This window comes from Chenopodium album, chromosome 12 (assembly GCF_948465745.1).
Source record: "Chenopodium album chromosome 12, dcCheAlbu1.1, whole genome shotgun sequence".
Classification (NCBI taxonomy): Eukaryota; Viridiplantae; Streptophyta; class Magnoliopsida; order Caryophyllales; family Amaranthaceae; genus Chenopodium; species Chenopodium album.
In genome coordinates, this window is record NC_137845.1 from 49,249,475 (window position 1) to 49,321,563 (window position 72,089).

The 72,089-nt window shown below is 33.4% G+C and overlaps 3 protein-coding genes, 1 long non-coding RNA gene, 1 other non-coding gene and 1 pseudogene across 8 annotated transcripts; all 6 read right to left on the reverse strand.

The window, feature by feature from the left end:
• Window positions 1-3,692: 3,692 nt before the first annotated feature.
• Window positions 3,693-4,598, reverse strand: LOC145571260 (uncharacterized). The gene is made up of 2 exons (XM_081630327.1): window positions 4,111-4,598; window positions 3,693-4,008 (listed from the first exon to the last, which is right to left on the reverse strand). The coding sequence occupies exons 1-2, from the start codon at window positions 4,596-4,598 to the stop codon at window positions 3,693-3,695; spliced, it is 804 nt and encodes a 267-aa protein (XP_081486453.1).
• Window positions 4,599-29,226: 24,628 nt separating this feature from the next.
• On the reverse strand, window positions 29,227-31,831 carry LOC145571261 (uncharacterized). The gene is made up of 3 exons (XM_081630328.1): window positions 30,530-31,831; window positions 30,172-30,414; window positions 29,227-29,607 (listed from the first exon to the last, which is right to left on the reverse strand). Exons 1-3 carry the CDS (start codon window positions 31,829-31,831, stop codon window positions 29,227-29,229), a joined length of 1,926 nt encoding a protein of 641 aa, XP_081486454.1.
• A 6,627-nt stretch (window positions 31,832-38,458) lies between these two features.
• Window positions 38,459-39,073, reverse strand: LOC145572505 (ethylene-responsive transcription factor ERF024 pseudogene; annotated as a pseudogene).
• A 10,020-nt stretch (window positions 39,074-49,093) lies between these two features.
• LOC145570571 (uncharacterized) lies at window positions 49,094-55,287 on the reverse strand. Of its 4 annotated transcripts, none has more exons than XR_014096503.1 (6): window positions 54,553-55,287; window positions 52,913-52,996; window positions 52,744-52,821; window positions 52,455-52,626; window positions 51,655-51,709; window positions 49,094-49,444 (listed from the first exon to the last, which is right to left on the reverse strand). It is a non-coding gene; the product is annotated as an uncharacterized LOC145570571 (long non-coding RNA). The 4 variants fall into 4 exon arrangements; XR_014096504.1 differs by having other exon boundaries at window positions 51,655-51,734; XR_014096505.1 differs by lacking the exon at window positions 49,094-49,444 and adding an exon at window positions 53,245-53,306 and having other exon boundaries at window positions 49,455-52,626.
• A 3,934-nt stretch (window positions 55,288-59,221) lies between these two features.
• TRNAK-UUU (transfer RNA lysine (anticodon UUU)) lies at window positions 59,222-59,294 on the reverse strand. The gene has a single exon. It is a non-coding gene; the product is annotated as a tRNA-Lys (tRNA).
• Window positions 59,295-65,313: 6,019 nt separating this feature from the next.
• Window positions 65,314-66,459, reverse strand: LOC145571262 (uncharacterized). The gene has a single exon (XM_081630329.1). It carries the CDS (start codon window positions 66,457-66,459, stop codon window positions 65,314-65,316), a length of 1,146 nt encoding a protein of 381 aa, XP_081486455.1.
• Between the last annotated feature and the right edge of the window lie 5,630 nt (window positions 66,460-72,089).

Consider the following 72,089-nt stretch of genomic DNA (forward strand, 5'->3'; position numbering starts at 1 on the left):
TTAACGATTTGCTGTTAAGTGGAGGATGCCTATTTCTGACATAGTATGAGATAACTATATTTTTATTCCTCACCGATATTGCTCTTTGACTATATATCAATATCAGCTTCATTGTGAACAAAAGCATTTTACATCACTTCATACATAATATTTCTTGAGTACTGCCGTATTCCAAACATTCTTCAATGGTTTCTCCTCCATTGTTTCCAGGTAAAACGATCCTTGCATTACCATATCCCTAATCCGATATGGCCCTTCCTAGTTTGCCGTTAACTTTCCATCTTCGTTCCCTTTTCCTGTTGCAGCTGTTCTACGCAACACCAGATCCCCCGTATTTAAAGGCCGATAACTAACGGGTCTGTTATACGCCCTTGTGATTCTGTCTTTGTAGGCGGCTGACTTAACTGCCGCTCTCTCTCGTACTTCTGGTAGGAAATCTAGTTGTTGTCGTAATAACAAATCGTTTTGCTCTTCACAATAATGTTGAATCCGAAACGTCGGCAATCCTACTTTTGCCGGTGCTACTGCTTCTGTTCCAAAGACCAAGGTAAAGGGTGATTCACCTGTGGATTCTTTGACTGTCGTTCTATTTTCCCATAATATCTCAGGTATTAAATCAGCCCATAACCCCTTTGCATCTTCAATTTTCTTTTTAATTGATGTTATGATTTTCTTATTTGTCGCTTCTGCCTGGCCGTTTGACTGTGGATGACATACGGCCGCATATGCAAATTTAACCTTGTACATCGCCAAGAGATCTTTTACCGGCTTACAATCAAACTGAGAGCCATGATCGAAAACCATGGCCATCGGTAACCCGAAACTTGTGAAGATGTTTTTCCAAATGAACTTTTTCACTTCAAACGCTAATATCTTTGCTACTGGCTCAGCCTCTATCCACTTTGTGAAGTAATCTATGGCCACCAGAAGGAACTTTTTTCCACCTGTTGCTGATGGAAACAGTCCTACTATATCCATTCCCCATTGTGCAAAAGGAATTGGATTAAGTATCGGTATCAAATCATTTGGCAGGTTGATAGTCGGCGCAAACTTCTGGCATTTCTCACACTTTTTCACATATTGAGAGGCATCTTCATTCATAGTTGGCTAGTAATATCCCCTTCGCATTGCTTCCCAAGATAGAGCCCTTGCGCCTAGATGATTTCCACAAGTCCCTTCATGTATTTCCTCAATTAATCTGGCTGACTCAAAATCCGTTATGCATCTTTGTAACGGTAACGAGAACCCCTTTTTGTACAACTGCCCTTGATGCATAATAAACCACACACTGTTCTTCCTTAACCTCTTTGATTCTTTTTTATCTACCGGTAGTGCTCCATGAAGGAGATACGCCAGTATCTTATCAAACCACTAGGTATCATTGTTAACACAACAGATTTGCTCCGACACCTCATCTATACTCTTCTGCTTTAAGACCTCAACCATGACTGTTGTTTCTAAGTCATTGAAACTAGAACTGGCCAACTTTGCCAGAGCATCGGCCTGCGCATTCTGTATCCTTGGTACCAGCTTGATCTTGAAGTACTATAACTGCGTCGATAACTGATTTATCTTTTTGAGGTACTTTATCATTGTGGGTTCCCGTGTTTCATATTGCCCACTATATTGACTAGATACCAATTGAGAGTCTATTGTTAAAACTAGCCGTTTTGCTTCTGCCGCTATTGACAGCTGAATTCCAGCTATAGCCACCTCATACTCGGCTTCATTATTTGTGGCCTTAAATTTGAATTTTAGCGCATACTCAAAAGTTTTCGCATCTGGGCCGTTATCACAATTCTTGCCCCTGACCTTGTCGTTGTTGAAGAACCGTCCATCGATACCTGCCAAGTTCCCAACTCCTCTTCTTCATTATTATATGAAGTCTCCACAATGAAATCTGACAAGGCATGCGCCTTAATTGATATTCTAGGCTTGTAATGCAGTCATACTCCGATAACTCCACAACCCATTTCAGCAATCGTCCCAACGTATCCATCTTTTGCAACGACTTTTCCAGAGGATGGTTTGTCAATACATCTATTGGGTGAGCATCGAAATACGGCCTCAATTTTCTGGCCGCTATTACTACTGCTAGGGCCATTTTCTCAATCACTGGGTATCTGCACTCAGCCGCATTCAGTACATGACTAACAAAATATACCGGCATTTGCTGCTTCTTCCTTTCTACTAACAACACAGCAGCTATGGTTTTAAGGGAAGCCGAAATGTATAACTGCAACAATTCTCCTCTTTCCGGTCTTGCAATTGTCGGAAGTGATCTCAAATGGTTTCTTACTACCTCCAGCGCATCACTTTGCTCCTTTCCCCACTCAAAAGTCTTATTCTACCTTAAGACCACAAAGAATAGGAGTGCCTTATCAGCGGATTTACTGATAAATCTGGTTAACCCTGCCATTCTGCCAATTAACCTCGAATGGTTTTCGGCTGCTTCATCTCAAGAACTGCATTCACCTTATCTAGGTTTGCATCAATTCCCCGTTCACAGACCAAAAAGCCTAAAAACTTTCCCGAATGAACTCTAAACACACACTTTTCTGGATTCAACTTCATTTGATACCTCCGCAATGTCTCAAATGTTTCCCTCAAGTCAGCCACATGATCCTCTTTCACCCTACTTTTAACAATTGTGTCATCTACATACACCTCTATATTTCGTCCCTTCTGTTTCTCAAAGATCTTATCAACCAGTTTCTAATAAGTTGCCCCTGCATTCTTCAGCCCAAACGGCATTGCCTTGTAGCAATATACCCCTGTATCCGTTATGAAGGCCGTTTTTGCCCTATCTTCTTTATGAAGGCTGACTTGATGATATCCCGAGAAGGCATCTAAGAAACTTAGCATTGCATGACCAGAAATGGAATCTACCAACCTGTCTATTCGGAGCAGCGGGTAGCAATCTTTGGGGCAAGCCTTATTCAAATTTGTGAAATCTACACACATCCGCCACTTTCCTGTCGTCTTCCTTACCATCACTACATTAGCCAACCATTCTGGATACGTGCAAGGTTTAATAAACCCTACCGCTAAAAGCTTATTAACTTCAGCTTGTATGGCCTCTATCTTCTTTGTTGAAAAGTTGCGCTTCTTCTGCCTTATTGGCCTGAACTTTCTATCCACATTCAGCTTATGCTCCATCACATCCGGGTGAATTCCTGGCATCTCACTTGCCGAGAAGGCAAAGACATCCGCATTCTCGCGCAATAAGCTTATCAAGTTACATCTGGTATCAACATCCATATCTTCCCCAACTTTTATTGTCCGACTTGGATCACCTGGCTGTAATTCAATTTGCACAGTCTCTCCCCCCGGTGACGGCCTTGGTGTTCCCTTTCTCTTTTAGGGTTACCCGGTATCGGGCCACTCCCAACTGGATTCTTCAAAGCTATCACATAACAGGACTTCGCCATTACCTGGCCCCCATGTACCTTTTCCACGGCTCCCAAATTCAACACATAAGCTATCGTCAGATGATAAGTTGACACCACTGCCTGTACGTCATGTATAATCGGTCTTCCGATAATCGCATTATAAGTCGATGCTACATTCACTTCTAGAAACTCCGCCATTGCATCTCTTGCCATTGGCCCATCTCCTAACTGTACCGGCAGAATGATACTTCCTTCCGGCCTCACCTTTGATCCATTAAATCCAATCAATGGATATGACACTTATGTCAGATACTGCCTTCCAATCATCATTTCATTGAAGGCCTTCATGAACAAAACATTTGCTGAGCTGCCACCATCAACCAAGACTCTCTTGATATCAGCCCCGTTTATTTTCGTTATCAGAACCAGCCGGTCATCATGAGGGAAAACAATTCCTCTCGCATCTTCCTTCGTGAACACCACATCAGGAATGCTGGTGGGCCGCGGACGGCTATCAGTATCAAGAGCATTGATTATATGCCGGTGTTCCGATAAGTGTATTTTAGCCCCACTAATCGTTCCTCCATGTACTGGCCCTCCTGTTATCACATCAACCCTTATCCCAGTTGATAATGGTGGCAAACCTCCATCCCCTTGTCGGACTACTCCACCCTGCGGCCTATCAAGCCTTGCTTCTATCTTCTACCTCTCAATCTACCGAGATTGTGGTTGATTTCCGCCTGTATTCAACCGATATTGGGTCAAATGCCCCTTCCTTATCAGTTCTTCTATATTATCTTTCAGCTGTGTATACTCTTCAGCATAATGACCGACATCCCTATGAAACATACAGTACTTCTTAACGTCTCTCGGCCTTTCTTTCATTGGGATCGGCCTTGTCCATCCTTCTCTATTCTGGTTCACCGAATAAATTGCAGCTCTCGGTGTATTTAGGGGCGTATATGTGCTGTATTGCATTGGCGGCTTTGTACCCCTAACATCCTGCCGACTTCCAACTCCCCTTACTGGGACCGAGGCTCTCAACCTTCCACTTCCGAAAGACACATTCCTGCTACTTGTCTTCATCAACTCTTCACTTTTTATGTAATCATGCACTTTGTTAAAAGCCGCTGCTAACGTCGGCAAATTCCTCCTTGTCAGATAGCGTTTAAACTCAGAGTCATTCAAACCATTCATCAAAGCCATGACAGCTATTTCCTATTGCAACTTTGGGATTGTATTCACTTCATTGTTAAACCGCCTGATGTAATCCCTCAAAGACTCATCCGGCCTTTGTTCTACTACTATCAACTCTCCCGAAGTTCTCTACCGAACATTATTACTGATATACTGTCCCACAAACATTTCTATCAGCCTCTCAAAGCTATCAACCGTACCATTTCCCAGGTTGTTAAACCAATCTGCTGCAACTCCAGTTAAAGTTGTCGAGAAGACTTTACACCAAACGGCATTCGAGTTGGTGTATAAGATCATATGTCCCTCATAGGACGCTATGTACCTTCTTAGATCCCCTTTTCCGTCATATCTACAAGTCGACATTTTAATTTTCTCCATTGGCTGATCCAAGATACTTTGCACAAACGGCGATGCCCTTAACTGAACCACTGTTCGTACCACTTGCCCTTCAACTTGGGAACTTCGCTGCCGCTGAGTTCTTGTGCTAACAGCACGACTTGAAGATTGACCTACATCTCGCGGAGTTGTGTGTGTCCTTACCGGCGACTCCTCTCGGCGGTGCCTTGGTGAGCTTATTGGCTGATTAAACTGCCCATTAAGATTAGTAACCGGCACCCCTCCGCCAGCTTGAGTTGTTTCTGCCTCCCTCCTTTTCATACTCATAGCACTCATTACCCTAGCTGCAATCTCCAAATCTTCCGGTGTAAAGTCAGCCATAGGGTCTACAACTGCCTTAGCCCGCCTTTTCGGTGTTATCGGCATATGGAACTGGTTATCCTCCAAAGTATGAGTTTCATCCTCTATTTCAATTTCAGGTTGTGTTGTTTCATTCCTTGTCGTTATCACCCGATTTACTATCCTACTGATAGCAGGTGTTTCCTGGTTTCCAGCCATTACTGTTTGTCTTGTTATTTTTGTGTATGAGGTTCTTAGGCGATAGAATTAATCACAGCCCCCTCCTTCTAGAGCCAAATTGTTTCTGTCAGGATCTAGTCAACCCGAGAGCCCGAGGCCGAGATCCGTGATACTCCTATAGGCAAGCTGAGAACCTACACAATGAGCAGAGATTAGCTAACCCCGGGGTGATTCGGGGATAACCACTCCGATGATAAAGTCAGAAGGTATTTAAGAAGAAGATGAGAGGTAAAGAAGAGAGAGAAAGTAGAGAGAGAGAGTAATAAATGCCCCCTTCATTATGAGATTAAACCTGATTATTTATAGCCTTTTCAAATGACAGGTGGCTGTATGGCATGCAGACCACCTTGCGCCAAGTGTCAATTTGCTGATGACACGTGTCGATCACTGACAAGCCGATATGTCTGCCTTTTGCATAAATGCCAGTATGTCTGAGATTTGCTGAGAAACTGAACCCACTTAAGATACCGGCCTTTCACACATTATCGGCCCAGTTTCAGTATCTCCCCATATACATTGAAGTCTTTAGCGACGATCGATCGTAATATACTTGTACTTTTACGATCTGCAAACTTTTATTAACCTAAAAGTTAAACTTCTATACAATAAATTTGATTATTAAGTAGTTTAACTTCGCATTTATTAATTATTGATTAGTGATTAATTTTTAGGAATAATATTATTACTACTTAGTAATGCTTTTTAGTGACTAACTAGCACAGCACCCGTGCGATGCACGGCTTACAAATCTTATTACTTATATTCATTTTACAAAATTTTAAGATAAAAAGATTTAATAAGTAATAATGAATTTACTTACATAGATGTCTTAATCATGCATTTTTAACCTCTTAAAATAATTAAATAATGATATCTACTTTAAAGACAACTTTTTTTATTCTTAAATTGAGTGTAAAGTTTTTAAATATAATTCAACTCAATCAATGAACTATTGATAATCAATCCTTACATTAAGTCATTTTTTTTCTCATTTCTACTTGATTCACTGGCCACCTCATTTTAAAAATGATTAAACTCTGTCCACGAACTCAACATATACAACGCTTTTTCTGTGTGACTGACACGACTGACACACGCCAAAACATGAGTAACCCCTGACTGAGTAACCCCAAACTGACTGAGTGGCCCTTCACCGATCGAATAACTCTTGACCAAGTAACCCCTGACTGACCAAGTAATCTTGGCCACACGGTGTAGCCAACCAGATATGAAACTTTGTGAACTAAATATATGCTTGGAAAAATAATTTTTATTATAAAACAACATGATCATTGTATTAATATTGTATTTTGTATATCACAAATAATGTCATATTTTTTTTCTCTATGGCCTCTAAAACACTTGAAATTTAACATGTAATTTCTAGAAATAGGAATTTTTATATTCACATATAGCATGAATATGGTCTCATCTTTTTATAGACATTTGATATGTTTATCACAATTTTTTGTATGCGGCCTACTTTACCGTGCGACAGGGGTTACTCGAGTTACTTGAGTTGTCGGGGTTACTCAAGTTACTTGGTCAGGGGTTACTCGAGTTACTCCTGATCAAGTAACTCGTCAAGTAACCCCTGACCGAGTAACACCTCGAGTAAACCCTAACCGAACCCCTCAAGTAAACCCTGACTGAGTAACCCCTCAAGTTACCCCTAACTCCTTAAATAACCCTTAACCAAATTACTCGAGTATGTAACCCCTGACCGAACTCCTTAAATAATCCTGACCTAGTAACTCGAGTAACCCCTGACCGAATAACTCGATTTACTCATGACCGAGTAACCCCTCGATTAACCCCTGACCGAGTAACCCCTCAAGTAACCCTATAACCGAATTATATATCAATCGACTTTTTTACAATTTGTAGATGTTATGCATGAGTGTGTTGTGACTTTAGTTGTCGAATAAATGGTTTGTTTATAGGTTTAGCAAAAGTTTAAAAAATTGTTATAATAATTCAGAGATTTCGCGTTTAGGAGTTCTGTAACAAAATATTATAGCAAATAAATGAATTATATATAGCATGTATAATTTTTTAAAAAAAAATTAAGTATGATATACCTAAAATCATATGGTAGAAAATTAGTAAAGTCATTATAATTGTATCACAATTTACATTTATTTTTTTAGAGAAAACACAATATGCATGTTTATAAGCTATTTACGATTCACAACATGTCTAATTGTTTAAATATAAGCTAGAAAGCACATTATTATCAAGCTTGAGCTTATTAGATTAAAATTGTTATGACTTTTCAATATATCAACTTTGTATAATTTAAATTAATGCACAATTATATATAAAAAAAAATTAATGGTCAAAATAGTGAATTGGAGATCGTTTAAATGTAACACTTAACAAATTGGAGATAGTACTCCATATTATATTTTTTAAATAAGATTTGTAATTTATACACATTAGTATATTCGAGTAATAATCTACATTTAATATACAATCAAATATATCTTTTACTAATCTGTAATATAAACTTGACTTAAATATAAAAGATATGGATGGAGGAGGCCAAGGTGAGATCCATGAAGAAACTTGAAAAGGTCATATCCCACAAGTATAGTCTCAAGTTGAATTTTTCAGGATAAATAATTGGTTGAATTGAGTTTGATAATATTAGTGAGGTTGACAATAGAGCACAATCAGCTTCAACATCACTAGGAATGGTGTTAGTAGCCATAGCCCATAGGAATAATGTGGGAGGAAAAAAATTAGGTTGAAGGAATCACTGCTCTAATATAGTTGTACGTATGCTAATAATGAAACCTAAAATATAATGTACGGAGTACAAAATAGCAAAATATACTCTCCTTGAATTAAGCAATCTAAAGTCAAATGATATGGACTAAATATATGCTGAAAATCCATGAATAATATTAATAGAGAAACAATATTAAGAAAATCAAGATATTATCTCGGAGTATCTTTAATAATAGGATCTTTAACAATTATACATTTTACCATAAAAAAAAAAAAAAAGAAAAACGTGGCAACCATACCCAAAACTCCCATTAATAGAAAAATAAAACCTATAGAAGATAGATTAGCTTGTCTCAGTGTCAATGATCTGAGGATTGAATGGTTGGGTAGTATTCGATTGAATTTTGAGGTTTAATTTTTTTTTTTCACCATTAGTTGATTTATTGTTGTAACTTTCTTTATCTCAACTTGCTTATTCGCGGTTAAAATATTTGTGATCAAGTTGGCTATTGCAATTTGCCAAAGGGTTGCTTATTATTATTATTATTATTATTATTATTATTATTATTATTGGTGATTTTGTTCAAATTGGTCATGTAGTTGCTTCTTGGCAATTGAATTATTAGTGATCAAGTTACTGTAGTGATTTGGTTAAAGTAATGCGCTAGAATATTTTGATACCACGTTATACTTGTAGTACTTGTTGAAATACATATGTTTGATGTGTGATTGAACTTGATAATATGATATTATTTGGCTGCATGAAGTTTGTTAAATCGATCCTTTGATTTTAGGCATTGCTATTATTTGAACATATCTTTTAGTATACGATACTTTTCCATTGTATACAAATAGGTGTAGCATATATATAGCATGATCCTCTAAGCTAGCATCTACATGACTTAGAAATACCATATACTTGTATATTATTTAGCTCATTTGAGTATTTTGCCACAGTTAAACTTGTTTCTAATATTTCCTACAAGTGGTCAAAACTCAAGAACTTGATGTGTATGTGCTTATAAAAGGATTAAAGTTTGGGACCTAATATATACGAAGAATGTCTTCCTATAGTAGAGTCGTCGTCAATTTTTGTTAGTTTAGTTGTTTGTATATGTTTAGGGTTTGTTTGTGTGTTAGGGTTCATCAAAAAGGTAATCATGTTTGGCCCTATTGTCGGTTCTTTGGTAAAGATTTGTTGGGAATCGCAACGGTTGTCAAGCTTTCAAATGCGTTCAGGCGAATCAGATGAGAATCATCCTTACGGCTACAACAAATCGTTAGACCGTCTCTCCGAAAAGGCTGTATATTCCAGCGATATGTGCGAGAGATGTACCACAATGCAAGATCTTTTCAACGATCGTAGCTTTGATAAAGGAAACCCTAATTTGATTCAATTTTATATATTTGTTAATTTAGATTTCATTTGTAGATGTCGGATGGCTTTTTATTAATGAATTGATTTGTTTAAAATATATATATATATATATATATATAATACACGAAGAATGATCTAATTGTAATTCTTTGAAACTCATAAAAAGGAAGTATATTAAATAGGAAGGAACTAGAGCTACACATGGTGTACAAAAGAATATTGTACACCAAGCTCTCATTGGTGGAAAGGGTATCTTTTTTTTTTTTTTTTTTTATGTGGGTCATCCCTATTTTCATTTGAATTTCAAATCTTATTTTTAATATTTAAAGTTTGAATTTCAAATTAACTCTAACCTTTTAAGTACCTAATTTAATTTGGTATATAATCCCAAAAAAAATTGCCTTTGATTTTTTTCCCTCATTTTTTTTCTCTACAAATTTTTTTCTCTCTCCCGTGCTCATAATTGATAAACTTGTACTCTATCTCTGCATTATCTTGTATCTTTCATTTTGATCACGTGTATATCTCATTTAGATCTCCCCAAGAATTCATAAAGGAATAGGTTCAGACGTTCAATAGAAACTAGAAAGTAAAGTCAATTTTTACATACAATTCATCTGTTACAGTAGAGCTCGTAGAGTTGTACTACTGTTGTTGAACATTGGAGACGGCAAGATTGCATAATTGATAAATCTTTTTACATATGTAGACAACAAATTCTCAAGTCACTCGTTAGTTCAGTCAATCGGCAGTCAATTTGCCATAACGAATAAAGAACATTCAAGAAATCTGGTTCAATAACGAATCAAGCAATAACGAATGATAGAACATGTAAAATTTTCATAGAATTTGTAGTTGGAATTTGGTTTAATGTTGCTACTGGAATTGTAATTGGACACACAAAATTTTGCCGGAATTGTAACGGACATCAAAGTTTCACCGGAATTGTGCGTAATTGGACACCAAAGTTTTGCCGAATTCTAATAGACACTAAACCATTTTAATAAATAAATTTCTTTTCAATTAATCAATGTGTTGATACCCCTTAGTCCAATGGTCTAGTATACAAATTACGTGTGTAATGTGTATAGTTTACCCGAGTTCGAACCCTGCGACAATGTGTAATTTTTTTTTTCCTTGTGATAACTTTTAAATTTTACGGAATCATATTCTTTTTTTTAAAAATATCAAAATAACAAAGTCATACTTTTTTTTAAAAAAAAAAGGAACAAAGTTATACTTTTAGATGTGTAACTCTTTTATATTTAATAAAAAAATTAACTATAAATAATCTTTAATAACTATTTTTTTATTAATTCAATTCTATATAGTGCTATTAAATAAGTATTTTATTTTTATCAAAAAAAAAGTATTTTCTTAAGTAATTATTTTTTTAAATTTAAGAAATTAAAAAAGAGAACTACTTCATTTATTACCACCAGATTTAATATTAAATAATAATGTTAAATCTAATGAATGTGCTGATAGTGCCTGATACCCCCTTAGTCCAATGGTCTAACAATTGTTGAAATTGTGTATTTAAGAAATTGGAAAATGATCACTTAATTTATAGAATCATTCTTGTTTTTATAAAATCAAATATGGCAAAAAATAAAAATATATTTTCAGAGGAGTGGCCAACTCTTTTACCTTTTTTTTTTAATCTTTAATATCTACTTATTTTATTTGAACTTTTTTTTTTATCTAATATATTTAGTAAAAAAAATTATTATTTTATTTTATATTGTATTTTTAAAACCGTGGTTTTTTAAAAATTATAAAAGTATAATAATAATAATAATAATGAATATTGTAAACATGTGGCCCAACTTCAAACTTACCATCTCCAAAAAAAAACCTATTTTACTTTTTTTTCCTACTTTTTAATTTATTTGTGTTAGATCCGTTTTTAGTACTTGCATTTTATAGTTGTAAATGGCCGAGAGAAAGTAAATAAGTTGTACTTTTTTGTAAACATGCTCCATTTTACAGAATTATTTTGGAGGGAAACTTACCCTAAATTTATATATTCCCCTCCTACAAAAAAAAAAAAAAAAAAAAAAAAAAGGTTGTAAATTTTTTTATAATGAATTCATTATTTATCACATGTATAGTACCCCACTTACCCAGTTACACTTAACTCTATTATGTAATGAATATAAACCAAGTTTATGATATAATACTATAAATACATGAATAATTACATAAACAATCATATTTGTGCATGTTTATGAATATGACACTTTTAATACATTAATGATTACAACAATATTTTTGGTTAGTGTTAATCAAACATACATACTAGCAAGGTACACTAACTAAGTAATGATATTTGATTTTTAATTAAGTGTTCTTATTTTAAAATTTACTACAAAACATATAATGTAAATAAGAAAAGCTTACAAATTTGATCTCCCTACAAATATATAACTCTTACAATATCGTATTACAGACTTAAAATAGGGTTAAAATAACTGACTAAAGCCCTATTTAGTTCACCTTATATATTTTTGCTTATCTGAATTTATCTGATCATGTCTGATCTGATATGATCTTATCTGGTCTGATTTGATCTGATCTTATTGTCTGATATGATCAAACTTTGACCTTAAGTGTACGATAATCAATAAAGAAAAAATATATCAAGTGGGATTTTGTTAGATTTGTAATAATGTATATTTTATTAATATGTAATTTTCATAATTTTATTCATTACGAAATTAAAGATATTTAACGATAAAAAATTACACGTAAAACGATGATCTGATCTGAACAGTACTTATTTTTTCTGAAATAGGGAAAATAAGTTGAACCAAACAAGGTATAAGACATAATTTTTTAAGACAAAAGAGATAGACAAATGTTAACATGTTGTCAAATTCAATGCTAACATAGAAGAAATCATTACATAATTTATAGTAGAAAGTAATACGTGTAGAAACTGATGACTAATGTCTAATGACTTTATTCGATACATCATATTAAAATAATATTTTATCTGTTTCTTTTTAATTGACACATTTAGCAAATTCTAATTTATTTAATTACAAAGCTTACTTGACATTAATTATAGTGAGAAAGATGGATATTATAAACTCTCTACATTCCTTTTTACTGCATGATATAGTAGTATCAAAACTTTTTTGATACATAATAAGGGTTACTAATCCATCAATTTAAAGGGTTATTACTAATATCGTGTCATAGTTATAGATCAATCGATGCCACAAATTTGATTCCAAATTATTCTATAAATCAATTGATAAATAAATTTCTTTACACCTAATAGACGTGTTGATACCCCCTTGTCTTATGGTCTAGTAAATAACTAACGTGTGTGATGTGCGTAGTCCACCTGTGTTTGAACACTGCGACAATTGGTAAAACACATTTTATTATTTTGTTTTAAAATTTTTCACAATTTAGTTAAGGAAGCATTTTTGTTTTTAATTTTTTATAATATCAATATAACTAAGTTGTACTTTCAGAGATGTGTAACTCTTTATCTTTATTCTATAATGTGACCCTTAAATAATTTAATAAAATAAAACTTTTCATGAAAAAAAAAACAAACAAACAGACAAACATAATAAAAATTGTGTAATTTAATACAACTTTCATCATAAATAACTTTCTTTAGAACAAACAAACGGGCTGATACCCCCTTACTCCAATGGTCTAGTAAATAACGAACTTGTGTAGTATGCAAAATCCTCCTGTGTTCGAACCTTGTGATAGTGCTAATTTAAGGAAAATGGGTTTTTTTTTTTGTAAAAAAAAATAATAAATTATCATTTTAAGAAATCATTCTTATTTTTATAAAATCAAAAATAACAAAAGTTATAATTTCAGAGATTTGGAACTCTTTTATCTTCAATAATTATTTTATTTTAACTATTTTATTTTTTCTTAGATCTTTGTTTGAAAAAATAATTATTTTATTTTATATTTTATTCTATATTGTGGCCTTAAAAAATTATAAATGCCTTAATATTCAATCAATAGCTAAAATTGATTGGATATGGCTATAATACTGTAGGGAATATTTCAAGCATCCCACACTTGAGCCCCACTGTGATCATACACTTAAGCATGGTGGCGTCCAAAGGGAAGAAAGCTAGAGCAAAAGAGTCGCCAACAAGTTTTAGGAACTTGTAAACCGTTCACAGGGTGAAGGTTACACCCCTTAACGATCCAGGAGATCGTTAACTCCAATAGGTCTAGAACCATGACTGGAAGTTCGGGGATGAAGGTACAAATCCAACCTAAAAGAAATTGAACCTGCCCTAAATAGGCCTTTACTTTATTCTTCTCGTATTCATGTGCGCTTTCTGACTAACATACAATCAATAGATTAACCCTAAACATGTTTAATCTATGTTGGTTGAATATTAATGCACAACAAAACTATTATTGGCGATCACTTGAATTATAATCATATTAACCTAAACAAGATTATTTATTATCTTATTAAGCGTGATTACAAGTACAAATTCCCTTTAAACCTGCAAGAGAGGGCGTGATCAAGCAATAACAACAACAATATAGATATATCAAGCAACAATAAATAATCATCGTCATAATAATAATATTCTCAATCTCAAAGCAATAATAATATTAGCAAGATCCTAGGCATGATACTAACAAGATTAATAACAAACTCTAGCATGTCACTAAACATTAAAAATCAAATCTTTAGCCCTAACATGATATTAGGAAAGAAATAGGAAGCATCATAAAAACATGCATGATATTAAAAATTTTAGTTAACCCTAAACATGATACTAGAAAGCAATAAAACATCCTAACATGATACTAGGAATCAACAAAATACTCTAAGCATTATTTCTATATCAAAAGAGCAATAAAACAATTAAAATACTTACTTCGATGCCTCGTATCTCTTTCTAATAACAAAATACACACGTTAATTTAAATAATTGAAATAGGAATTTGTGACCAAACCCTCAGAAATATTAAAACCTTTCACGTCTAGGACGAAGACAATTTCGAACTTGGCTAGGTGTGTCTAGAACTTGTGAATGTGGAATTTTGAGAGAGGGAAGGTTTAAAAAAAGAATAGAGAGTGAGAGAAAGCTTCTAGCTTTTGAGAGAGAGAATAGAATTAGATGATTGTTGATAATCAAAAACGGGGAAGATACGACCCCTATTTATATGAAAAATAGCACGGAAACGATAGAAAATACTTCAAGTTCTATACAAAATAAAACTGGAATATGTCACCAGGCGACAATACTAGCGCCAGGCGACAGATGTTAGCGCCAGGCGACAGGCTTTGTCGTTTGGCGCTAATTAAAAGATAAAACGCGCTTTTGTACGAAATCCTCTTCTTGATATGATTAAGCAGCGAATTCCGTGTTTATCAAATTAAAATCAGGTTTGTGCCAAATCACATATTTTATTCAAAATAAAACTCTTTAAAATATAATTATCACTCCTAATCCCATTAGAATTAAAAGGAACCTTCTAAATATTCTAGAAGATTAAATCAATCCTAACAACTTTAGGAATAATAATTAATAGGCCCTCATTTAGATCATTGGGCCACATATAAAAATCATTTCGAGCCCAATTTAATATAATCCATAACTTCCTCATTATTCATCGGAATTGGGCTTATAATATATCGTTGGAAAGATCTTTACGAGCCTAACCCACCTATACTATTATTGGACCCTTATCATGGACCAAACTAAATTGGACTGGCTATTTTCATAAATACAGTAAGAAAAGAAATATTTTTTTTAAAACAGAAAGAAAAATATTTTAATAGAAACATCCACATCACTAGACTTTTTCACACTTTCACCTTGTTCGATAATCAAATTACGTGAAAGGTATTCATCACTGGGTTTGGTTTTGGGGAGACACATTTGGGTGTCTACAGAAGCCCCTACTTTGACTGAGTTTGGAGAAACGCAAGTTTCGAAAACGAAAAGTTAAAGTAGCGATAGGGACGGAGAATGGGTTCTACGATCCTAAATCACTCTTGTAACGCCGATACCTGCAAACTAGCGTTAGTTAAAACGGATAAAAGAGTTAAGAAACGCGTATCTTGCACCGTCGAGCACACGTCTCTGGAGTAACTGATTTTGTTTGACGATCTTCCTCAAGCTAGGGGACATCTAAAAGATTGTTCCGCTTGTAGCTACCTTCAATTTCTGTTGTTTTAGTCTTCCACATCTTAGAGAACACCATCGAAGATAACCCCGCTTGTAGCCATCTTCTATTATTTATGAAAATCCTCCACATCCTAGGGAACATCGTCGAAGGTGACTGCTTGTAGCCATCTTTAGGGGTTGCTTGAATATTTGATGTGTTGATGCCTAGGGGGTGATGACAATCCTCTCTTCTTTAGGAATAGTTGCCAACACAACTCTTGAATGATGTACGACAATCCGATTTAGGGAAAGTTTTCAATGCCACGTAACAATCCATCCTAGGAAATGTTGCCACGAGGAAGCGACAATCCGTATCTCAGAAATTTTGCCAAGATCCAAATTTGGGAAAAGTTGCCAATGCTTCGTAACAATCTGTCATAAGAACCTTACTACAATCGACAATCCACGTCTTGGAATATAACTCTTTAAAGGAATCCACCTTGGAAATTTGCCAATATTATGCGACAATTCTTTTGGGAAAATATTGCCATAATTGACAATACGCGTCTTGGAACATTTCCAAAAAAGAGTCGATTGACAATCCCTCTTGAAAAATTTGCCACTACTGAAATGAATGACAATCCACGTTGGGGAACCTTTGCCGGAACGTTAAGATGAATAGAGACCTACGACAATCCTTTGGGAAATTTTGCCATAGGGAACTTAATGCATGAAAATCCAATCTCGGAAATATTGCCAAGGATTTGATGAATGTATGACAATCTGAACTTGGAAAAACTTGCTAAATAGAGATGGAGTACGACAATCCATGTTTGGAAACATTGCCAGTTTAAGATGACAATCCAATTTTAGAAAAATTGTCGAAGATTTGATGTCGACAATTCACTCTTGGAAATATTGTCGTTTTGGTGATGTGCTTACTTTTGAACCAATGCTTCGGTGCTTGCGATGAGCCAATACTTAGACGCTTTAAGCTAAATCATCATTTGTCAGGTCGATCACTTACTGCAATTTTAATCGAGCTGACTACTAATCATGTCAATTTGCTTATACGGGCTAACTGGCGTACCAAGGAACCCAATCAATCAATATGACCATTTGACTCTAGTTGATTTGCTAAGTTGTTTGCATCCTTTTGCTTCAAAATTTTTGTAAAGATCACCTGTCCGTCTGGGACTTGGTGTGCCTGCATTTATATTTTGGACTATATGACTTTGCTCATGTCTTTAAGGTTGTTTTTGTGTGACTTAATGCTATTGCCTGACTCGACGTGTAACTCGATGTACTCAAATCGACTCGTGTGCGTAGACTTAACTCAATGTGATAACACGACATGACTCAATGTGTACATGACTCGTGTGTGCATTGTGTTGTGATTTGTTTGACTCAAAATTCAGAAAAGAAAAAATTTTCCGTCATTTTTGTAGAGGGTACCGACTTTCTCCCGAAAAAGAAAGACGCAAAAGGGAAGAAGTGAAGTGTTTGATGATGCATGTTGAATGAGTTTAGTCAAATGCATGCGTCGACGTTGTATCTCATAGTGCAATGATTATAACATCCTAGGCTATCTCAATTGTTAACTCGATGATGAAAGTATTTGGGTAACTTAAGCGCGGAGGCTAAGCACTTCATACTTTGTGATGCAATAATGAGTGAGTGATCTTGATATGACAAGGCGTGCTTCATCGTTGTGTTAAGATTTCATGACAAAGGGTTCCTATGAGGAGGATTATTTTTCTATGTATCTGTGATGTGTGTGAAAGTGACACTAAAGCTAGGCTGCAAAGGCTAAGTGTATGGAATATTTTTTTTTGAAAAGAGTCAAATAGTGGTGACTCTTAGGCTAGGTAAGTTAATAATGTAAGGATCAAGCCCCTAAGTCTAGCTCTAAATGGATAGGGATGAGCATTGGAGATCCCTTGATATGATCATGTATGAATGTAAATATGAATGCATTTTTATTACGGCCGCACCTCAATGTGAGGTTGCCTACATATCCGTTAGGAATCAGGTCGAACGTAGCTCTAGCCGAACCTGGCACAAGTGCGTATATACCTCAAAGAGGTCTTTTAAGGGTTGTAACGTGGTTAGGCTAAAGGTTGAAGAAGAAGGGGATAAAGGCTCAAGATCCTAGATAAGCCCCCAAGGTGTGCAACCTTGCTTTTGAATCTTTGTATTTGTATGCTCGACGTTTCTCACTTTTAAACTCTTTTCGTTTATTATTTTTGCTCTCTCTTTTTTGCTGTATCATTTTTTATTTTGAACCTTTTTTGATAAGTGTAGGCAATCCCGATCATGCGGTCTATCACTCACTTGGCATTTATGTTTCTCAAGCACGGTACCGAGCACTCGATAAGAGACGCAATCTAAGACGTGTTTATATCAAAGACATGTTCATATCAAAAGACATTGGAACACTTGCCCTTATGCACACTTTTATTATTTTCGCTTTTTTGAATTTTTGTAAAATATCTCAAGCTTTTGTATTTTGAAATTGCATAAATTGCACACAATCCCATCCCAAGGTTAGATAGATGTGGGTTGAAAAAATAAAGGTCTATCGTTAGACGAGGTTCAAAGTGGTTTATCAAGAAAGGATTTATATGTGAAGGGTAAAGATGATATGATATGGCTACAAGGGGTGCCTCTAATCATAAGTATACCTTGTGCATTTTTTTTTTATGCAATGCAATGAGATAATCATATGCAAGAAAATAAATACTCATTTTATTTAAGGGAGAAGAAAAAACCTACAAAATAAAATCTAAGGAAAACAAAAGGTGCCTACGCTAGACTTATTTGGGGAAAGGAGGAACAAAAAAAAGATAGAAAAAGAGGTCATGAGATCTTGTCGTTGAAGCTCGCATGATATTAGAAATTTTAGTTAACCCTAAACATGATACTAGGAAGCAATAAAATATCCTAACATGATACTAGGAATCAACAAAATACTCTAAGCATTATTTCTATATCAAAAGAGCAATAAAGCAATTAAAGTACTTACTTCGATGTCTCGTATCTCTTTCTAATAACAAAATACACGCGTTAGTAACTTCAAGGAAAATAATAAAATCAAACAATTAATTTAAATAATTAAAATAGGAATTTGGGACCAAACCCTCAGAAATATTAAAACCTTTCACGTCTAGGGCGAAGGCAACTTCGAACTTGGCTAGGTGTGTCTAGAACTTGTGAATGTGGAATTTCGAGAGAAGGAAGGTTTAGAAAAAGAATAGAGAGAGAGAAAGCTTCTAGCTTTTAGAGAGAGAGAATAGAATTAGATGATTGTTGATAATCAAAAACGGGGAAGATACGACCCCTATTTATAATAAAAATAGCACGAAACGATAGAAAATACTTTAAGTTCTATACTGAATTTAACTGGAATCTGTCGCCAGGCGACAATACCAGCGCTAGGCGACAGATGTTAGCGCCAGGCGACAGGCTTTGTCGTTTGGCGCTAATTAAAAGATAAAACGCGCTTTTGTACGGAATCCTCTTCTTGATATGATTAAGCAACGAATTCCGTGTTTATCAAATTAAAATCAGGTTTGTGCCAAATCACATATTTTATTCAAAATAAAACTCTTTAAAAAATAATTATCACTCCTAATCCCATTAGAATTAAAAGGAACCTTCTAAATATTCTAGAAGATTAAATCAATCCTAACAACTTTAGGAATAATAATTAATAGGCCCTCCTCTAGATCATTGGGCCACATATAAAAATCATTTCGAGCCCTATTTAATATAATCCATAACTTCCTCATTATTCATCGGAATTGGGCTTATAATATATCATTGGAAAGCTCTTTACGATCCCAACCCACCTATACTATTATTGGACCCTTATTATGGACCAAACTAAATTGGACTGGCTATTTTCATAAATAGAGTAAGAAAATAAATATTTTTGAAAACAAAAAGAAAAATATTTTAATAAAAACATCCACATTACTAGACTTTTTCACACTTTCACCTTGTTCGATAATCAAATGACGTGAAAGGTATTCATCATTGGGTTTGGTTTTGGGGAGACACATTTGGGTGTCTACAAATACCCTATTGATTCTCATTTTTATGATGTCATGCGCCAAACTAAGTTTATGAATATGATATTATAAATACATGAATGATTGTAAGCAAAAGTTCATTTCAGTGTAAATTAAAAATAAATAGCAAAATACACTAAGAGTCTGTTCTCATTTAATGAACTGAACTGAACTGAATTATTTATGAGAGAAGGAAATTAGAAGCTGAACTGAACTTAAATTAAGCTGAAGAGAACAAGCACTAACTATAGTAATGATTTTTTGTTTTTTTAAATAAAAGCTAAGTTCTATTTCAAAATTTACTGCAAACACATATAATGTAAAAATAATTACAATTTGACCCCCATACCAATATATAACACTTACTATTTCATATTATAATAGGTTTAAAATTAACGGACTTAGGGCATGTTCTGATTTACTGAGCTGAACTAAACTGAACCGAACTGAACCGAACTGATTGGAACTGAACTGAACTGAGCTGAAATGAATTGTTTATAAGAGAAGGAAATTAAGAACTAAACTGAACTGATTGATGCTGAACTGAACTAAAATTAAGCTGAAGAGAATAGACCCTTAGACACAATTTTTTAAGACATGGAAATAGACAAATATTATCTTGTAGTCAAATTCGATAATACGTAGAAGAAATCATTATAGAATTTATAAATGAAAGTGATACACTTAGAAACTTTTCCATTTAGAAAGGAATACATCTAAAAAAACAAGAATTCTATGTAGATTTTTGTTAATACATATTATTAAATTATATAACCACAACAAAGTTCAATACCCTTATAAACTAACCACAAGAAAGTGATACATCTAAAAAAACAAGAATTCTATTATATTTTACAGTGTCATATACTATTTTAACGGTATAATGAAATTCATTTGACATCCGCACACATGATGTCATACATAAATATATATATACATATATTTCATTCAAAAAACGTGTTGATACCCACTCCATGGTTAGTTTATAGAATTATTGTTTGCTACGTGACCCAAGTTCGAATCCAATCCAAAGCTATTTTTATAATTTTTTAATGATTATTTACTTTAGGACTAAACGCTATAAAAATTTAAGCCTTGAAAACAAATTCCCAAGGCATGTAATTTGAACGAGACAAATGTACTAATTCATAATAATTTAACATTTTATTTTTTTTATAAAAATAAATTAATGTATCATACTCGTATTTGCAGAATCATAGATTGTTAGTTCTAAGTTTGTTTCCTTAAAAGTAGGATGGATAAATACTTGTATAAGTTTACATTATACTTAGAATTTCTTTCGGTTAATCATGGGCGTATTTAAAAAAAAAAATTATTTTAGTGAAATAATGCATTTATTCATAATATCTTAGTGAAATAATGCATTTAATCATAACTAGCTTAAGTCCCGTGCAACGCACGGTTGTTACTAACTTCATATTGTAACAAATTGCAATGCTAATTCAATAATAATTTACGTAAATAAAGGTATACAATTTTTTTTAAATAAAGTTTAAGGCATTTTTTTTATTAAAAAAAATGAAAATTTTGATTAATATTTGTGCTATTATATATTAATACGAATATATATAGTATATGCATATATAAGGTTCTAAAATGAATTTTCTCATTTAAATTGAAATAAAGTTCAAAAATAGTAAAGTGAAACAAAAAAAAATTTGATAATATTATATGAATCTTCGATAGTGGTATTATTTTGATAATAGAAAGAATATTGTTGTCAATCGGGAAAGAATATATTATGGGTTATAAATAGTTTTCTTGAAGTTTTTGGAGAAAGGAAAAAAAAAAACGGGAAAAATGGAGGGAAAATTTTTAACCAGTAAATGACATGTGTCATTTCTGATTTTGTTTTTAGTATAAAGTTATTGATATGGGCTTTGTGAGATGCCGTATTGGCGGTATTGCGGTTGATCATGTTTTTTTTTTCTATTTTTTTATTTTATTTTTTATGATTGATAGATAAGTATAGGTAACTATTAACTAAGGCCCCGTTCTCTTCACCTTATTTTTGGTGAACTGAAATTATTTTTACTGAAACAAAATTATAATTGCTGAACTTAAATTATTTTTACTGAATTTAAATTAATTTTATTAAACTGAAATTATTTTTGCTTAACTGAAATTATTTATACTGATTTTCTATTATAATTTTTCTTTAAGAAAAGTGAATTTTACTGAACTGAACTTATTTTTACTGAACTGAAATTATTTTTACTTAATATTATTTTTTTAAGGTGAAGAGAACAGGGCCTAATTATTGCATTAATCAAGCTAATTTTGAGAAGGCCATCACTGAAATTTTATTTTATTTTATATAAGCATCAAACCGTTGATAAATTTACTTATGATAATAAAAAACATTATCAACATTTACTTTAAAACAATTTATTAAATGTATAATATCGTTCACCACTTTGGTCAATTTTGAAACGTAGGGACTGTTCCTAGTTGGCCATTTAACTGCCACAAATTTCGTCTCCTTAAAATAATGTAATTATGATACTACAAAAAAACATAAAAAACCTATTAAAAAATAAAAATTTGGATTTTTTTTTTTGACAAAAAGCTAGAGAGGTAGATTAATTACGAGTAGTAGACAAATTGTCCAATCTTCTGGACAATTATTGACCCATACTTGTTCAACCCCGAAGGGTATTACTCTAGCTAAATGATAAGCTACGAAATTACCCTCTCACTTTACATGAGACCAATCCACAAAATCATAAGACGAACACACAAACGTAATATTGTCTAGGATATTATCAAGGTCAGTAAAGAAAATACGTAATAGATGCTTTGTCTAGCCTTGACACAATAGCTTTGCAATCTGATTCCACTAGAACTTTTGTCAGATTGTAGCGTTCCCCAAGCCTTAGCCCAAATTCAATTGCCATTGCCTTTGGTGGCCAGTAACCACAAAGCCTCCTGGAACTCGCAAGCAACACTCTCCCCTGGCATTGCATGCTACTGCATGTCTGCATCTAGTTCAACCCATCCTTCAACCTGAAGTGATGCATTACAATTTATTTTAACAAAATCACTAGTAGGTGGGTGGTATCGAGACCTTAGAGCTCTTAGTCTGCTGTTTACTCGCCATTCTCATTACGAACAGCCACGCCAAGACTAGCATATCTCCTTTCCATTATCTGACACAATATTAATCTCAATTTAGTTTACAAATCAGTTCAATTATATAATAACCGGAATCAAAATCAAAAAACCTGTATTAAATAAAGAATTTCACTTTGCTTCATCACATATTAGCAATTCACATCAATCAACAATTAAACAGAAATAAACCCATTTAAACAATAAATTCATAACACAACATAGAATTCAATAAAGTTAATCAAATTATAACCATAAATTAAAACCCTGCTGAAGTTCCATGTCATCAATTTGACCATCTCGCTCAAGTTCGATGATGAGAGGAAGGGGTAATTACAAGTTTCTCATATTAATTAACATAAATTGTTTCTCATGAGGGTAAATCTGTAATTTTGGTATGACAGCTGTTTGAGTTGACATAGACGGAGTTAACAAGGTAAACCCATGTCACTTTACTTTTGAACAATGCTCAAAAGTGATGCTCAGAAGAAAAAAAACATTCCCGAATTCCGATTCAACACAGTACATTATTTCCAGTTTTCCACCATTGAAGCAATTTAAGGTAAGATTAAATTTTCCCCAAAAAAAAAAAAAAAAAAAGTAAGATTAAATTTTTTAAATCATCGAATTTAATGTTAAGCGCCACTGCTAATTATTGAGTTTCAATTTCACGATCTAGTGTTAATCGGTAATCATCAAATTTCAATTTCACAATCTATTACTATGCAGTAGCTTCAATGGAGAAGGAAAGCTCATAAGTGTCAAATACCTATCCATTAGGGGTTAACCATACTCTTAATTTCAATATTTTCTTTAGGGTTTTTCGTTAACCATTCAATGGAGGCATTCGAGTTTGAATGGAGGAATTCAATCTTTGGCGGCGAAGCTTCAATGGAGGTTGTTGTCGGTGGAGATGATTTTGATGAAAGAGGAAGAAGATGGTGTTGGACAGTCGGTGGTTGTTGTCGGTGGGGACAAAAGAGGAAGGTGAAGGTGTTAGTGTTTGGTGAAAGACGAAGCTCCGATGGTACTGCAATGTAACGCCGCTGATGATAAACGCAAACTTGATATGACGCCGTCAAGTTTAGTCCAAGTCATCAACTATAGTGGATTTTACAGTCAGCACTTCTTCTGATTATAATACCATTAGTTTACAATTCCCAATGCATTTTAATTACACAAATGCCATTGAAACTCTTCTTGTTTCTCAAGAAGAGAAACTGGGGCACGCCCGAGAGGAAGAACAAGTACGAGGAAAGTTGTACCGAAGATCCAAGCAACTTTGCCAGTGCTCTTGAAAAGCTTCTTAGTGACTACATCATTAGTTTTGGTAGCAGTTTCAACACCTTTTTGGAAGATGGGTGAATCTGAAACTGTGCTTGTGACTCTTGCTAGTATGCCTTCGCCATTGTTGCTGTCGTCGCTAATCCTCAAAAAAAAAAAAACAAAAAAAAAAACAAAAAAAAGAAATATAACCAAAACACTCCTTTAATCCATTAACAGCCATCATTCTACACAGTGAAAAACTCATTGTTATATTCAAATAAACAGATAAAAGGCTTCAATTAATCTCAACTTCAATTTTTTTCCCTTTCAATTGCAACAATATAAATTCTTTTTTTCTTATTGCAATTTTATCTTTATTAAATCAAAACCATGACACCCTAGATTAATAAACATTCAATTTAATCGAAAAGTTAAACAAAAAATTACTTACCTGTGAATTTTTCTTAAACAGAATTTCTTTCTTCACAAACACCTTCTTTCCCCTTCGTATAGTTGTTATTCAAATTGCTATGTTGATCGAAAATAATTTTGGAGAAGAAGATGAGTGTTGCCTAATATATTCATAAGATTTTTTGGAAAGTTAATTCTCTATTCCACATTAATTGTTTGCTATAATTGCCGCCCAAGTGAAAATAATCCCGCCACAATCTGCATAAGCGGTAAATGAGTAAAATAAATCCCGTCCAAGCTTCCCTCTTTTTTCCCTCTTCTATTTTTAGTTTCCCTCTTAAGTTAGTTGATTTGGCATGATTTAATTGTTGGTGTACAAAAGAATATTATACACTATGTGTACCACTAGCTTTTCTCATATTAAATGCTTATATGCAGCCCTATTATCCAAAAGATAAAACATAGAGAATATTGTATGGGAATAATAAAAAATAGAGAATTTTGTATAGGAAAGATAAAAAGTAAATAATGATTTTTTTTGGATATATGTATATTTTATATGAAAAAGATAAAAAGTTGTATGAATTATGATAGAAATATGTGATATTTTTAGAAATAGACATAACATTTTAGGACGCCTAAAATAGAATACAGGCATGTCAATATGGGATAGAGGGAGTACAATTGATTAATCAAATATATATATCTAATTAATTATCTACTACTTTGTCCGTTTTTAAATACTTACTCTACTTTTCATTTTCGGAGGTTTTTAAATACTTGCTCCATTTCCTTATTTGGATAAATTTTACAATATTTAGTTCATTTTAGGATGCCCAACATAAATCATGTTTTATTGATTATATACTCTTGCTCCTCCAATTATCACAACTATTTTTGCTTTTTTATAATTTTTTATTATTCCATCTATCCCACTACATCTATATTTTATTACTTTCTCTAATTTCTCCTAAAATTCCGCGCATAGAGAAATGGAGCAAGTATTTAAAAATAGGGGGAGTACCCCTTAGTTTTCATATACACGCGATGCAGTTAAACAATAATTAAAATATTAACCTCATTTGTTTTAAACAATAAGCTAAATGAGAGTGAGGGTAACTCAAGTGGTTGGAGCTTCCCTCTCGGTTACAGATTATTTTGGAATCGATTCTCATTACCCGCCCTTATGACTCTCTCACACACACACACACACACACACACACACACAAATAAAATAAAAAAAGGCTAAGTACCCAAATTTAAGGAAAATTTGTCAAAAATAGGCAGACCTTTGCTCGGTCTTCCCAAAATAAGCAAACCTTTTGATTAACCCAGAGTAAGTTAACCTTTATTGGTATTTTCTTTAAATAAGTCAGATGACCTACAACCTACCAAATAGGTCACTTTTTTTCCTAATTCTAATTAATTTTTCTCTTATTTTATATTTGATGATTAATTAAATTGTATTAAAAAATGAAAAATAAAAAAATCCACCGCATACCAGCGCTCCACCCCCATCCCTGCCAGCCACCGCACAAACCACATCCTCGGGGGTATCTAAAAATTAAGGGGTTTTTTTTTTTAAATAAAAATTTTTTTACAAAATTTTAAAAATTAATTCAAATAATACATTTTAATTAAATTTTTACAAATTGATCAACCACACAATGACATCTGGCATAAGCAACCCAAACAACCGGTTACACTTAAAAGAAATCGGTCATGACTTATTTTGAGAAAATACCCCATAAAGATCAACTTAGTCTGGGTTAATCAAAAGGTTTGCTTATTTTGAAAACATCGAGCAAATATTTACTTATTATTGACAAAATTTTTCAAATTTAATGAGTTAAATAAAGTTAGTTCGATTAACTTAAAATATCAAAAAGACCGAAAAAATACACTTTTAAAAGAAAAAACTACAAATAGAATCTTACTAAAGTCAACAAAGATAAAATTTAGGCCCTTTTTGGTTGAAGGGATTTGGATGAAAAAGAAAAGAAAGGAAATTCTTTTAATCATATTCCCATGTTTGGTTGAATAAATGACATAAAAATCTAAAGGAAAGGAAAGGGAAGTCGAAGGAAAGTCTCTTAACAAAATTTTGGCTTTTCTTTCCTCCCAAAATTGGAGGAATTTGACTAGAAAGAGAAAAATAAAAGTAATTTCCTTTCTCTTCCCTTCATTTTCTTTCATTAACCAAACATTGGAAAATAAAATCACCTTTTTTTCTCTTCTTTTCCTTTCTTTTCCCTTCCCATCCTTTCTCTTTTTTTCTTTTACTAATATTGAACCAAATAAAGCCTTAGAGTGAAAAATCTTGCATATAATAAAATACATGTAAAAAATATAAACACTTTTGTATGAGAAAAAAAATTATGAATAAGGAAATTGGAGCAAAGTCGATACAAAGGTGATGTTGATTCTCGTGGTTGATCGTGGGGATAGTCGATGACGTTTCACGACGATTATGAATGTGGGTTTTCGATGATAAAGAAGAATAATTTTAATTAAAAGATACAAAATTGGAAAATAAAAAAAAAAGAAAAATTTCTAATTGTCAAATTAGGCACAAATTCTCAATCTTCTCATTCAACGTAACAAATATTTATACAAGTGTATGCCTTGGGGAATAATTTTCCTCACAAGATAATATTAACAAGATCACAATATATATCTACTTTCCTATCATATATTAAGATATATTCTATCTTAACATCCCCCCTCAAGTTGGAGCATGGAGATCTCGAACGCCCAACTCGCCAAGCAGAAACTCGAACTGAGCTTTTCCCAATGCCTTCGTAAATATGTCTGCCAATTGCACCTTAGTAGGTACATAAGAAGGAGAAATCATTCCATCTTTGATCGCATCTCTCACAATATGCATATCAACTTCAATATGTTTTGTTCTCTCATGGAATACGGGATTTTGAGCAATGTACAAAGCCGACTGACTATCACAAAATAAATCCATACCCTGCGAATGTTGCACAGCCAAATCCCGTAAAATTTGTTTCAACCATTTTAATAGACAAGTCACAGCAGCCATTGCCCTATACTCTGCTTCCGAAGATGATTTTGACACCGTTGGTTGCTTTTTAGTTTTCCAGGACACCGGGGAAAATCCAAGTAACACAAACCACCCTGTCAACGACCTTCTAGTCAAAGGACAACTCGCCCAATCAGAGTCACACCACCCTTCCAGCTTTAATGCACTATCAGAACGAAGAACTATCCCTTGACCCAGATTCTTCTTCAAATATCGAACTACACGAAGGGCAGCTTCCCAGTGTTCTTCTCTCAGACTTTGCATAAACTGAGACAAAATATGAACAGAATACACAAGATCTGGCCGAGTCACTGATAAATAAATTAGGCGGCCAACTAGCCTCCTATACTTCTCGACATCTTCTAACAACTTCCCTTCTGCGAGGGCCAACTTGTGATTTTGTTCCATCGGAAAGTCAGCAGGTTTAGCACCCAATAATCCAGTTTCTAAAATAATGTCAAGGGAATATTTCCGCTGACAAATATAAAATCCCTGTTTGCTTCGGGCTACCTCAAGACCTAGGAAGTACTTCAACACTCCCAAATCTTTCATTTTAAAACAATTCCCCAAATATGCCTTGAATTTTGACAAAGCATTTGTATCATTTCCTGCAACAATCAAATCATCAACATAGATCAATACGTTCAACTGTAAATTATCTTTGTGCAAAGTGAACAAAGAATAATCTCCATAGGATTGTTTAAATCCATATGTCTTCAAAGCTGCAGTCAATTTAGCAAACCAATAGCGAGGAGCCTGCTTCAGACCATACAACGATTTCTTCATTCTGTACACATAATCAGAATTGTTTTTATTGAAACCAGGAGGAATTTTCATGTATATTTCTTCATCTAGATCTCCATGTAAGAATGCATTGTGTACATCCATCTGATGCACCTCCCAATTTTTCACAGCTGCAACTGCCAGAAAAGTTATAACCGTCGCCATATTTGCTACGGGAGCAAAGGTTTCATTATAATCTATACCTTCAACTTGATGATTGCCCAGAATCACCAATCTCGCCTTCAAACGCTGCAGATTGCCATGTTCATCTCTCTTCTCTGTATACACCCACTTGCTCCCTAGAGCTTTCTTCCCGGGAGGAAGCTTTTCAAGGACCCACGTGCCTTGCTCTTCTAGAGCTTTAATCTTAGCAGCCATGGCATCTCCTCCACCCTGCATGCTTCATAGCCTCTTTAAAATTTTTAGGCTCATGTCTTGCTGTAATAGTTGCAATGTACTTTTTATGTTTTTCAGAAAATTGTGAGCAATCAACAAAATATGTGAGGGGATAAGGAGTACCTGAGGGAGATGATGTAGATGTAGCCGTGTTAGATGGACTGTTTTTCCGTATTGTGTGAGTAACATAATCACGCAATTTTATCGATGGTATTTTCGGTCTCTTTCCTTTTCCCAACTCCTCACCCTCACTGCCTTTCTCACGTCCCCTAGCATCATCATGGGTTTGATGTGGCTGCTGCCCACACGTAGCCTCCGTACCCGCACCGAGCTGGCGCGCCTCACCCAGCTGCTGCTGGCTGCCCAGACCAGCCCCCTGCTATTCCTGCTCTTCTGCGTGGTGCTGAACAGCAGGAGCAGGGGTGGCAGCAGACCCCTCCGCAGGTGGGCTGCGGTTTCCCCCATCAAGCCGCGGCCTAGCTGCGGAATTCTCCGTATGTGGCTCCTCTCTACCACTCACATCTCTCTCCCTATACAACCATTCATCATCACTGCCATAACCATCCACCAAATGATTTTCCCGAGTCGTACACTCACCCATAGGAGTAATAAAAGGGAAAATATTCTCAAAAAACCTCACATCTCTAGAAACAAAAATTTCATCGAATTCTAAATCAAACACCCTCCGACCTTTCTTTCCAAATGGATACCCCAAAAACACACATTTTCGACTACGACTCGCAAACTTATCGCCCTTACTCTTTTGATTATGCGCATAACACAAACAATAAAAAACACGGAGATAATCATATGATGGTGGTTTATTAAACAAAACCTCAAACGGGGTTTTATTTCCAAGCAAAGGTGTTGGAGTTCTATTAATCAAATGACAAGCCGATAAAACACACTCTCCCCAAAATTTTATAGGCAAATTACCTTGAAATCTCAGAGCTCTAGCCACATTTAAAATATGTTGATGTTTTCTCTCAACTCTCCCATTTTGTTGTGGTGTTCCCACACACGATGTCTCAAATATTATGCCACTTGTACAAAAATAATCACGCAAGGAGTTAAACTCCGTTCCATTATCACTCCTAACAATTTTAACCTCTTGATTAAATTGTCGTTTAATCATAGCCATAAAATTCAAGAACATTTTTTCAACATCGGTTTTATTTTTCAATAAATAAATCCAAACTCCTCTAGAAAAATCATCAACTATGGTTAAAAAATAATGTGCCCCACAAGTAGAAGGTGTTTTATACGAACCCCACAAATCTATATGAATAAGTTCAAAAATACGACTTGCATTATTCTCACTAACGGGAAAACTACATCTAGATTGTTTAGCACGAGGACAAACATCACATGCTTTATTATTATTTCTCCTAGAAGAACTACTCACAATTAGAATCATCTTCAACACTGTCTCTGAAGGGTGACCCATCCGTTGATGCCATAAATCAAACGAAGACTCTCCATCCACTGCTAGCACCTTCACTTGAGGAACACCACGGAAAAGGTACAGTCCATCTTCACGTTCAGCCACACCAATCACCCTCCTCGTCTGTTGGTCATGTATCACACAAATTTTGTTAGTAAATTGCATCACACATTTAGACTCATCACTCAATTGAGTTACAGATATTAAATTGCAGATTTAATTGAGGCATGTATAAAACATTATCAAGGCGTAATCCTCCCAGCAATATCACTATTCCCAATTGATCCGCATTTGCCGACTTTCCATCCGGCAAGCCTACGGGACAATTTTGAACTCGCTTCACATCTTTAAGCATCGAAAACTCACATGTTACGTGATTTGATGCTCCTGTGTCTACTATCCAGGGTATAGTATTGGTCTTACCATGCAATTGTCTATTTTTTGGATTTAATGTATCCAAAATTTGTTGAATTTGTGCTGCATTCACGCCCACCAAACTTGCTGCATCATCACCCAAAGCATTCTTCGATTGTTGTCCACCATTAGATCCTCCAGCAACTTTATTTGCACGAACAGAGGACTGCGAAGCCGAGGGAGTAGCATTTGTCGAGCCACTGCTGTTGCTGCGTGACCCACGGCCGCCACTACCACGTCCCCCACCACGGCTGTCACCACGCCCAGGGCCACGTCCACCACGACCCCTATCACCCCACCATTCGGGATAGCCATGAATCTGAAAACACCCCTCCTCGTCATGTCCTTCTCTATTGCAGTGAGTACAAAATTTATCACTTTTATCAGCATATTTTTGCTTCGACTTTGCATCCAACCTAAACGCACTCACAGTGTCCTTATTTTCTTTGGACGCACCATCACGGAGTCGTTCAGTCATCACAACATTTTGATAAGCCATGTCCACTGAAGGAAGAGGTGTTTGCGCAAGAAGATGAGCCCGGATTGATGCATAATGATCATGTAACCCGATTAGAAAATAGTGAAGATAGTCTACGTCTCTAATCTCCTCAACTTGTGCCACAATATTACAGGAGCACTTCCCACATGCACACTTAGGTACACGTATAAAAGTGAGAAGCTCCTTCCACACCTTTGAGAGTCTGCCAAAATAATCTGCCACCGACTCGGTCGAACTCTGCTTGCATTCATCAAGAGATGTCTTCAATTGGCACACACGAGTACCACTGACTACACAGAACCTGTTCTTTAAATTCATCCAAAGAACACTAGCATCATCATAATCACCAATTGTCGATCGCACCTTCGGATCAAGGGTATTAGTGATCCATGAGACCAACATAGATTGCACAGCAATCCAATCTTCCACCTTTGAATTCGGCTCAGTCGATTTGGTAATGGTTCCATCTACGAAACCAAATTTCCGCTTGGCCATCAAAGCTCTTCGAATAGCTTGTGACCATTCTTCATAATTCTCACCACACAATTGAATTGGCGTGATCACATTACCGGGACTATCACTCGACCCTAGGTAATATAGTAAGTCAATCGGAGGTTTTGCACTCATATTTCACAAATTGATCTCACAGAAAAAAAATAATTTATTTAGGGTTTTTAGAATTGGCTCTTGATACCATGTCAAATTAGGCACAAATTCTCAATCTTATCATTCAACGTAACAAATATTTATACAAGTGTATGCCTTGGGGAATAATTTTCCTCACAAGATAATATTAACAAGATCACAATATATATCTATTTTCCTATCATATATTAAGATATATTCTATCTTAACACTAATGTATGTAATTTTATACCCATCAATTAAATGATGAGTGAACGAAACAAACGGATTCATAGGAAGATATTATGGGAATTGATTAGGTAAATTATTAATTTGTGGATGAGTGGATTGATTAATAATGGGGGGGAATATATTTATCGAGAACTTGTGATTTGATTGAAATGGAAGAATTAGGGGTGTCAATCGGGTTTGCGGTTTCGTTTATCAGTTTTTAATTTGTAACGGGTTGAAATTATTATCAGGTCAGTTTAGGTCGATTTTAAATAATTTTGGGTCGGATCGGTTTGGTTTATTTTTATTACAGTTTCTTTTCGAGTCAGGTTCTAATCGGGCCAGTTTATAATTGGTTCGGGTCATAATCGGTTCGGGTTAAATTCAGTCGGTTTAAAAATGAGGTTTGTCAGTTTAAAGCGGGTTTTGGGTCAAAATCGGGTCCTAATCGAATCGGGTTGTAATCGGTTCAGGTCATAATCAGTTCGAGTTGAACTCAGTCGGTTTGACAACTGATTTTACCAGTTTTAAACGGGTTTTGTTAACGTATATCTTCTAGTATATCCTCAACATTCTTTAATTAGTTATTCCAGTAGATCATACAGAGTATTAATTAGTTGTTTCGCTTTATGTCCTTTTTGTTATAATGATTTCAGGTTCAAATAATAATAACAAATCTTTAATACAATATACTATTCCATAAGCCATTACTCGTAAAAGGACGATAATATTTTAGTATAAGAGTTTTAATGACATCAAAATTCTTAATCTATTCAATATAAATACTTCGTAATTTAAATTAAACCCTTTTGTTTTACTATCGATAAAATATACCCAAAAAAAAAAAAAAAAAAAAACTCTACAGTCATAACGGGTTACGGACTTACGGGTTATAAACAGTTTGGTTATAACCAGTTACGGGTTGTAAACGGTTCGGTCATAACTTATTACGGGTTATAAACGGTTTGGTCCTAACCAGTTACAGGTTGTAAACGATTTGGGTTTATCGGGTTTTTGTTGGGTTTAAGTGGTTTCGGTTTACAATGAGTCGGGTTGCTATCAGGTTCGAAAGTACTCGGTTTGGATTGTTCTCGATTTCGGGTTGTATCAGTTTGGCTTGATAAACGAGTACGATTCATTAAGGTGCTTCTACAACATAAGTTTCTCTAGCCTTATATGCTCTTGACTTGAAAGAAAACATTCCAAATTCTTCAATAGCTTGTTGAAAAATTACAGCGTCTAGAAAAAGCTTTCTAAATTAAAACACTTAATTCTTTCATCAGACATATAATAACAGTACACGTAAAACAAGGCATTATTCGTAATTTTTTTTCCCAATTCTGAGCTCGATTCAGGGCTTGTTCACATTTATTGAATTGAGCTGAACTGAACTGAACTGATTGGAGCTGAATTGAACTAAACTGAACTGAGCTGAAATGAATATTTTATGAGAGAAGGAAATTAGGAGCTGAAATGAACTGATTGGAACTGAATTGAACTGAACTAAACTGAATTGAACTGAAATTAAGTAAATGTGAACATGCCCTTAGAACCATAAAAGGCCAAAATGACCCTAAAACCATAACTGAACAATTATTAGCACGAAAAAATACCGACATACAAATCGGGACATTTCTTGACACGCATACGAGACATTTGCGTTATTTTTTTGCTAGTTTCAAGGTCAATTTGGACCCTTCCCATAAGGGCTAAAATTTTCCCAAAACCTTAATCGAATAATTTTCAATACGCAAATCGAGACATTAAATGTTTAATAGGGCTATTATAGTCTTAACTTTAACTAGGCAACTTAATTTGATAGTTATTAATAGTTTTAGTCACGGTTGGAAAAAAGACTTAACTACAGGTTTACCAATGGTAATACAAAAAGATAAGGGTGTATGATTGGAAAAAGCCAATACCAAAGATGTACCAATGACAATTTTCCTAAAAGTTATTAAAAAAAAAAAAAAAGTTGATTTTTTTCCCCTTTTCTACGAAATAATATTGTAATGTAAAAAATAAATAAAAAGAGTATTATAGTAAAAGTTACCCCCAAATTAAATTATTGTAAATGAAAATAACTATCAATCCAGTACAACTAATAACAACAACTTTTGTGTGTGGCCGCTAACACAAGAGTAACCCTTGACCAAGGTAATTAACCCATGACCAAGTAATCCTTGACCGACCGAGTGACCCTTGACCAAGTAAACCTTGACCAACCGAGTAACCCCTAATCAACCGATCAATAATCCCTAACCGATCAAGTAACCCCTGATCGACCGAGTAACCCTTGACCGACCGAGTGACCCCTGACTAAGTAATCTTTGACCGACCGAGTAACCCCTAACCAATCGAGTAACATTTGACTGACCTAGTAACCCTTGACTGACTGAGTAACTCATTTTCTTCTTCTTCAATGGATTTCCTTCGAAGCTACTATAATGGCGCCGAGCCGCCAACTAAGACAATGACGAATTTCTACCTCGAATTTTTAATGACCAATTTCTACCTCTAATTTGTATTTCAATGGATCTTCTTCTTTTTCCATTTTCAACCTTTTCTCGCGTCATCTTCAATTTGTACCTCAAATTCATTAAATCACCAAAAAAAATTATACACCCATCATTAATTTGTTGAAATTTACATATATAATTGCAAAGTTTAGCGCAATTCGACGAGAGAGATAAATTGAGTGGTACCTGAATATCGAATTTGTAGGTTCGATGACGACGAAGATGACAACAATGACGGTGACATAAATCGGCAAAAGTGGAACAAAGACCGAATTGATTTTCTTCAGAGTTGAGGAGAGAGAGAGTGAGCTAGAGGGTGGGGGACCAAAATAAAAAATAAAAAAAATACTAAAAAAAAAAAATATGACTGGGCCACATATGAAAATTTGTATTTTTGTAAAGGCTGATTTGATATCCTCTATATATATGTACTAAAATAATAACCGTTGATGTCATCATTCCTACGTGTCACTTTTTTATTTAATTTTTTCCCTCTAAAATGCAAAGATGATGTCATATATTTTTTTTCCTTTTTAAGCTACCCTATTTAACATAGTTTTGAAAATCTATTCCATTTGAAATTTTTAAATTTTAAATTTTGGGTTTTCTACACATATTATGTTATTTAATTATTTATGAGTTGTTAACAATAGGTAATAATATAATTTAATTGAAATTTCTTAATTAAATATGAAAATTATGCACTTTCGAGAATTGTATATTTATATTTAATTAGAAATTAGTTAGGAAAAATGAGGAAGTTATTTTCTTTCAATACGTGTTAAAAGTCTATAATTCATTTTTTATTTTAAAACCGTGCATCGCACGGGATTAATCTAGTTAAACAATAAAAAGTCTACCACGTAAAATTCGGGCCTGTTCACATTTACTGAGCTGAGCTGAACTGAACTGATTGGAGCTGAACTGAACTGAACTGAACTGATTGGAACTGAACTGAACTGAACTGAATTGAACTGAACTAAGCTGAACTGAATATTTTATGAGAGAGGGAAATTAGAAGCTGAACTGAACTGATTGGAGCGGAACTGAACCGAACTGAACTGATTAGAGCTAAACTAAACTGAACTGAAATTAAGTATATGTGAACAGGCCCTTCTTCTAAAGAGAGTAACTTTATTAGAAATTAGATGAAACCCGTGCGATGCACGGTTTGTTTGAATTATATATATATTTTTTTTGTGCTAAAATTTGTTATATATTTAGATAAAATTCCTAATATCAAAAGATAATATTTTATATTTAATTAATTTAAATTTAAAAATCTCATTCGCCAATTTAGTTACGTGCATTTGAATTATAAGAAATTAATTCTCTTATTTAATTGGCAACAACTAACATAATATTTATAATCTTACATGGCACGCTAACAAAATTAAATCCTAGGTGTCTCTCTAAAAACTCGGGAAAAAACTACCTTTTATATATATAATAGATTGTAGGTAAGTTTTTTTTTATTAACTCTAGGTATTAATTTTGGCTACTTTATTTTGAGCAAGATTAGCCTTATCTTTTCGTAAAATTACTTTTATCTTATGCCACATCAAGTTTTAGATTAAATTATTAAAAAAAAAAAAATTACAATCTTGTTAAGACCCCTTAAGATTCTATTAAATTTAGATCTTCATTTTTCAATCTCATTTTAGATTTCTTTAAAATATGTACTATGAAGTAATTTTTCCTTTTAACAGATTATACTCAATAGGATATCTTTGTTTATATAATACATATATAGGCTATATTATACTCCCTACATCCTTTTATTACATGCCTATATTTCTTTTTTGGGTCATCAAATTTAAGTGTTTGTTTCTATTTATAGATTGTACTTTTTTACAATATTATTCTCTTTTTGATGATTTTTTTTTTATTTTTTTACTTTGACATTAATTCCCAATACTTTCTCTCTCCTTATTCCCAACCCCTTTTCCTTTCTTTCTATCTATATCTAACCCTACATGCATATTTATACTCCTAATTATCAGTTTTAAATATTTAACTTTCTTAATTCAATGCAAAATGAGAAATAGATATATAATAAAAAGACAGAGGGAGTAACAAATATTAATGTACAACAAACAACAACAAAAAAGTAGGATAATTTAATATCCATAGACCATAAACAACATACAGATTAGGATTTTTTTTTTTTTTTTTTTTTTTTTTTTTTGTTTAAATTTACTTAACATAATTAAGATTAAAATTGTGAAGTGTACTTTTTTTTTTTTTTAGTTTTACACTTTACAATTTCTTTTTATAATATAAATCAAATTATTAATGTGTATAAAAACTTTCGTTTGGCATTGCTGTGGAAACACCTTTTTCTTGTTTTTATTTTTGGTTTTTAAAAAAACAAGAAATTGAAAACTAAAAATGATGCCAAACAAGCCCTAAAAAGTTGTTTTTTTAAAAAAAAAAAAAATTCTTTATCAAAACATTGTGTTTTTTATGTGTATATAGACAAAAACAGTGTGTATGAGTGTGAATTTAAGTCTTGAATTTTCAAGATATGTACCATAAAATTCATAAAAATTACCACTTAATGTACCTTAAAATTCATAATAGGGTATGTAAAAAAGAAAAATAGGCGTAATATTGTGAGAACACAAATTTCTATGCTATTCTTGTAAGGAATGCCTAAATTATTTTCCGTTGTCCATGTACTCCCTTTTATTTTTAAGCATTTCCTGTGGCAGTTGTTCGTTTCTTCCCCGGCTGTGTACCTACCATACTGTAACAAATTTTCAACACTTGAAACATCTATTATCCACCTTTTCCAAATTTCAACCATCAATTTATCCATGATGATGCTCAGGATGCTGACTGTCTTACCAATTATATAAGAGCCTATCAATACTTTGCCCCATTTAAATCAAGCCATCTCTATCAACTACTAAAAGAGGACATCAACTACCAACTTCTAATATATTCCTTTTGTTTTTTTAATACATTCGAAATAAACATGAGATAAAGGGAATCGGAAGAAAACTGATAAAGTATCTTCTAAAAGAAGCAAGTTAAACATACTTATAAAACTTTTTTTAAAAGTCAAATTATATACTATCAAAACCAATTATTAGTATCTTTTAATTTGCAATTACATGTATTATAGTTGGGTGTACGTGTACCTATATATATATATATTTTCGCTTTAAGAGTACATTTAACTTTAGGTGTAACCGGAAACAAGATAGCTAGTAGTGCTACGTATAGGCATCCTCAATCTTTCTAATGAAAATTACCCTACTAACTAATCAAACATTAGGTACACCTTCTCTAAGTGGTGTAACTGAAAACAAAATAGTGTAATCTTAAACTTTGTAATGACAATTATCCTACTAATTAAAACATAATCAATTGATAGAGTAATTTTAAGACTTAATATACTAATGAGAAAGCTACCACTCACCTAGCTAACAAATAACATACAGTTACATATTACCCAAAAAGAACATAACTTTAGAAAATTTAGACATACATTTGCCCAATAAGAACAAATTTAGTTTATATATCTTGAGCTTACAGAAATTGACCTTCAATTTTCAACATATAAAACTTATACAGATAATAATAACGGGACCTTCCTCATAAATAAAAGATTAAATAAATAAATAAATAAACCCTCTTACTTGAAGGAAATTCTTAGCTTTCCATAACTAATCCAAAGTAGTGCAAGATAGTTTTATTTTAATTACTATTTGTACACAAGCACTATTTATACAAGTACTTAAAATACATAAAACGTAAATACATTACTATAATTATTACTTGATTATCAATAGTTTAATACTTCCCTTAATCTTACTTTCATAGAGCTTAACATAATTATTGTGATTTAGGATATTATTTAGAAGATTATTTTTTATGGATAATTCCAAAGGTTGTGATTTCCAGAAGAATTGCCAATAATATCTTCATCATCATAATCAACATAGTTAGTAGGAACATCCAATCGAGGAGGGCTAAGGAGCATTCCTTGAGCCATATTCACCAACACATTTGGCATATCAAATATTAAATCTTCATCAACAAAATATTCCTCAATTCTTTTCCCTCTATTGTTTCCATCACTTCCACCATCATTTTGACCACCACCACCTAGGTTTGCCCTTCTTTCAGAATTCAATGCATCCGCAGCAGCACCAGCTGCTGCGGCTGCAGAGGCAGCAGCTGCCTGGATATCCCTTGGAGAGGTGGAGTGAGGGACCGGAAGATAAGGGGAGGAGTCAGGGAAGTTGAGTTGGGTGCCGGGGCCCTTTAGAGCTAGGGCTGCCACATCATAGGCCACGGCAGCCATCTCCTGAGTAGGGTAAGACCCAAGCCAAATTCGAGTAGGCTTCTTAGGCTCTCGAATTTCTGATACCCACTTCCCACTCTTCCTACGGCGTACCCCTTTATAGGAAGAGCGGGATGAGTTGGAGCATTCATGATTATTATCTTGGTTATTATGATGCATAGTTATAATAATAAAGGTAATAATAATAATAAAAAGTAGTATTATTATGATGAGAAGGGTAAGTAGTTACCTGGAAACATCGTGGCGAGGAGGAAGCCATTTATATATGAGGTGATTCCTGAAGACTGGGATTAATCACAAGTGCAAACCAGAAGAAGATGAACTGCACTTACTCGTACTCGCTTGCGGCTAGCTGGTAATTGTAAGAGATGGAAGGAGTGAAAATGGGCAAGTTTGGTGTAAGCCAGCTTTTCAAGTGTTGGAAATGAAGGTAATATAAGTGCTTAGAAATGCATATAAAAACGGTTTCCATCACTATAACAACAATAGTGGGGGATTTTTGTGTGTGCGAGTAAGTGTGTGAGAGTGTGCTAATAGTGGGATATAATGGAATAAAACAGTATTCTGTCGTCCAAAAACGTGTGTTTGTGTGAGGATAAATTAATTTGATCGATACATTTTGGTGGGCGTGATTTGATCGTTAATTTTGAAATGGATGTATGTAGGTACTAGGTAGAATTTTTGTTCAGTACTTAACTTATGGGTAGTTAGCTTAGGTTATTCAGTCACCTCGATCTCACTATTTCTTCAGGTACTGAGAATGTGCATCTTATGTATCTTTCTAGTGCCTTGTATAGGACTTTGTCATGTCTTACAAAGACAACCAGGTGTTGATGTCGTAACTCGTCTATGATCTAATAGACTTTTGTCCTACATTACATAGTGTTAGTTGTCAAACTGTTAAGCAATTAGTCAGACTTGTTTGACTAAGCTGAGTGTTTGTTGGTCGTCATATATTGAAAACTGCGTATAATGTTTGATACATATTTGACAGACAAATTTAAACCCCTTGTGAAAAATCATTTACAAATGTACTAGATTCCTTTTTTCATAGAGGTTTTGATCTTTGGGTTCTATCACATCTAAAGCTGTTAAAAGACTCTCTTTGGATTGTTAGTTCAATGTGTTAGCTTAGCTTAAGTTTTTCTCTTGGACATAAAAGGGTACTGATTTTAGTACTCTTTTGAGGATGCTATTAACGGCAATATATTTATAATCACAATTCGCAATTTCATGAGTTAACTTCTTTCATGGAACAATTGTCTGATCTAATCCTAGCACCTCATCTAATACAATGGTACGGTTGTCAAAACCCCCCTTAAATTGTGAATTGTATTACTTAATAAAACTAGCTTGTATGTAATTATCATGTCCTAGCTTAACAAAGGACTAGTAAATCAAAATAAATGGTTTGAATGTCATTTTAATCAAACACTCGAAAAAATTGGAAATAATTAGTAGAAATATATATTTGTATCAAGTATCTGATTGACATCTTAATTTATACTAGTACTCGTAGCAAAGTAGCAACATACAAAGATATTAAAAATGTGACAACTTACCTCTCCTGAACTTATAACGAACCTAACTTACAAATTGTGCACCTATTAGACATAAAATTACCCATGATATATTAGTAATTTTCCTTATACACTACTTTGACAAATGTTTGTGTTTTATAATGGAGGAACAAGGAGGAGTGAGTTTTTCACTATGTGTAAGGGGTAGGAGACGAGCATTTCGACTTTTGCAATATCTACATACACTACTTTGACCAATATTTGTGTTTATTTTCAAATAGGATTAATGGTATGTTTGGATAGATAAATGGGAAGGAGAAAATAAGAAGAGGGAGGGGAGGGGCCGGGTGTGAAGGGAAAGGAAAGGGAGGAGAGGGAAGAAAGATGACTTTTTCTTTCAAATCTCTCCATTGTTTGAGAGATCAATTTCTTACGGAGTACAATTTAATCCCTTCATTTCTCTCACCTCTAATTCCTTTCTTTCTTCACTTGTTATCCATCCATTCTTCCATTTCTATTCCCTTCCTTTCCCTCCATTTCCTTCAATCCAAACAAAGTGTAAACATAATCATATGGATCCAATCTATAATACCATTTCCAATTTTGTTAAAAGTGCCCTAATATCATCCACACATTTGTCAACAGGGAGCTTTCACCAATAATATTTTAATTATTAATGAGTATAAATCATAAAAAGTCAATATGAAACTATATATAAATAGGTTATGATGTACATATCGACATATCTTTTAAGGTCATATAAAGCAATAGATTACAAACTTAATTTATTTTCATCAACTAAACTTTAATTTAGTGAATTAGTTGTCTGGATGACTTTTGAATGGCTACAATATAATTGTGGTCATTATATTAGATCAAAACTCTGCCTTTTTTCTATTTTGACTAATATAAACCGTTGATTTTAGGTGACTGTTTAGATTTTTTTTTTTTTTTTTAGATTCAGTTTCTCCATAGTAATTTGATCCATAATCATATCTCTTTTGGAATCTTTCTTTCTTGGTTTAGATGTTAAAGAATTATGCTAAATTATTATGCAATGGAGATAAATGTTGTGGCAGTTTTTAACGAAAAAAAAAACAAAAAAACTTAAATATATTACTGAAGATCTGAATCAGAATAACAACTTCGATGGGGTATATTATATTGTAAGCTTTGCCCCATAAAAGCAAAATGAGGAGGAAAGATTGCAAATGAAATAGTATAAAGAACCTTTTTTTTGTAATCAGTTTTTTAAAAAGTCACCTTAAATCCTCAATCAATGGTTTGTATTAGTTAAAATAAATGAAGAGTTGAGATTTAATCTAATATAATGGCTACAATATTATTGTAGCCATTTGAAAACTGTCTTGTCTAATAATAGAACAACTTCAACTATAATCTCAAATTTCATATACCAACAATACAAGTATACAACCTACTAAAGGTGACCAGTATTGACAAATTCAAGATGTATTTGTAATATTGCATAGTTATTAATAAAAGTGTCATTAGCACATATCCTCCTTACATATTGCCTTTTCTTTTCAAAGGAGCTCCACAAATATTAATTGTGATGAACTTAGATGGAAGTCAGGCAGACAGAAGGATGAAAGGAACACGGAAGAGCGGGGTTGCCGCGCCGCGTAAGGGGGTAGGAGAAGGGCTTAGACTAGTACATTACATAGCATTTGACAGTCAGTTGTAAGGCTAGGAGTTGCCGCAGCCGCGTTGCAGGAAAAAGAATTAATAAGTATCTGGCAGTCTTTTCGAAGGTTACCACATCGCTATGTTGAAACTGTGAAAGGTTTTTCAAACGCAACATTATTATACGAAGACTGTTTGGGGTGTGGTCACATACTTTTAATTATTTATTTAATTATATAGATTAGCAGCCGCTGATTATTAATCATTACTTTAATTACTGTCGGCATAATAGTGAATGTGTTGCGATAAATCGTGGGCTTTCAAATGGATACTTTCAGCCTTATGGGCTTTTCTTTGGACCACCAATGGCCTTTTTTCCTTTTGTTTATGGATTTTAATTTTAAGCGTCCGTCCCAGTTTGTTAAAATGAAAAACAAAAATAGGTTAAATTTGTAATTTAAAAAATTCACTAATTTACGACTTTGCCACTTGAGAAACATATGTTGAGAAACTTGGAATCTCTACCAATTAGTTGTTGGTGTAGTGGTGATTGAAGCTTTATTTGGTAGGGAGGACCGCGTGTTCGATCCCCTCGCAACAATAATTGGGAGGGACTAAAACCTAATCACACAGAACTGATCCTCGAATCCGGATTAGCGGGTGGAACACCAAAAAAAATGGAATTTCTCATTAAGGAATAGGACTAAAGGGCTATAAGACTTGCAAATAAAAGATGTTTTATTTTTCAACATTTATAGATTTCTACATTTCAGAGTTAATGCAACGCTAAAGTCCATTGCAATAGAACCTTTAAACCTTCGCAATAAACATAATGCAGCGACGCTATACCATTGCATTCGTTGGCATCGCATAACCCTAATGTGGCAGTAAAATAAAATAAAATAAAATAAAAACCGACGCAATGGTAATTCTAAGCATCCTACGGTTAAGGACATAGTATCTTGAACATTTTCAGGAATTAATTTAGCATCTAGTTGAAGAACCTTGAATATATGTTTCATGTATCGTCCCATATGAGAATTCATTCATTCTTTTTTTAATTGATTTAAGTATTGAGGGTAGTACTTAAGACTATGAAAAATATACATCCCTTTTGTGAGTTTGAACTTTTGGACCAAAAAAATACGCAATACTTCTAATTTTAAATTAATTAAACGATAAATGAGTATTTGATCAATTAATACGGTGCTTCAAACATATTCTTCCTATGTTTCTTTTTTGTTGTTTCATTTAGATTGTTTAATCTTTAATATCGTTAATTGTCTATTTAAAAAATAATAATAAATTTTTTTTGATGTTTTAAAACTATAGATTAAAATGAATCCAACAAAATTAATTTCCAAACATGACTATGTTTTTCTTTATGCAAAGTGTATAACAAACTGATGATGTTCAAACTAAAAGATGTGAATAATGTTTGAAGTTAACATAGATCAAGTATACAAACATTTGCGTCATTAAATTAATTTAGTCAAAAAAATAAAAGTAATGCTTGTCATTTATCTTATCAAAGTATTTGCAAAATTGACCTTTGGATAAGGTGATAGCCCAAAAGGCCATGGTCAATAGAGAGAGAAGAGAGAGAGAGAGAGAGAGAGAAAAAAAAAAAAACTAAGCAAGATAACATCAAAGTAAAAAACCCCGTCACTCTTGTAAATGGTGTTTTATTCTTAAAGATAGTTTCAAAAATCAAAAAATCAAACAACAATTATCATGATACAAACAAAACAAAGTAACAAAAACCAAATGTACTCCATACTACATAATTCAACGTTTCCCTTTTATTTAGTTTTATTAGTAGAAGAAGTAGATCCAGCAGTTTTAGTAGATGCAGCACCAGCACTACTACCACTAGAGGCAGCACCAGCTTGAGCACCACCACCACTCCCAATATTCTTAACCTTAAACCGTTCATTCTTCTTCTCGGTTTCGGGTTCGTCTTTCTCTTTTATACCCTTTTCACTAATAACATAATCACTCAAATAATCAACATCATCATCATCATTCATAATCATATCTTTAACATTTAATTCACTTTCTTGGAAAGCAAGGACTTGTTCAACAAGTTGCCACATTTTACTAACTTTTGGATCTTCAATCCTTTTCTTCACATACTCTTCCAGATTCTCATCCTTCTCTAGCAATGAAAACACCTTGCTAAGAAGTACACGGCTTTCGTTGTCGATTTCTACCAAACGATCAAGCAAATTCCTCACCTCCCCTGCCTCGACAGGGGATGTTGTTTCTGATGTGTTATCTTGAGGGCTAAATCTTTTTTTCATCGATAGTTTTAGCTTATAAATCATATTGCGGTCTTTAACACTAGATTCTGGTAACGAAAGGCCTCGTCGAACTTGCTTATTGCCTTCCTCGGCGAAGATTTCCTCAGCCATGTCGATCAAATATATGTAAAGATGAACAATTCAGAGCTTTTTTGTGGCAATTTGTATTTGGTTGGGTTGTTCTACACTAAAATCTTTATAGAAGAAGCAATACATTTTATGTTTGACGATATCTTAGCAATTAATTAGTTGTTGATGAAGTCTTCTCTTAGAAATGTAGACAAGTTGATTTTTAAATACAATAACATCTTTGTTTCTTGCACGATTATGATGTAGAAATGGTTTGCACTTCTGCTTTAATTTAAGGCAAATGTTAAACTTAACATGTCATGACTCATGAGTCATGACCATAAAATTAATCACGATATGTGAAGAGCTATTTTATATTCCCATTCGAACTCAAATGTGACACATGAATTATGCTCGATTTTTATAAATTTATACTTCTCTATTTCCTTTGTCTCAAATTGTTTTAAAATTTTCTTTTATTTTCTCATTTATAACTGTTGCCATCAAATTTAATAATTGACATTGATAGTTTATTCGTATATGAGAAAAAATAATGTCATGTTCATGATTTTTTGTTAAATTTGTTTCAACATGTATGTTTATGATAACAATACTTTAGCCAATAATAATTGCATAGAAGCTTTGGTAAATATGGAGTTAATAATGCCAATACTAAAATTATAGATACTAGATGAAGCCCGTGCGATACACGGTTTGTTTGAATTTTTTTAAATAAATTTTTTGTATATATATTTATGTGCTAAAATTTGTTATATATTTAGATAAAATTTCTGATAGCAAAAAATAATATATATATTTAATTAATTTAAACTGGAAAATCTCATTCGCCAATTTTGCTTACATGTCATTTAAATTATTTAATTTTAAAAGAAATTAATAATATCGTATTTAATTGGCTACCAATAAAATTTATTATCCTACATGGAGCGCTGAAAAAATTAAATTCTACGTGGCTCTCTAAAAACTCGGGAAAAAACTCTCCTTATATATATATATTAGATTGATATTATAATATTTATGCTTGTGAGAACGAATAGTTGTATCATGAATTGATCAATTTCCCTCATTGCAATCTTTTCATATCTTTGATTAGATTATAGTGTATTTTAACACCTACTATCTTGTACAAGTAATCAATTGTAAATTATTTACCTTGACCTTGTATTGTTATGCAATTGATTCCTTAGCTGCACACTATTTAACTATTGCAATAGGTTGACAAACATGATAAAGAGACCGTGTTAATTAAAAGAGAATGGAGGAAATACAATTCGTAATAACTAATACGTAGTACTTCATATGAAGTATTGAAAAAAAAAAAAAAAGAAGAAAAGAAAGAAAAACAAACCTTTGTGGTGGAACGAAGATGAGCCTAAGATATATTTGCCTATTTGGGCCTGAAGTAGATGCTGGGGCTGGATATGAGGCCCAATAGTAAATTGATGCAAAAAATAGGGATTATTTAAACAGGCTAATACCATTGTTCAAAATACACCACCAGTTCAAAACCATTCATAAAACTTAAAAAATTGGGGTGGCTTAAAACTTAAAATATGGCAACCTACGAATTTATATCTGGTAAAGAAAATGTTTTGATCCACAGAGGAGAACATACAACACATCTAGACTAACTAGTACCTAGATGATAAAGATCCAAGCTCCAATTCATAAACCTTGCTTGACACAATTTGGGGTCACAGAATGAGATTTGCCCTTTGCCTTGAGACCGTCCCTGTTTCTCAAAATGAGAAACACAATTTGTAACTCAAAGTAGCGGTTTTAGGCATGAAAAGTAAAATAGAAAGACATTTATTTACGACTTTGTCATTTGAAAAACATTGCTTGTTTCTCATATTGTTGATGGATTGGATAAATTTCTTGATCTACCCTATCACCATCTTTGTTCCGTAAGCAGCTAATTAGTGTGCCATTTATCATGTTTCTTTCATGAGAGATGTAATAAACAGGAAGTTCGCTACTATATAATGTCACTTATTTACCGACAATCAGTGGAGATCCAGGATTTCTAACTAGGGGTGGCTAACATAAAACAATAAGGAAAAATAATGTAGAAATGAACTATAGTATATATTATCGTTTAATAATTAGCTTTAAATTTTAAACATTGATTTTGATAAGTTAATACTCGTAGTATACTTTTGTATCTACTCCGTATTTATCATTCATAAGGTTAAAAACCACGAAGTATATGGTAATTTATACTAGTATACTACAATGGCGGTTCTAGGAATTAGTCGTTATGGGTTTAGACCTCCAATTGCATACAATGAAAAGTGATAATTTAGTTGTGCACAATAGTACTCCGTACATGTCAATTTGAGGAGTTGAAGGTTTATATTGAGGCAGATCGGAGACATCAATCTGAATTAAATTTGGGGAGGAGAAAAGCAGACGATTTTATGGTTTGAACACATGATCTTTCCAAAAATATTCTAAACCTTTCATCTCCAAGCTGTAAAAAGGCCAAAATATATTTATATTAACATTTACTATTTCACGTCATTTAATCAATATCCATTTCAATTAATAATTTTTCAACGTCAATCAACAATTTCACCACTTCAATCAATAAATTTACTACTTTAATCAACAAATTAACAGCTTAAATCAACAATTTTACAAGTTCCATCAACAATTTTGAGATGCAATTCAACAATATTGGTATATTAAAACTTCACTCAATTCTACAACCTCAAGTTTTCAATCAATAATTTTACAAATAACTAACAAACTTACGACTTCAAAAAAAATTAAAAATCAAACCTTCTTAAAATTTTAAGCCCCCACCATTACACCACTGGGTGCATACCAGTGTACTGCAATGTTTTCTATTTAACCCTTTTATTTAAAAAAAAATTTATTCCGATTTTTTTCCCAGATCTATTATAAGGCTCCGTTCACATCACCTTATTTTTGCTAAACTGAAATTATTTTTCCTAAACTGAAATTATTTTTACTAAATTGCTATTATATTTCTTTTTTAAGTTTACTGATTTTTGCTGAACTGAACTTATTTTTACTGGACTGAAATTGTTTTTGCTGAACTGAACTTATTTTTACTGGACTGAAATTATTTTTGCTGAACTGAACTTATTTTTACTGGACTGAAAGTATTTTTGCTGAACTTAAATTATTTTTACTGAACTGAAATTATTTTTGCTAAACTGAAATTATTTTTACTGATTTTCTATTATATTTCTTCTTTAGCTTTACTAATTTTTTCTGAATTGAAATTATTTTTGCTGAATTAACTTATTTTAACTGAACTGAAATTAATTTTACTAAATATTATTTTTTGAGGTGAAGTGACAGGGTCTATGTTTAGCTGAACCCACTGAATCCATACTGGATTCGCAACTGGTATACTATTTATAAAAATAAAATATAAAACTATGAAATTATTTTATATAATATAAATTATTATTGCTTTACTCATAAATATATTACTTACCAAATAAATATGTGCATTGAAATTAAAAGTGCAATAAAAATGGGAAGAATTTCATCAAATGAAGAAGTCTTTAAGAATAGATGTAGTTTATATTTTTCGGTATGTTTGATACCATGTATGGTTATAAAAAAAAAATAAAAGTATAAGAATATATGTTTTATAATTTAAAAATCATAAATTCTACTATTTTATAATATTCTACAACTTAAATGAGAGCCATTTAAAGGAAAAAAAAAAAATTGGATGAATAGAAAATTAATTATGCACAAATATAAGTATAAGTATAAGTAGTTTATTTTTTAAAAAATAAAAATTCAAAACTTTAAGAGACCAGTTATATACTACGTATATGACATTTAAGATAACAAATCTCTTTGAACAACCTTTTGTTTCAGGGTTGTGCCTTCATGAGTCCGCCCCTGACCGACAATATATTTGATCTTCAAATGACTTCTACCATCGTTGTTTTTATTTATTACTAGTTGAGCCATCGCACGCAATGCGCGCAATAGCCCAATAAATACGAATGGAGTATTATTAATTTTAATTTATAATAGATGTGTTACTAATTCGATTTAGTTGTAGGTTGGGTTAGGGTTTAGTTTTGATAATTGATGTTAAATTCTTTATGCGCTCGATAGCCCAATAAAGTAGAACTAAGTGTTGATAATTTGTAGTATAAGCAAATGTGTGTGTAATAGTTATTGCTATAGTTATTGTTAGAAATTATTGCTATTGTGAAAAAAAAAAAAAAGGTGTTTTGTTATTAGCAAAAGCATAGAGAAAATACAAAAGGAACTTTCAATGTATAATTTGAATATATCAACCCAAATGAAACTACAAGTATTCCCTCCCTCAAAAAAAAAAAAAAAAAAAAAAAAAAAAAAAAAAAAAAAAAAAAAAAAAACCTACAAGTATTAAACTTTGATGAAGTGGTATTCACATAAGCTGTAAAGGGAATTTTGAAATAAACCACCAAAAAAAAAAAAAATGTGTCCACTGCAGAATAATTATGGACCATTTTCTTCTTAATTTTTTTTTACAGATTTTCAAGAGTCTCAAGCATTAAAACTTGAACAAGATATCATATCTGCATGTAATAGTGAAAGGCAAGAACAAAATTCATCTATCAAGAGTGGCATTGATTGTATTCAGCCATACACAGTGCAATACTAAAATCATTACAATGCATATACATGACAAAATGATAACTGATATTATGGGATGGTTCAATACATTCGTTAATAACAATTAAATAGGTTAAGTATCTTTTCTAAGTAGCAAATAAATAGTAGTATAAATAATTGAAAGCAATAGGATACATATTTTTCTCAACTGTTCTATAGCATTGATAAACCAAATAGACATCGCCAAAAATCCTCATACAAAACAGTCATCCAATTATGATGGAAATTTGAGTCGCCTCTCAAAATCACAAGATAGAAGAGTACTCAACTACTCATATTATAGTATTAGTAGGTGATTTACACAAGTCCTTGGGTGAGAAAATAGCCACTTATTCCTGAAAAACACCAAAAAAAAAAAAAAAAAAAAAAAAAAAAACATATGCAGAATAGATAAGCAAAATTTTACCCAAAATGAGACATTTTCAACACCTGCAAATCTGCAATAATCTACACTATTCATAAAATAAATATAATTACCAAATACGAAAATTATACAATACTCAGATGTTCATTAAACAATTCCTACATAGTGTACATTAAATTATCTAATTAGAGCCACAGTTAAGGGTATAGACAGGCAAGCACTCATGGTTCAACTTTTAAAATTGATACAAAGCTTATTCATTATTCTACACACCCCTCTATTGCACGACATGCTTAAGGAGCAAAAAAGGATTGACATATCAATAAGACTTACAAGGACACATGATAAAACATTCATATGAATTCCAAGTATAAGCTACGCAAGCATACAACACAATTAACTTCCCATAGTACACTCCTTAGCAACATTGACCAATGAATGTCTAATATACATAATACCCCTAAACAGAATACAGTTATATATGATTGTATAACAACTATTTTGTAACACTTGTGCTTTCCTAGGATCACCGGAAAATTATCAGATATTTTGACGTACCTTGGATCTTTATTGCAATACATCAAATATCCAATTGATGAATTGAGCATAACAAGAAAGCCAACAAGAATATACATGATATCTATCTTCCACGGTAAAACACCTATTATAACCACATATCAAATCTATCCTTTTATCTACAGCAAAAAGACTAGAGAGCAAGAAGAGGACTCAGCTTTTGGAAGGGGATATAACATAATGGTCATTAAGGTGCGACGTGCATCATTTTTAGACTGACTCTCTCTTTCTCAAGGACACAAATAAAGAAAATTATGATAAAAATTAACAACAAAAAAATATTAGCAACATTAATTTTAGTAATTTGATTTAGCAATAGCATTAACTACACTCAATTTGTGTTTATTTTTAACTTTTGTTTATAACTTGTGTTTCTTAAGTACACTCAAAACTTGTTATAAGTTCCAAATTCAAGATACACTCCAAATCCAAAACCCATCCTTGGGTTTCACTGCTCCTACTCCATTCTTGCGATGAGATTGCAAGACGCACAACCCATCTTCTTCACGATTGTAAAGTTGATATTTACTTGAATGGAGAATATAGAGTACATAGTGTTTGTTTCAGTGGGTGTAGCTTTATTTCATCCCTATTGAAAAATCAAAGTGAAAGAGAATGAAACACCATAGAGGGGAGAGAGACAACCTGAAGATTGAATGGTTAGAGAGTTCAATAGTTGTGAGGAAAAAAACTAATTTGGACTGAAAGGACAATTGCAAAAAAAAAAAAAATGGCGAGGGCAAATTCGAAACGACACTAATTATTTCTACAATAACACATACTCTTGTTTTCTAAAGGGTTGTAGATATAATACTTGACAAACTACATATGACAAACACATTAAAATTCAAAGCAATGGCATAAACCTCAACGAATGAAACTAAACACACAAAAGTACAGAACACACGAATAAGCCAAGACATTTTCCCTCCCCCACAAGTCAATGGGTTGTTCTACTCCTTCAATACTATTAACTATTTAAAAAAGTTGGTGCAAATAAACCCCAATAAAACTAATTGGAAATTAATTAAGTCATAATCCTAGCAATTATAGTAATCAATCCTCAAAAGATTATAAGTTTATAAGTAATATTTTAATACCCAAAAATTCGATTAAAACCGCAAAAGAGGAGATAAAAACCCCTCAAATCCTCTGAAACTCTCAAGTCTTAATCAATCACCAGATTCCACCAGACTTCATATGTCCTCAATTTAAAACCTAAAAATAATCATAAAGTCAACTAAAACCCCATTATCTTAACATAATCTAACATAATGGGCATTTAATTCCAAGTTTCAACATTTAAATTTCCCAAAAAAAAAAAAAAAAAAAAAAGGATATCAAAAATCTCAAGCTCATTAATAGGTTCAACTGCATACTCATCGCCGACGATAGTAAATTTCCTCATTTTATTATAGGTAATCTAATCCATGCGGTTCAACATGACTTTCGATTTTATAATTGATTTCAATAGTAGTATTTTTTCGATCCCAAGTATCTCTTTTTTAAGCCAAGAAAAATAACCCAGTTCATCCCACACATATAACCCAATTAATCTCACATTATAACCCAAATTATAGGAAAAAAAGCAAAAAATAATTGTACCTTAATTGAGTGAACACAAGGCTACGATTCTCCATAGCTTTTACGATCCACCCCTCTGATTTCAACACAATTAATCAGACCTAACAAAAGATAACGCAAAGCGATATACCCAACATAAAAAACAAACATATGAATAACCAACATCAGAGTAACCCTTCGGAAAACATTTCAATGATATATTGATAGGCTGAGAGTAACCCACTGCCCTAACTCTCTGCATTAAGAGACTATGCCATCAATTATTTTGTCCTCTAAGTTATTGGTGACTTATAAAGGCAGGAACCAAGCATATTAAAACAACAATCCAAACCACGATTAGAAAAAGCAATCAACAGTGCAGGACAATTTATGAACCTAAGCAAAATAATAGAACCCATCTCTAATTATTCCGATAAAATACTCAGCATATGGCACAACCTACAACAAGTGCAAATGATAGCTTTCATTACAGGATAAAATCTAATCAGATTCATCAAAATTATCAGTGGTAATCAAAGCATGTAGGCCATCATTTGTGTTTCTACTTTTACAATCCAGAACTGTTTACCTAGCTTCTATGTTAAGTGATGGGTTACCAGTGAGGGAAAACCCCATATGGTGAGATCTGAGTTTTTTTTAATGCTTCTAAATTCTATCAATTTGGTATTAGAATCCGGATTGCAATTTTTAGTGCTAAGCAACAACAGATATATTTCCTTCAAAATTCTTAAGTTCATAGTTAACACACATTTACACATGGATTACCTATATTACAGAATGGTGACACTATGATGTGATAAATTTATGGAAAGAGAAATTACCAGACATATTGTAATATGCCATTAGACCATGAGTATAGCATGTCAAACCCATACATGAAAAGCCTGGTTAGTAAATCTGATTTTTCTAAACTTCTTCTCAGCTGGATTCTTCACCACATGCCTGCATAGGTAAAAGGTGATGGAATGCTTTCTTTATGCTGGCATCCTCATCCTGGTTCAGCAATTGTCAACAAAAAATAATAAGAATGAAGGCTATATTGTGAATTTGATATTCATGAAACATGTACATTCAAGAATTAGAGTGCAAACAAGCAAACACATCATTCACCTTATGATTCTTTTTTAAAGATCGAAGGCACTCTCTCATTTGCTTTGCTTTTGTAATAGGCTTAACTGGCAAAATACTCTGCAAGTCGTATATAAATACATCAAAATAATGGCAAATTCTAAATATATAGATTAACTTCACAGCTATGCCCATCTTAACAAGAATCCACCTTCTTCTCCTTAACAATGGGTTCAGAAGGTTTTCCAGCAATGGGATCTTCTAGAGGCAACCCAAGATTGCATCTTCTTTCAGCCTGTGAAACCAAGGGAAAGAAAAATGTCAGGTTACCACTGGTCCTCAATATTCAACTAAATAGATCCAATAATTTTAAGGCCAGAAACTTCAAGATGGCACTTAGAGGGGTAAACAGATAGTACAGTAAAAAAAAAAAAAAAAGAAGTGTTGCAGAGATATTTAAGCTTGAAATCTTGCAATCAGGACCTTCTGGTCTAACTAAATTAATCGTAAAGGTGTACAACAAGGCGGATAAGATATTAGAACCTTGTCTTTTTCCAGCTTTTTTTCAAATTTTTTCCAAGCCTTTTTTCTTTACCTTCCTCCAACTGCCAAAAGCAATACACATTAATACAAGAACCATGTCCTTTTTTCACTGAAGAAGATTAGCAAGCATAATCAAGTACACATTGATTAAAACTGTTTTCTCTCATTATCTTCTTCAAAACGCTTTGCCTCAAGAAGTTTTTTTACTATTCGAATCCTCTCCTATAAACATTTCAAGCAATTGTTAGAAGTACATGACAACATTGAATTTTTTTTTTTTTTTTTTTTGGACAAGAACATTGAATAAATTAACTACTCGCTTTGCTAGAACTTTTATACTATGGTTTTCAACACATAGTGAAATAACAATCAACATTTTAGGAGCTATCAAACTTATTTATGAGATATTTTCCAATTTTTCGTATGAAATGCTTAACGTAGCATTAAACTAACTCCATTGAAAGAATGTACTATACAATAACCAAAACACAAATAGATTAAACCAAGGCTAATAACAAATTACCATCTTAATAGATCAGCCACAAATTAAATAAAATCCGCCATCTTAAATCACAGTAATTATTCACATAATCCCACAATCAGTAAATGAATTGATATTTGAATTAAAGTGTGTGCTTTTTTTTTTGGGGGGGGGGGGGGGGGGGCTGAAATGCTCAATAACACAATCAGAGTCCAAATCACCAAATAAACAGATCAGCCAAAAATTCAATCCACTATTTTTAATCACATTAATTATTCACATAATACCACAATTGCTTATTGAATTGATGATTGAACTAAAGTGTTTTATTTATTTTTTTTTGGCTGAAATTGTCAATAACACACAATCCAAATTATCATCTAAACACATCAGCCCAAAATTCGATCCACTATCTAAAATCACATTTATCATTCACATAATCCCACAATCACTAACAGAATTTATAATTGTTTTTTTTTTTTAAATTCCCGATAAAACACAATCAGAATCCAAATTACCATCAAAACAGATCAGCCAAAAATTCAATCCACATTATCTTAAATCACATTAATCATTCACATAATCCCACAATCACCAATAATACGATGCATTGTAGTCTGGACATAGACATCCCTCCCAGATACATACAAACCAACATAAGATTGATGTTAAAACACTTTGACACATATACCCAAGAAACAACACCCTATGCTTTGAAAAAATTCAGCCTTTGCTACATTAAGCAATTAGTTCCTGCTTCAAAATGTGATTAAAAAAAGGATGATTAATTCTTCATCAACCCCAAATATTATTGCCATTAGACATACCATGGGAAACTGGGGAGGAGGAGGATAGAAAGTATGATTGAGAGGAGGATACTGATGAAGAAGCGAAGGCAAATATCTGTAATTGGTGCCATAGAATCCTTTATTCTCATCTAAGGTCCAATTCTACACAGTAAGAAATACTCGAAGATTGGCGTCATATTTGAACTTGGAGCTTTGACACACTCTCGGTTAAGTATTGACTTGAGAAATGAGAATTTTGTGAAATGAGAATCAGATCTGTTAGCAACGCAAACAAACAACCCCTCACCTTCTCTCTTAACATCCCACGTTCAACAAAGCAACAGGGCAGCTCCCCCAACAGTCTCAGCCACCAATTACCTCCTTGCTCCAACCGCCACCAACATCACCAGCCAACACCAATTCACTGCCGATTCAGCACAAATGCCATTCGGCACCCAATCTCATTAATTTCGGTATCCAAATTTTTAATTTAGAACTCCAATTGGACACCTTGATGTGAGTGCGCTCACGAGGACACGGTGACGAACCCAATTGACCTTCTTGGTGGGTATCACGAGCCTCCACCTGGGTTTGGTTTGAGCCGTTGACATTGATGGAACTTGACAATCGAACGGCGATGATGAATGTTTGTGATGGTGCGAAACATGGGATTATTCCCCATACCCCATTCAAGTCCAGCCAAAATATCCAAAGAAGCTGACCCTCTTTTTCATTTTTTAGGAAATTTAATCGGGAGAGAGAGAGGAAGAGGAAATTAAGTAATTTTCTCCTTTGTTTTACAGCAGTCAACATTCAACAAGGGCAACGGGATAAAAAAGAAATAAAGAAAAAAGGAAAAAAAAAAAGCAAGGGTAAAAGAGTCACTACACTGTAGAATTGAAACAGTAACACATGTTGTGGGATTTGAAAGGATAGAGATATATAGCACACTAGATTTTTTTTTTTTTTTTTTTTGACATTTTTGACAACCATCACACTAGTCTCTTTCATCATTAAACGAGAGACAAATATCTTATCGTATTTTATTGTATGATATGATTTTTTGCATTGTCAATTAGGCCTAAATGTTTTTACATTAATTACTAATTGAATTAAAACTATGATAAAAATTTCATACATTGATTACACGAATAAAAGCATCTCTAATGGTATGTAAAAGGGATTTGCTCGCAAACTAAATAAAATAAAAAACATGTAGCTTACTATTGGAGCTAAATTATTGATGTAACCAGATTAAAAACAAGCTACGTTACTTGATTTTTCAATGAAAACTTTATCCACTTAATTAAATTATGACATGTGCTTGATAAAAACTATCTTAATAAAATAATTTTTTTTCCAAGCTTCAATATGCTATTGCTCACCATTAAAGCACTTTGTAGCTAAAATGGATATTAGCTATAAAATTTAATGTGTCAAGGTAAGTTACGAGGTATCGTAGCTTATTATAAAAAATTCTCTAATAAACAAGTTGGACAATAAAGAAAAAGGAAATGGTGGAAGTAATAGTGTCATAAAAATGATACAGTCATACATCATAATCAAACAATCGGTGATCTTTCCCTTAAAAAAAAAAAAAAAAACCCGGTGATCTTTACTCATATGGATTCAACTGCCTTCTACTTACTAATTAAGTGATACCGAAAAGAAAGAAAAAACACACACAATTATAATTATTCAATTCAATAATTGTAGTACATACCAAACATAAATAGATTGAGATATGTAAAATCCCATAAATTATTCCAAAAACTTTTGTATACATCCGGTTTACACTAATATTAGTGTATATCAAGCAATATAAGGGTAACTTTAAGCCAATTTAAGGTAACTTTTTGCTCTTTTTTAGATAACTTTGAACATAATATGATTTTTTTTTTTTTTTTATAAATAGAATAAGAAAAATTTTATAAGGGTTATAAAATTACTTTCAATCATTAATAATTGAATTTTAATCATTTAAAATGTGATTCTTTACCAATAAAGCGTAGATTATTTTTATTTGAATTGGGTAACTTTTATACATATTCGAGTAACTTTTGCTCATTTCAAGGGTAACTGTTGATCACTTTGAAAGATCTTTATAATGGATGTACAATAATTATTATACACCCGATTTTTATAAAAGTTTGTGTAATTATCTTCTTTATAATCTTTCAAAGTGCTTTTATTTCTATATTTGAAAGGATGAAAAATGATTTCATTGATTAAATGTAGTCAACCGACACTTACAAACTTCCTAAAAAAACTAAAATTCCAACACAAGTACACATCACCTTTGAACTAATTACATCGCAGATTCGATCAACGATAGCCTTGATTAAAAACTTTATCCGAAGCAATACAATATGTAAATTACCATGTATTAATTTGGTTGAAATCCACTGATGCGTTGTTGTTTGAGTAAAAATACTCATATTGTGTTTTGGATACTTTCGGAGATTTAAAACTCTAGTTTTTCAATCATATCCAAATGAACATATAAAGAAAATAAACATAACAAATTAACCACCATCTTAAAAAAGGATCTGTTAATTGAAAGCGATTAAACATATTTGGGGCTTGCCACCAGTAAGAATATCATTGGAAGCCCCTAAAAAGATACACAATTGAGACTAGAGTAGGAGAGAAAAGAGAGAAGTGTGAAGGAAAACTTTCAAAAGAAAAGAAAAATCTAGCAATAGAGGCTAGAAAAATCATTTCTAAGAATAAACCTTAGAGGTAATCAGAAAAACCCTCCTAAAGAGAATACCGGAGGATTACAACTAATTTTTACTTTGCCAAGCTAGGTTGTAGTAGTAGAAGGACAACCAATTTGACTACCACTACTAATATTTCTAACTTTGAACCTGTCATTCCTTTTTTCCTCCTCCAATTCATTATTTTCTATTATACTCTTATTAGTACTATAAGAATCATAATTACTTGAATTATCATCTCCCTTAATCACCTCATTAAGATTAGATTCACCTTCATGACAAGCAAGGACTTGTTCAACAAGTTGCCACATCCTACTAACTTTTGGATCTTCAATTCTCCTCTTCACGTAAGTTTCAAGATTCTCGTCTTTCTCCAACAATGAAAACACCTTACCAAGAAGCTCCCGGCTTTCGTTGTCGATTTCGACTAAACGTTGGAGCAAATTTCTCACCTCCCCCGCCCCGTCAGGAGATGGGGTTGGTGCGCCTACTTGTGGACTAAACCGTCGCTTCATCGATAGTGTTAGCTTGTAAATTGTGCTGTGGTGATTAGTACCATATTTTGGCAACTCTAGATGATGAGCTTGTATGTTGCTCTCTTTGTGTAAGTTGTTTTTCTCGGTCATCTTGAAAAAAAAAAAAAATTGGAACAAATAAGAATTTGTGTTATGGATGAAATATGACAACAAAAAAATTTAGGATTTATATAGGAAATATTGTTTGGAATTTTAAACAAAATTATTTATAAAGGAGAAGCAATACGTAGTCTTAGGTTTGACTAGTAATCAACGAGTTGTTACTCCGTAAAAGAATAGAAATCTATATACTTACTAGTTTTGTGCCCCGTGCGATACTCGGGTTGTTTATTGAATTTTAAAATAAATTTTTAATCTATATGTCAAATTTTAAAATATATCAATTAGTTAGGAATTGATGTGCTTTTGTAACGATTTGCTATCTAGTATGTATGTAATGACTAAAGATAATGTTGGTGGAAATGTTCGATTTAATTTAATACATTACAAAAATAAAAAAAAAAATTAGCAAAAAATAAATTAAATAAAATAAATGTTTAAAACCTGTTGGGTTGGCCCGAACCCAAAACTTAGGGCAACGGTTGAACATTTCTTGACTCGTAACCTGAACTGATCCATCTAAGATGACTCATGACTCAACCCTAATTGACAGGTCTACAGAATAATAAAATTCTATTGATTGTGAAGTATATTATTTTAATCGATTAGTATATATTATAAATGGATGTTTTACGCTTTAAATTAATTCCTTCGCTAAAAAAAATATTATGATATAAAAAATAAATTTTTATGATAATTTATGATAATTATAATCTAATAATATTTTTGAATAAAATTATAATTCAATTTGTTTATCTAAAATTTTGGTATTTTATTGAAAATAAAACTCTAAACTAACAATTTTATTCTAAAATTCTATCCAAATAGAATTCTAAACTAATTTTTATTTTATTTTATGAAGTCTATTTATATCTATACAACGTGGTGCAACACTTAGCCAAAAATTGAAATGCCAAGTGTCGCTGCCTCGTGACCTCACTAAAAGTTTAGCTTTATAATATTAGTTATATAATTACGTAATATTTATGATTTATGAAAACATCGTTGTTTCTAGTACATGTTGATTAGTTATTAGTTGGTTGAATACTTCATACTTGAATGATAGTATTATTTGTTGGTTAGTTTGAGTCCTTTTTCTTTTTTGTAAGGTATTGTATTATAATTAGTGTATTACTGTACCATAATTCTTCCATTCCTTTTTCTTTTTTGTTGGTAAGTGGTTATATATTTCCGTTTTTAATTTTCAAATCCCTGTTATGATTTTCAAGAGGCCAATTAAGAAGGGGGACTTTGGAATATTCCACAACTATCTAGTTCGATGAAATTCGACCCTTTGATAAACTATTCTTATCTTAAAAAATAGAACATCAAAAAGAAAATTAAAACTATAAACGCTGTCTGTGGGGACTGAACCCACGACCACATGGTTAAAAACCACGCGCTCTACCACTGAGCTAAGAAGGTCACATTCATAATCTTTCCGTTTTAAAATACTTGGTCCATTTCTCCATGCACGGAGTTTTAGGAGAAATTGGAGAAAGTAATAAAATATGGAGGTAGTGGGGTAGATGAAAGAATAAAAAAATTGTAAAAAGCAAAAGTAGTGGAGAGAATTGGAGGAGAGAATATGAAATTTATAAAATATAATTTATGTTGGTTCTATTAAGTGATAAAAATGAATTAAATATATTGTAAAATCTTTCCAAATAAGGAAATGGAGCAAGTATTTAAAAACGGCCGAAAAAGAAAGATGAACCAAGTATTTAAAAATGGAGGGAGTAATTATTATACTCCGTAGCATCTACTGGAAATCACTTAAGAGTTACAGAGTATATGAAAGTGATTTCCAGTACTCGTCTATTTTGGTCCAGACTACAACGATTTGTACCTAAAACAATAACAATGATGGCCAAGATGACAGATAGGTAAGCTAACATTTATTTCCTTAAATAATTGGCCAAACTCTGGCTTGATCTATACCATCATACCAACGACTTTGTTAGGAGAAAATACAAGTTTTATCTTCATATAATTTTTTTTTTTTTAAAAAAAAGTGTTTATCTAGTGACAATTATGTAAATAAGTCAATAATTTCAATTAATGCGGGTTCCTTAAATATTGATTTATTTACGAAAGTATTGTTATTTTTTTTTTCTTTTTTTAAGGAAAGGAGGACTTAAATTACGATATCCCTACCTTATAAAAAGTTCAAAAGAACTCTTTAAATAGTGTGATGCCTTTTTTACCCCTAAAAATGTTTATTTACTAATATACCGATTTATGTCATATTAACTTATTAAGTGTGTTTATGGTCTTTATGATTCCTATACTTGTTTCTCTTCTTTAGTCTCCCTTCCCTTTTAACCTTTTCCTCTCTTTTAAACCCCCTTTTTCTCTCTCCTTCCTCCTTTACTTCCCTACTCTCGTTCTCTCCTCCATTGAAGCGAATGAGTCCTCTATTAAAGCGCCTGCTGATGGATAAAATCCACGTTGTTACTATTTTCTTAAATTAAATAAAATAAAATAAAATAACAAAAAAATTCACGCACACGAACCCGTCGAAATCACTCCCTCTGTGTTTTACTTACCTCATCACCTAATTAGATATTTTTCTTTTGAAACTTTCTCAGTTAACTTTTAGTTGCAACATTTTAACTTTCAGCTTGTCAATGCATAATTTTGATCTTCTGTATCTCTGATTATAGATGTGTAAAAAATCTAAAGATTAAATATTTAAAACATATATATAGAGATGAATCTAATAAGATCCCACATGACTATTTTTCCCAACAAAAAAAAGTCAATAAAAATAAAGATCAGTCATAAATATGTGAATAGTGTATATATATTTTCAAGTGTTGCAACTAAAAGTGACGGAGGATATATATTATACCTCGCAACAAAACCCATATTACAACACAAAAAAGCTTACAACTAAATATGAATAGTGTATATATATTTTTTTAATTGTTACATTTCCGTATCTATGTAAGGCTATGATTGTCAACGATTTATTTCTTAGTATTGCGTTTATAAGCCTAGCCAATAAGTTTTGGGTGTCATGACAAGCTATTACAACTCGATCATTTAAACTAATTATGTCGCGCGCAACGCGCGCGTAGGCTCCCCTAGTTAAGTTAAAGTTTACAGATAGTTGTTGGTTGCCCATAGGCCAACCCAAAATGACATCTTAGACGGCTAGACATCATGTCCCTGGCCTAGAAAAATTACATCACCGTTCAAAGATTTAATACAAAAAGGAGGGGGAGTATCTAAATTATAAAAATATCATGCTGACTTGGATATTTTGTTGATTTATTTATAAAAATGTCACTAGATAAATGATTTTTGTTTATCATGAAAATTAAATGGAGTTCCCTCTTTTATTAGGTATTGTATTACAATACTGTATTTAAGATAAACATTTACATTTTGTTACATCTACAACTATTAAATTTTAACCTAACCAGCAAATTAACCCAACTCGAATTAGCCCCGTTTTTTGTTGTATAAAAACAAGCCTCAAACATAGAATTTAAAAAAGGAACTTTTGTGTAGAACTACCCTAAAGATAGGGTCATTTGTAAACAACTACCTATTTTTTTTATTTGTTTAGAACTACCCGCAAGTTTGGAAACGTTTGGATAGCACTACCTAGTAACGTTTTCCGTCCAAAAACATTACTTTGGCCCAATTTTTCACTTTTGTCAATTACAATGGCCAATTAATGCTAAAATATGCAAAAACCTGAATTCGATTAAACCCCCAAACCTTAGAAATCAAAATTCCCGAATAATACTAAACTCATGAACCCTAAAATGAATCATAATTAAATTTCTAATTAGGTTAATTAGGGTAAATTAAAACCTTTATACAAATTGGGGGAGTTAATTGGGTGGCAAAAGTGAAAAGAGTGGGCTCCAATAGCGTTTTAATTGGACGAAAAATGTTAATGGTAGTGCTACCTAAACGTTTTCAAACTTGTGGGTAGTTTTTTTTAAAAAAAAAATGGGTAGTTGTTCACAAATGACCCTATGTTTAGGGTAGTTCTACACAAAATTTCCTTTAAAAATATATGGAAATATTCGGTCAAAGTTGGGCACTAATTGTGAAAAAATAGAGAGTGTTAAATAACAACTACAATCTTCCTGTTAAAAAAAAAAAACCATTTTTCCGTCCCTTAATGATAGTCAAGAGCAACTCCAAAGACAAGCTAATTATTACATTAGTTTGTTATGCCACATAAGCTTTTAAGCTAATTGTCATTGTACCTACTTTGAACTCCAATCAATACTATATACTAAACTAATCACCAAAAAAATATCCCATAAGTACACATGTCGCGTTCACAACTAAAATTTTCCCGCCAAAACTTTTATTTTCCTTAAAATATATTAGAGATATTTATTGAATAAAAAAAGAATTTAAAGCCTAAAAAACCCTAAAATATAGAACAATAACTTACAACAACTTTAAATAAATAAAATATTTTTTCTTTGCTTTATTATAAATAAATAAGAAAAGATTAAAAATAATTGTAAATTAGTGATTTTTTACCCTTTAAATTTCATAATCAATTCAAATAAAATTTATTGTTGCAAATTGAAAATCACCAAACTAAAAAAGTTTTAGTTTTTTTTTTTTTAGGAAACGTTAGGGCGGACTTATATTAAATTATTCTCCACCAAAGTTAACATACTTTGGGGAAAAGAACCCATACAAACTAGTTCATTGTTTTCACAAGTGTCCCATTTAGCTAACAAATAAGCCACCGTATTCCCTACACGTTCACATGCGAAACTACAAAACTATCAAAAGACAAAGAAAGCTTATAAATATCATCAATCAACAAGCAAAGAGGGGAACGACCTATCGTATTGCTACTGACCCTTTTGGTGACATTAAGAGAGTCGCTTTCAATCCTCACATTGTTGTACCCCAATCTTCTAGCCACTTGCAAACCATATTGAATAACTGCTGCTTCAGCAAGGTCCACCTCCTATACCCCTGAGTATTTGCAGATTGCAGCAACTAGGAGCTCACCTTGACAGTTTCTGAATGTAGCACCAGTAGAAGTGTATTCCTGAGCAAGGTGGGCATCTACATTTATCTTGACTGTACCAGCAGAAGGGCAGCTCCATCTTGAGACTAGACCTGTTTCTAACATATTTTCTTTGATGAAGACCTTATGCGCATAGCCACTATACTCCAACACATTCTTTAAAAATGCTGCAGCTATGTAGTTTGCATTCAAAGAGCAGTTCTCAAAAAGAAGTTTGTTTCTGCAGAACCAAATTTCCCATGCCATAGCCAAGAGACGAACCAAGGATGCAGGTTCAAGTTTCCTAGACAACCACAGGAGCCTTGATCTAAAAGAGTCAGTAGGGGCATCATCAAGTAAGGGTGAGAAATCAATGCTATCCCACACAACTTTTGTTGCACTACAGTTGAATAACACATGGTTCACTGTCTCAACTTCGGTCCCACAGCTTTCACAATGATTATCAGGGGCTATATGTCTATGGAAGAGCATCTCTTTCACAGCAAGGTTGCCACGGCCTGCACGCCACACCAAGTGATTCAGCTTAGAGGGTCCGTTAGAACGCCAAACCACATGTCAGAATTCTCTGTCATCATCAGTAGTCTGACTGGCAGCTTCATCAAGGTGGCCTAAACGACACAGCCAGTAACCTGACTTGAATGAGTATTCTCCAGTCTTTGAGGGCCACCAAAATAGATCATCAGGTTGCTTGTGGATTGCAGTAGGTAGCTGCAAATTTTTTTTCCTGTTAGAAGTAGAGAAAAGAGAATTAATCAGGGGTACATTCCATTCCCCACACTCACTGAGCAGTAGATCCGCCACCTTTAGCTCTGGATCATAATTGGAACCATGTGAAGGGACAACTGTACAAGGTTTACCAGGTAACCAAGAATCAAGCCAAACTCGAATGTTCAGACCATTTCCAACCCTCCATTTAACCCCATCAAGGATTAAAGACTTCGACCCCCATATGGTTCTCAATGAGTAGCTTGGGTTGTACCCTCTGTAGGCCTTAAGGACCGAGCTATTTTTGAAATAACGGGCCTTAAGGATGGAGTGTACGAGAGAGTTAGGCAAAGTATGTAATCTCCACATCTGTTTGGCAAGGAGAGCTTGATTAAACACCTAAAAATCTCGGAATCCCAGTCCACCCATAGCTTTAGGTTTGCAAAGAGACTCCCAAGAATGCCAATGCATCTTTCTTGTTGTACCATTCGAGCCCCACCAAAAGCGAGCAAAAGTGCATGAATTTCATCAATCAACCTATCCGGGATCTTAAAAATGCTCATCTTGTAAGTCGGAATGCCTTAAGCTACGGCTTTTATGAGGACTTCTTTTCCGGGTCTCGACAGCAATTTCTCTTTCCAACCTTGAATAACATTCCACACTCTTTCTTTCAAGCTTGCAAAAATCTCCTTCTTCGATTTACCTATTATTGTAGGTAAACTAAGATATTTTTCGTGCTTCTCTACCTCCTTTACCCCTAAAATCTCCACAATTTCACCTCTCCGGGTTGCATTTACACATTTGCTAAAAACGACATCGGTTTTGTATAGATTGACACTTTGACCAGATGCTCTTTTATAAGTGCTGATCCCGAGCATTCACTAACCGTCGCCTTAGCAAATAAAATGCTGTCATCTGCAAAAAAATAGGTGAGAGATTCTAGGAGCTCCATTACAAATTTTTGCACCATGAATGCGGTTCTCAATTGCAGCTTTCGATAAAAAGGTGGAAAAAGCATCGGCAACAATTAAGAACAAATAAGGGGAAATTGGATCTCCTTGTCGGAGACCCCGAGTTGGAGTGACCGAACCTAAAATTCAGCCATTGACCTTGAAAGAGAATGCCACACTGGATAAGCAATCCATGATCCTTCGAACTCAACTGTTATTGAATACCATCTTATACATAACTCTCTCCAGGAAAACCCATTCCACCCTATCATATGCCTTACTCATGTCTAGCTTCATCGCAATTGATCCATCCTTACCTTCCCCTTTTCTCTTCATAGCATGGAAAATTTCGAAAGCAACTAAAGCATTATCCGTGATTAACCTTTTCGGGATAAAAGAACTCTGTTGTATTGAGATAATTTTATCCAAGAAAGGTTTTAGTTTATTGGCCATTACTTTCAAAATTATTTTATAGAGCACATTACAACAACTTATTGGTCTAAATTCGGTCATCAATTTTGATTTTTCACATTTCGGAATTAAGACCACACAAGTTCTGTTTACCTCATTCAAATCCACCTTTCCATCCCACCAATTTTTCACAAAGCATACAATATCATCACTAACAATATGCCAAAATTTTTGAAAAAATAAAGCATGCATACCGTCGGGTCTCGGAGCCTTGTTCGAATGCATTTGAAAGAGGGCATTCTTGATTTCAAGATCCGTGGGTTCAGCATTAAGACTTTCATTCATACATTTGGTCACTACTTACTCAATTTCAGCCATTTCTTACTCAAAATTTCTTGGACCTGCTGTCGTAAAAAGCTCCGAAAAAAATAGCTTGCAACAATCTTCTCAAGATCCTTCTGTCCCACACGCCAATTACCCTCATTGTCATGTAAGCCCCATATACTATTATAGTGCTTCCGAATGCTAGCTTTCTGATGGAAATAGGCTGTGTTCTTGTCTCTGTCCCGCATTTCGTTCACTCTAGCACGAGCATGCCAGTAGGACTCTTCGAGATGATGTAACTCATCAAGTTCTTGAGATATTGAGCTACACGATTGCAACATAGCCGCATCAAGGAAATTATTTTGGGCTTCTTTTAAGCGTTCTTCGGTTGCTTTTATTTTCTTCTTTAGATTTCCAAACGTTTTGGAAGCCCACAAAGTGAGATCATTTGCACATAGCTTTAGCTTGCTAGGAGTATGTTCGGCAGCATTGTCCTTCCACGATTTTTCCACCACCTTCCTACATTCATCACTAGACAACCACAAAGCTTCGAATTTGAATTGCTTAGACCTTCTGCCATCTTCATGGTGATCACTAGCAGTGAGTAAGATAGGTGCATGATCCGAGTTATATATAGGGAAGTGACGAACTTCATAGTATGGGAACAATGAGCACCAATTATTATCCCCTCGAAAACGGTCTAGTCTTTCCCTCACAAAGGTGGTGGGGTCAATCCCTCTCTTCCAAGTGAATATGCTTCCTTGAAACCCCAAGTCGCGAAGTTTACAGTCATCAATTGCACCCCTAAAGGCATCCATCAGGCTTTCCCTTCTTGTTGTACCACCCTCCTTCTCATTATTACTCACTATTTTGTTGAAATCACCGAACATCACACATGGCAAATTGCTACTAGCCTTAAGTTGTGACATGAGATCCCATGTGAGCATCTTATTTTCTTGTTCCGGCCAACCATAAATCCCAACTGTTCTCCGTTTGGGAACATCATTATGGTCACAAATATCTACCATGAAGTGATGGATGGAGTAAGATACCTTTTTTGCATTGATATCCCTCCACCAAAATCCAATACCACCCGAATTCCCATTACTACTCAAACAAACACCATTCACAAATCTGCACATATTTTTTATCCTTTCAAGACTACTTGCGTCAAGCATCGTTTCCATAAGGAAAACGATATTTAGCCTCTCCCTCCAGCACCAATCCCGGAGGGCTTTACACGTTCATGAATTGGCCAGTCCATGGACGTTCTAACTCAGTATTTTCATTGTTGTTTGAGGGAGTGGCTTGCTCCACTTCCCTCTACTTGAGTTGTGACTTCACTAACCCTTTTCATTCTCTTCTCACTTCCTTGCACATCCGAACAGAAAATCAGTTCATTTTCCTCCTCCCTACTTTGCCTCTTCTGACCAGTATGCATGCTGCTAGTATTTCCCATATCACCCCCTCCCTCTCCATCATCACCCCCTTCTCTCCTCTAGACCACACTCTACGCCCCTTCTTCTTAGTAGGAACAGAATTTCCTACTGAGAAAGATATTGGTTGGCTCTGGACAGTAGTGCTAACCTCACTAATACCTTGTGGTTTGTACATCAGCTAGGCCACTGGATTCTTGCTTATGTCAACCTCCCCACTTAATTTTTCCTGTAGATAATTGACTTCTACAGTCATACTATATTCAGTAGCGGAATTCAGAGCGTCCTGCACTTCAGCTTCCCCTTCATTCACTCCCTCCTTTTCAATATTCACAAATTCATGTTTGTTAGCCACTTGATTCATGTTTTCAGTGTTGATTGTCCTGCCCCCACCAGATTTTTTTGTGATGTATTGTTTAGTAGCCCCTCTCGAGGGACTGTTATTGAGTCTTAAAGACTCCCTCTTTATCGTTTGCCATGGTGAAGCCACCCTCGCACTTTCATTAAGCAACCGCTTCGGAGAGGAGTCCCTAGTGTGATTGTCGCAATCCTTTTCCCTATGACCCAACATGCCACACACATAACAGAATAGAGGAAGCTTCTCATATGAAACCCAAAAGCGTTCTTTCTCGGCCCCTCTCATCTTCACCTCAACCCATCTCTTAATAGACTTGCGCAGATCGATTAAAGTTTGAATTCGGAGCGATTTATTCATTCCATCGCCATATGATCGATCCATTTTGATGAAATTACCAAGCTTATTGCCTAGGGATTTTGCATTCTCCTCATTACCCCTTCCCTTAAAAGGAAGATCATAGACTCTAACCTAGAAGGGCACCGAGTGTAGGGGGGTTTTTGACGGTTTAACATCTCCATTGATGTCATTCAACACTATCGTGTGCATGTCAAAGTGCCATGGTTGCTCATCCCAAACTTTCTCCTTGTCTTTCCAATGATCGAATTGGAAATAGAAGACATTATTTTCCATACAACTTGCCTCAAAACCGTGTTTAGGGTTCCAAAGTTGTTTCATCATGTTAATAAAGGCATTAACATTAACATTCCTTTCTGCCTAAACCTTCCCCACCAAAGCAAGAGAAGTTTTGGCCTCTTCGTCCTCCTCATCATCTATTACCCATTCAGCCTCCTTGTTTACAGATTTTTCATCGTCATTCTCACGCAACGACTCCTCTTCAGTGAGAGTGACATTAATCGGTGAAGTAGCCATGGATTAAAGCAAAGAATAAACCTCGGAGATTCGAGATCAACCTTGAACAAAGAAGGAAAAACTAGCCAGGAAACCGCTAGAACAAGACCCTCCCAAGGAAAACCTAGAGGGAATAGTTACATTTTACTAAAAAGTTTTAATTATATATTAAGATTAGAAAATTCTTTTATATTCCCTTGAATCTTCATTCATTAATCTATAAAAAGAAAGAAAAGGTTTTGTGTGAGTCCGTTCACGTGAGTCCGATTATAATGCATACTCCCATCTCCTACCCACTGTCATTGCCCAGCCTCTGCCGGCGGCCGGCGACCTTCTCCCTCCTAACCCCCGGTCTGGCGACCCAAAAGAGCCCCAACAAACACGATTCTATAGTCGCCAGTTGATGAAGCATAGCAGCAACTCCATCACCACTGACCCAAAAGAGCCCTAACCCAGATCGGCCCTCCTCCACCCTCCTCAACCTAGAAACGCAACAATCAAAAGTCATACATCTATTCAATTAAATTACAAAAATATCCAACAAACTAAATCTTAAGATACCAAAAAAATACAAAAAAAAAATAAAAAATAAAATAATAATAATAATAATAATAAAATAAAATAAAATTCTAAACAAAAACTTACTTGAGCAGCCATATTAGACGAAGACGAAAGCACCAAATCAAAAACCAATCAAATTCGATCTCAATTTTTTCTAGAAACTTGAATATTCAGCTAAATTCAACTAAATAACAAATTAACAGTAAGAGATTAATAAGAAGAACAACAACTAAATTTTTGGTGGGATTGAGGTCTCGCCATTTTCATGAAGGAGAGAGAAAATGTGAGTTACAGAGAAAGAGGAGAGAGATGGTGGGTTGTTGAAGAGAGAGAAAGAGAGGAAGGAAGGAAGGAGGGGTTTTAATACCTGACCATTATAATCTATTTTCTGATATTTATAACCTATTTTATGATACATTTAACCTATTTTCTGATATATATAACTTATTTTCTGACAATTATAATACAATATATGATATTTATAATCTAATCTTACCATTATAAACTAATTTCTGACCATTATAATAAAATATCAGACTATTATTATCTAATTTCTGATCATTAAGATTTTTTTTTCCTCAATTTTTTTTCCTGTTTGTATGACCGAACTCACGTGAGTCCATTCTACACAAAACTTTTACAAAATGAACTGTTCATTTCCTACTATAAATAGGGATTCTAACTCAATTTTTAAATTTATAATTTGTCGTCACCAAACTACAAGGTCTACAACAATAAAGATACTTTATATTAATGTGTTTTATCTATATATATATGTAAATAAATAATATATATACACTATAAAAACATAACTCTTGCCTCTCCTCTCCTCCTCTCTTATAAGGTTTCTCAAAAATCTTAGCCGTTTAAGCCGGAAATACTCTAATTTCTTTGGAAATTAGACTATTTCCGACCCTTTTTCCTAAATTTTATTTACTTTTGCAATTTAGGTTTCAATAAATCTACACAAGTAGTGTAGATATTCGTCCATCTCCCTATGGTGGAGTGTCTCCTTATGGTGGAATCGTTAGGTTTGGTTAGTTTAGTTGTTTGTTTATGTTTAGGGTTTATTTGTGTATTAGGGTTCATCAAAAAGGTAATCATCTTTTTCCCTACTGTCAGTTTTTTTGTAAAGATTTGTTCGGGATCGCAATGGTTGTCAAGTTTTCAAATGCGTTCAAGCGAATCAGATGAGAAATATCCTTACGGCTACAACAAATCGTTAGACCGTCTCTCCGAAAAGGCTTTATATTATAGTGATGTGTGCGAGAAATGTACCACAGTGCAAGATCTTTTCAACGATTGTAGCTTTGATCAAGGAAACCCTAATTTGATTCAGTTTTATGTATTTGTTAATTTAGATTTCATTTGTAGATGTCAGATGGATTTTTATTAATGAATTGATTTGTTTCAAAAAAAAAATACACTAGAAAAATACAAACTTAGAGTATTTATAAAATATTTTTCCAGTGAATATCCGAGCGTTGTTCAGGAAAACAACTAGTAGCTAGTTATTAGCTTGCTTTTTAAATCATCTCAATTACTTAAATAGGTTATTTTTATTTAATTTTTTTTTGGCAAGTATTTTTTCAAGCAAATTAGCTTAGCCAAGCTAATTGCAATTTCTAGCTCCAATGGTTAAGCTAGTAGCTAGGAATTATTATTGTTATTTAGATGAAATACTACAAGGGGGGTGAATTGTAGTATGGATGTTGCTAGTCACTTTTTGCGGAAATAAAAGAAACTAAACAAAAGTAGAGAAATAGTGCAAGAGAGATTTTACGAGAAAAACTTCCAAGGCCAAACAGGAAGTGAAAGACCTCGACTCTATTACAACCTATAAGGAACTTGAGCCTCTATCTAGTTCCTCAAAGAACCCGAGTTCCCTAATCAACTAATCACTCAATCAGTTGATTACTTTAACTCTCTCTCTAACTTAAGACTTCACTCAAAGTCTAACTCTTTCTCTTTCTCTCAAGCTTCACTCAAAGCTTTCTCTTTCTCTCAATACAAAGAACTCACTCGAGTTCTCACCCCAATACAAGAGTTCACTCAAACCCTCATAAATTCCCCATTACAAGAGTTCACTCAAACCCTTGAACAACTCTCAAATACATATAAAAGATGTACTGTATAAAACTAATATGTTGGACACTTTGAGACTTGTAAGGAACTTTGAACCTAAAGGAACCAACTCAAAAACGTGGAGAGAAAATATAATTCCTTTCTACTGCTCTTCCACTTGAGACATACGCTATTTTGGAATGACTCACTAAAGTCAGACAAATTAAAACTAAAACTTAACTCTCCTTTTATAGCATGCGTAAGATTTAACCACTACTCCCACTTAATCCTCCACTAACAATCAATTCCCTTATTTTTAGGCAACTGCCAATTACTTGGGCAGTAGAGAAACGTGATAACGTGGTAGTCAAAGTCTTATGCCCTACGTTGAACGTGGAGTAAAGTCAGGAATTTGGAAAACTGATTTCTTGGAGAGAAGATAAAGGAAAATAGTTAAAAGCTTATTTGATGAAAAAGATATTTTTGTAAAATAATATTTAAGATATATTTTCCAAAAATAAATAAAATCTTTTTGTAAAATAACATCAAAGATTTATTTTCCAAAAACTAATTTTATCACATTTAAAAACTTTATCTTTTTAAAGAAAAATAACTAAATATAAATTCATTCATTAAAATGAACGTTTACTTATTTTTCTTTAACTGACTCGTAAGGAACTGACTGATCACCTAGTTCCTTCTAGACTGTCAGACTCAATTCCTTCTAGACTAAAGTTCCAATTTAGTTCCTAAGGCTTGTTCCAAACAATTTCTCTTGTCCAACATACTTAAATGATTCCTAGAAAAATATACTCCTATTTTTCTGTCGTCTTCATGTTTCTTTGATGAATGAAGCTTCTACTCCAAAGCTTCTTGTTCCTTTAAAGGAACATCTCTTTGCTTGTTCCCACTTAGGAACAGCTGCTTGTTCCTTTCGAAGATCTGACTTCTAGTGCTTCTTAGGAGCTACATATAAAGTTTAAAAGAACGTTTGAACATTTAGACTTATTCTCTTTGTGTTCCCCTGAGGAACTCTTCTCTTTGTGTTCCCCTGAGGAACTCAAGCACGATTCATACTTTGTAACCTTCAATAATGATCTAATCTGTACTCAACAATATTCATGGCTTGTTCATGCACATCTCAATACACATATTAGTTAGATAATCATCATTTTTTCACAATCATCAAAACCTACAATAATTTAAAATTTCAAGTAAGTCCCTACCTACAACCATTGGAGTTGCTCTTAATGATACTTACGGAGTAGTAAGTTTATCCTCCACCTTTTTAGAACCTTATGTACATAAACCCCACAACTTAATCAAACTCAGGCATATAAATTATTGTCATTAATCAAACACAAAGTCGTGATTAAGCCACTTTATTTTATTTTATTTCCAGATTCATCAAAATCATACATACAGTAGAAATAAAAGAATTATACAACATTCTATAAACAATGAATAACTACAAAAATGAAAATAAAAAAATGAATGAATTACATAGACTTTTAGATGAAAAAATTTGTTGATAATCACT

Coding starts and splice junctions, on each gene's coding strand:
- LOC145571260 (XM_081630327.1), bottom strand. CDS start 4,598: ATGGCTTTGATGAATGGTTTGAATGACTCTGAGTTTAAACGCTATCTG. Junction 4,009..4,110: donor GGAAATCAACCACAATCTCG/GTAGATTGAGAG, acceptor AACTGGGATAAG/GGTTGATGTGATAACAGGAG.
- LOC145571261 (XM_081630328.1), bottom strand. CDS start 31,831: ATGAGTGCAAAACCTCCGATTGACTTACTATATTACCTAGGGTCGAGT. Junction 30,415..30,529: donor GAGGATTACGCCTTGATAAT/GTTTTATACATG, acceptor CATGACCAACAG/ACGAGGAGGGTGATTGGTGT. Junction 29,608..30,171: donor AATCTAGATGTAGTTTTCCC/GTTAGTGAGAAT, acceptor CATAATCAAAAG/AGTAAGGGCGATAAGTTTGC.
- LOC145571262 (XM_081630329.1), bottom strand. CDS start 66,459: ATGCTTGACGCAAGTAGTCTTGAAAGGATAAAAAATATGTGCAGATTT.